This window comes from Cucumis melo, chromosome 2, assembly GCF_025177605.1.
Source record: "Cucumis melo cultivar AY chromosome 2, USDA_Cmelo_AY_1.0, whole genome shotgun sequence".
NCBI lineage: Eukaryota > Viridiplantae > Streptophyta > Magnoliopsida > Cucurbitales > Cucurbitaceae > Cucumis > Cucumis melo.
Window position 1 is genome coordinate 7,808,435 of NC_066858.1, and position 72,089 is coordinate 7,880,523.

A 72,089-nucleotide genomic window follows, 5' to 3' on the forward strand; every position below is an offset into this window, starting at 1 on the left:
GTCTTTCACCAACTCAAGCCACCTCCTCTGCCTCATGTTCAACTCCTTCTGGGTGAAGAAGTACTTCAGGCTCTTATGGTCGGTGTAAATCTGAATCTTCTCACCGTACAGATAGTGCCTCCATATCTTCAGTGCAAAGACTACAGCTGCCAACTCCAAGTCATGGGTAGGGTAGTTCTGCTCATGGATCTTCAACTGGCGGGAGGCATAAGCAACTACCTTACCCTGCTGCATCAGGACACAGCCTAGTCCCTTCTTGGAGGCGTCACTATAGATTACAAAGTTTCCCGAACCATCGGGCACTGTCAGGACCGGTGCAGTCACTAGCTTCTGTTTGAGCTCCTGAAAGCTCCTCTCGCAAGCTGGGCTCCAGACAAAAGGGGTTCCCTTTCTGGTCAACTGGGTCAACGGGCTGGCTATACGTGAGAAGTCTTCCACAAACCTCCTGTAGTAACCTGCCAAGCCCAGAAAACTTCGAATTTCACTAACCGTGGACGGTCGAGTCCAGTTGGTCACTGCTTCAATCTTTGCGGGATCTACTGAAACTCCCTCACTGGAAACCACGTGGCCAAGAAACGTCACCTTCCTTAACCAGAATTCACACTTGGAGAACTTGGCATACAACTTGTTGGCTCGAAGGGTCTCCAAAACCTGGTGTAGGTGCTCCTCGTGCTCCGCCTCAGTTTTTGAGTAAATGAGGATGTCGTCAATGAAGACTATGACGAACGAGTCCAGAAACTCCTTAAACACCCTGTTCATCAGATCCATGAATACTGCAGGAGCGTTAGTCAAGCCGAAAGACATCACAACGAATTCGTAATGTCCGTACCTCGATCGAAAGGCCGTCTTGGGGATGTCACCGTCCCTAATCCTCAACTGGTGATAGCCTGATCGCAGGTCGATCTTGGAGAAGACGGTGGCTCCCTGCAACTGATCGAACAGGTCATCAATCCTGGGCAAGGGGTAGCGGTTTTTGACTGTCACCTTGTTCAGCTCTCGGTAGTCAATACAAAGGCTCATTGACCCATCCTTCTTCTTCACGAACAATACTGGGGCTCCCCAAGGCGACACACTGGGCCGGATGAAGCCTTTGTCCAGCAACTCCTGTAACTGGACCTTCAACTCCTTTAGCTCGGCTGGAGCCATTCTGTAAGGGGCCCTCGAGATTGGGGCAGTGCCCGGCTCTAACTCGATAGCGAAGTCTACTTCTCTGGGAGGCGGAAGTCCTGGAAGTTCGTCTGGGAAAACGTCGGGGTACTCTCTTACCACTGGTTCGGAAGATAGGGAGACTTCTGGCTCTCTCACATCCACTACGCTTGCCAAAATACCCCAAGTACCCTGGCTGAGTAGTTTACTAGCCTTCATGGCTGAGATGACCTTGGGTATACATACCATACCTGCCCCCCTGAATTTGAAACTAGCCTCGGAGGGAGGGTTGAAGACAACTTCCTTGCCATAACAGTCTATATTGGCATGGTTGGCTGACAGCCAATCCATGCCTAGTATCACATCAAAATCCTGCATGTCTAACACTAGTAAGGTCACGTCTAACATACGATTCGCTATCTCTACCCGACATGCCTTTATTTGTTCTTTGGATAACAGGACCTCCCCAGATGGAGTAGAAACCGACAAAACACTACCCAAAGGCTCTACCTCTAAACCCACATGCTGAACGAAAACGGAGGATATAAACGAGTGGGATGACCCAGAGTCAAATAGCACAAAAGCATAGTGCCCCAAAATTGGGAGCGTACCTGTCACCACAGTGCCAGCTCGCTCGGCCTCCTGCCGGGTAGTGGCGAAAACTCTCCCCTGCTGGGCCGCAGAAGGCTGGGGCGGTGTCGTCTCAAAGGGTTTCCGAGGACATATATCAGCAGTGTGCCCCGGCTGTCTGCACCTGAAGCAGACTCCACTTCCAGCCAAGCAACGACCTCCGTGGACTCTCTCGCAGGTAGTACAAGCGGGTAGCTCTCTCAGAGTCCTCCCGGCTGCTGCAAGCTCCCGTCGGTGTCTCTGGAAGACACCTCCTGACCTCAGTGTTCGCTGCGGTGCTACGTCAGGCTGCGTCTCAACCTTTCTCTTCTGTCCCAAGGCTGACCCTCTGCCGGCAGCCTTAGACGCATCGGCTCTCTCAGGCAGGCTCAAATCCAGTGCTATACGTAGTGCATCAGCATGCGTGGCTGGGCGGAGGGCTCTGACAATGCCCTGAAGGTCTAGCCTGAGTCCTCTAACGAATTTCTCCGTCCTGGCAGCCTCATCTCTTACCATATCGGGAGCAAAGCGGGACAGCATATCGAACTCGGCGTCGTACTGCTCCACCGTCATGTCGCCTTGCTCCAAGTTTAGGAACTCTTGCAGCTTGGCGTGCTTCACATTGGCGGAGAAAAACTTAGCATAGAAGTTCTCCTTGAACTGCTCCCATGTTATTTTGCTTACATCGCCCCCTAGCATTCTCTCCGCGGTCTCCCACCAGGCGGTGCCCCTGTCCTCCAAGAAGAAGACTGCACACTGCACCTTCTGGTCTTCTGGGCACTTCATGTACCGGAAAATAGTCTCTATGGACGTCAACCACATTTGGGCCTTTGTGGGGTTGTCCATGGATCCGTCAAAGGTCTTGGGATTATACTTCCTGAAATCCCGTAAGTGTTTCGCCTCGGCCGACAGTTGAACTGGTACTGGTTGAGCTTCCTCAGGGGCTGGAGGAGCGACGGCCTGAGCCTGAACAGGGGCGGCCTGGGCCTGAGCAGGGGCGGCCTGGTTCTGCTGGGCGGCAAGGAAAGGCGCCAAGGCAGCTTGCAGCATGTCCTGATAACGCTGCTCCATCGCGGCGAGATCCGTGGCGCCTCCGGCTGGCCACGACCGGCTCCTCTGCCTCCCCTAGCACCTCCTCGGCGTGTACCTCTACGTGGCGGCATTCTCCCTAAAATTCACCAACAAACTTTTCACCACAAGAACTTAACACCCTATATCTAGGTCTTAGACTATTCAGGCAAAATTGTAATCTTAACATTAGCAAGGCTTTAGACATACCTGGCGAGTGCCGAAGGACCGTATAGCCATAGGGTGAAGTAAAACCAAAACAAAAAATGACTTACATCGTAGGTCAGTCTACAGAACCTAAAACACTGTGCTCTGATACCAACTGTAACGACCCAACTCCTTATACTGAATCGAAGTCATTACTAAATATAGAACAAGTGGTTTAAGTCGAAAAATTTTATTAAAAGCATACGGTTCAAGAAATTCATTTATAAAAACATAAACAAGGTAGTCATGCAAAAATGCAGAAGCGTTCTGAAATCCTACTCGGGCCCTATCTACATAAAAGATAGTGAGAAATGAAAAGTACTCAAACTCAAATGCTAAAATCTGAAATAAGAAATAAGCGGAAGCGGTAGTCCCTATGGCCCTCCTCGGTCTCACTTCGGGTCGCTCGCCAGCTTGCCCTTGCCCTTGCCTCGTCCTCTACCTGAAAACATAAAATGGAGAGAATGAGTATAAAAATACTCAGTAAGGGACCCACTACTAGTCCCACTAGGTGCCTGTTAACTTCCTGTTAGAGTCCTGATAACTGGTACCCAATCTCTGGCACGTTCCCGAACACGTGCCATCATGCGCTCCCGTAGGAACGTAACTCTGGTCTTCGGTGCCCGGGGGACACCTAGGACAGTCGGGATGCGAGGACCCCGTCGAGTCACTCGAGTCATGTCTATATCCATGCTAGACTGGCGTCCCGTCGGACCACACAGTCCTCAATAGGTGGTGATCCCGAAGGACACCCATGCAGGTACGACTCTAACAGAATCAAGCTAACAGGTACCCTAATTGCAGTATACATACACATGGCATCAGCATATAACATGTCACATAAATCATCTCTACACTCTCCGTCCCGACATTCGTCGTAACCATAATAGATCTTGCCACACATAACAGGCTATAGCGCAACTATATCGTCATTTGCATCATACTAACATTTATTTCAGGCATCATACTGTCAAATTCTCAATATGCAACATAGGGGCATACACAGTCTCATACTTCAAAACATGAAACTAGTAGTAGAATCTCTTACCTGGAGATCTACTTGTCGAGTCCTAACCGCGAGGCAGTACGCTTTCCAAGCGACGAAGTCCTAACTGTTTAATGAGTCAAAATTGTAAATAGGTCGCCAACGACTAACGGTTCGAGACTCAATTGAAATAACTTACCCTAGAAGGAGGTTGCCGTGCTCGAGCCCCTACTGAAGAAATCCCGCGCTGCAGTAATTTCTTGGTCCAAGACGTCCCTTGAGAAAATAAATTAATTTAGACCCAAATTAATTTAACTAACGTCCGAGCATGGAGTCTTACCGGAAAAACCACAATAATTAATTAGATTACCACAATTTAGGTGGATGGAGCCAAATTAGTCCTGGCGGCTCGGCTGGAAGAAGACAGAACCGGCTCGGCTCGGGCAGACGCGGCTCGGCTCGGTACAGGAATTACGCGTGCGGCTCGGCTTGCAACAGGGGGAGACGCGGCTCGGCTTGCAACAGGGGAGACGCGGCTCGGCTACACAAAAGCGCGCGGCGCGGCTTCACACGCGGGCGCGGCTCACGCACGGGTGCACGCGGGCGCGGGTCGGGTTTCCGGAAGGTGGCGCGCGTCGGTTCGGGTCGCGGGGCGGGTCTTCGGTCGGACCTTTGCGCGCGAGGCTTCGGCTTCCGGATTTCGGGTGGCGCGGCGGCTGCTGGTGGTCCGGCTACCGCGGCTTCGCTCGGCGACGGCTACCGACTGGCGTTTCGGCTGCGCTTGCGTCGGATCGGAGCGGCGCGCCTCGGCTGGCTGACGGGTTGGCTGCAGACGCGCGAAGGCGGCTTCGACTCGGCTTCGGCGTGCGAGAGACGGCTGCTCCGACGGACGCTCGGCTGCGCAGATCGGCTTGGACGATTCTCCCGGCGCGGCTGGAAGCTCGGCGACGGCTCGGTTGCGACTGCGGCTCGGCTGCGCTGCTGAACAGAGAAGGGTGCTTGGCGGCTCGGGTTCGCGGCGGCGGCGGCGGCGTCGTGCGGCGGCTAGGGTTTCAATAGGAAATTTTTCCCCCTTTTTCTTTCTTTGAAAATTTTCCTCTTCCTCTTTACGCACGAGTCCCAAGGCCTCTTTTTAAAAGAAATAAAAATAATAAAAGAAATCTTTAAAACCCTCTTTCCTCTCTCCTCAATTAACCACCTTTGACCCTTTCCAAGGCCATTTATTTGTTAAGCCATTAATTTATTTCACCCCCTAACTTCAAAATTAATACATAAAAACTTTAGTTTAATACTAATAATAAACACACTTTAGTATTAATATTAATGGTCAAAACAAAAGGAAACCGAAATTGTTGGGCGTTACAGCGACTAGGGTTTTGCGAGGAAGAATGAAAGGTTGAAGATGGAGTGCACACGAAACGAGGAGACCTATTTAAAATAATATTATTATTATTATATTTTTTTCCCTTTTCCTTTTTCCTCATTCTTTTCAAAATAAAACCAATCACACCATCTCTCTTCATTTATTACCTAATCAAATCTTCTTTTTCTTTTTCGAAAATAAAATGAAATAACCCTTATTCTCTCTCCTCATTAATTCATCCCATCACATCATCTCTTTTATTTTCCCAAAAATAACATATAAAAATTAATAATTATATATCCTTAAAATAATTACCTTACCTTCCCTTTAAACTTAATTATATATATATATATATATATAATTAATGAAAATCCTTAAATCTCACCAAAATAACCAATAACCAAAACTTTAATAACATAAATTTCCAAATCTTCAAACTAATTAAATATTCTCCCAATAAATATTTAATTAATCCAAATTTCCATAAAATAAAACCCCAATAATTCCAACATGTTTAAAATTAAAACTTAAGACAATTAAATTTGAAATTATCTTATTTTGGGGCGTTACACAAGGTGTCCATGGAAGAAATGTATGAACTCAAATTGAGGCTTATTAGAGGGTGTGGAGTGACATCTATTAACCATTGGAATATCCCCCTCTTATATAGAATGGGTGTATCGTGGAGTTCATACAAAGATTTGATGAAGGAAGTAGAAGTAATTCCTTTCCTGAAGAAAATAAAATGTTAGGTATGTTTCATGATTTGCAAACTCCAATTGAACACCTAGAAGAAACGGAGGAAGGTTTGAAGAATGACATGTCGTTGAATAGTGGGGTAGATGTAGAACAAGAGACGACAAATATATTTCAGGACTTATTGAATGAAGCACGTAGTGAGCTATATCCCAAATGTTCTGAATTTTCCTCCCTAAATTTTTTAGTTAAGATCATGCATGTAAAGGTTCTCAACGGTTGAAGTAACAAGTACTTCGACATGTTGTTGGAGATATTAAAAGCAACGTTTTCAATGTGCAGTACCAATATCCCTAGTTCATTCTACGAAGTTAAATGAAAATTGCGTGACTTGGGTCTGGGATACGAGACTATTCATGCTTGTAAGTACGATCATGTATTGTTTTGGAAGAAGTTTGGGGATTTGCAACATTGTCCAACTTGTGGTGAGTCTCGGTACAAGGTTAGTCATAACAGAGGAAAAAAATTCCATAGAAAGTATTACGCCACTTCTTGATGGTATCGAGATTACAACACTTGTTTGTATTGTAAGAGATCTTATTTGACATGAGATGACATAAGGATAAATGAGTAGAAATAGAGGATGTGTTGATACATCCAACTGATGCAGAGGAATGAGAACATTTTGATTTTGAATTTCTTGATTTTACTTCAAATTCATGGAACGCTCATTTGGGGTTAGCATCAGATGGATTTAATCCGTTCAGGCATATGAGTACCCCGTATAGTATGTGGCATGTGATGTTATTTTCTTGCAATTTGTCACCTTGGAAATGCATGAAAGTGTCAAACTTGTTCATGTCATTGCTCATTTTCGGTCAAAAATCTCTAAGTAAGAAAATTGATGTGTACCTCCAACCAATAGGGAAATTGATGTGTACCTCCAACCATTGATTGAGGAACTAAAACAATTATGGACTTTTAGTATGCGTCAATTCTTTCTGTTGGTGACCTATCTGGGTGGAGTACGAAGGAGTATCAGGCATGTCCCATATGCATGGGAGATAGTTCGTCATTCGAGATATGAGGGAAAATATCTTTCATGAGACATCGACACTATCTTCTAGAGAACTGTATTTGGCATAGAACTAAGCTACACGATGGAAAGGTAGAACGTAGGGATCCTCTAATGGTAATTAATGGGCATGAAATATTGAAACAACTAGATCAGTTGGAGTTTCCAGTTATAAGTAAACATCCTCCATTAAAAGAAAAGAAAAGAAAGAGAACTCTTAATTGGACGAAGAGAAGTATTTTTTTCAAACTCCTTACTGGTCGAGACTACTGTTTTGTTACAAACTTGATGTAGTGTATATTAAGAAGAATGTTTGTGACAACTTAGTAGATACATTGTTGAATATCGAAGAAAAATTCGAGGATACCATGAATGCTCGGTTGAACCTACTAGATTTGAAAATAAGAAAGGATTTACACCTGATAGAAGTTGGTAACAAATTGATGAAGCCCCATATGTGTTACATGTTCACTAGCAGCAAGCGAGTTGAGTTTTCCAAATTCCTCAAATCAGTTAAGTTTTTTTATGGATTCGTGTCTAATATTTCATGATGTGTGAATGAAAGAGATAGGAAAATATCAGGTTTCAAAATGCACGACTGACATGTTCTGCTACATCGACTTCTACCTATTGGTGTTTGAGCTTACTTACCGAAAAATATATACAACACTGTTACTGAATTGTCTAGTTTTTTCTATGACTTGTGCGTATGAACGATAAGGGTAAGTGTTTTGGACCGATTGCAAGCTGATATCATAATATACTTTGCAAATTAGAAAGAATATTTCCAACTGCCTTCTTTAACGTAATGGTACATCTTGCCATTCACTTACCATACAAAATTAAGGTTGCTAGTCTCGTTTCTTACAGTTGGATGTATCCCATTAAGAGGAGTCTATGCACATTAAAACATTATGTTCATAATAAAGCACATATTGAGGGATTTATTGCAGAAGGATATTTGATGAACGAATTAGAGACTTTTGTTCGAGGTATCTAAATGAGATTGAGACTCATTTCACTAGAGATGAATGAAATAATAATAGCATTCTAGATAACGAGGTGATTGGTGAGTTTGAAGTGTTTGTTTAGAAAGTACGACCATTAGGAGCGTCAAGTTTACGAAGCATATTATAGGAAGAGAAACACGACTTTCATTGGTACATCCTCAACAATGTAGATGCAATAGCGAACTTTCGCAAGTACGCATTTCCAACTTTATACTTCATTTGCTATCTCAAGTCTTTGTTATTTTTCATCACATAAACTCACAATTATGTACTTTAGAAAATCCCTGAGGTTGATACGTCGTCAGGGTCAAAGCAATTTTGACGTATTTAAAAGACATAAACAAGCATTTTTTTTTATTATTTCAGGGCTTAGGTATATAGAGTAAATGAATTCGAGAATTGGTATATGCTTATTTCATAGTTTATATATATTCATTAATGTCCACTTGGATGATATGCTTGACTATTCAAGTGTGGATGATTTGACACAAACGACAATAAAAACCATACGACACATGTGGAACTAGACTACAAATCAATCAACACGTCCCGTTTTTGGTTTGTTGAGGAACCGATCATTCTCGCAACCCAAGCACATCAAGTGTTTTGCCTTGAGAACTCAAAAAATGGTACCAATTGGAAAATGGTTTAAGTCGTCCAAAATAAATGTATATGAGACGTGTCAAAAGTCAAAGATGTTGAGAATGAGCAACTTAATGTATTGAAAATCGTCGTCGAACATGGCTGGACGAACACATTAAGGATGACACTCTATGCAGGGCTGAAGTTGATCCTACACTGGTTCAAAGACCAGATGTGCACCATGTCGCGGACAACTTCATAGTTGATGATGATGAACAACCATGACCTCAAAGTGGATCAAGCGACGATGAATAATAATGTTTTTTTCATGTATACACATCAGTTATTATTCTATACATTTAGTTAGAGATACTCACATTTTTTTAATGTTGTTGATTTTTATGTCTATAAGAATTATGTCATTTTCTAGCTGTTTCACTGAGGCAGATTTATACTTAGAGTTGGACTACGTGTTCAACAACGCAGGAGGATCGTCGTCAGTAGGCGACACTTCAACTTAGTCTCGTTAGATAAACAATTGAATCGGTAATTATGTTTTTGTTTCTTATAGAGTATTCTTTTTTTTTTTTTGTAGATGCCTCTCAACCCACTCCCACTTCAAGGAGACGTCAGCACTCCCAAAACTTGGAATTGGAGTGGTACGTAAAACAACACTGGAAGATCCCTATATCAATTGCCTTAGGGAAAACCCATCTCACCACACGTCGTTAGGTTCAGCACGGTCATCGGTGTGTTAATGCGAAACATATTTTCGATCACTGCCCTCAAGTGGGGCGATGTACCTCCATAGTACATCGAGGATGTCAAAGGCGGCCTGCAGGTAAGTTTGTAAAGTACTCAACATATACGATACTCCTCAAATATGTAAAAAACAAATCCGTGTGTTTTCTTCTTGTGTAGTGCTAATTCGAGCACAATTTCGATGATCAAGCTCTTACTCGTTTTATTGAGCATCAAGCTCTTACTCACTTCCTTTGCAATCATTACTTGACCCACAAATTCCAGATGATTCTTTGATTCTTCCGTCTACTTTACTATATAGTAAAAAAATTATTTTTATTGTTTCGCTATCTTAATTAACATTTTGATTTTTTTAGTGTAGGAGTAATTGAGGGTCAACAAGGCTGCTAGACCATAACAACCTTACAACCATAAAAGTGAATCCAAGTCGTTCCTTCAACGGTAACACAATCTCGCTAAAGAACACGGTCGCCCAGTGGACAGTGTCGAGTTGTTTAGAGAAACACACGCTAGTAAGACTGGCGAGTTCGTTTTGCATGTTGCAGTGGATGCCCATATAAGTTTATGAAATTAAGCTTTTCAATTGTACTTTATACTTTTAATTATTATCATTTCACAACTTACAACTTGTATGGTGTAGATTCGTATGTTGAAACTCCAGTCCCAACCCACCTTGAAAGATTCGTAATCACTTTCTAGGGACGAGATATGCAAGATCGTGTTGGGTAGGCGATTGGGCTACTAAAAAGATCTTGGTTGGGGCCCCGCCCAAGTCCCAGAAGAGTATTACTTCAAGTTCTTCCTCTTCTCATCATGAGATGCACTCCATAGAGGTTAGTGAACTAAATGCTAGCCTTAAAAATGCTAACTGCCTAATTGAAGAACAACGGACAAGGGAGGAGGAACATGACAGATAAATTACCGAGACAAATTGTCAAATGGAGGAGATGAGGAGGATGATTGAGGAGATTAGTCGGACACAGAGAGGACCATGAAGACACTTATGGTACGTATTTTTAACTTTAATTCGTTTAATTTCTAATGTATGAAATATATATAACTATATTTTTATGTTATTTGTTGGTTTGGAGATTTTTCTTTGCATACAATCGAGGTTTTAGGATAGATTGATGTAGTTATATTATTTTAATGTACTCTTTTTAAACAATTCAGATAGTATTAATTGTAAATGTTATTAGACATTCGGATGAATTATTTCGATTTATAAATTGTAGTTTTTTTTTATTTTAATAGTTTGTTATAAATTTTGTTAATTTGTTGCCTTCCGAAGCGGAACAAAAAAAATAGCTCAAGAATAATATAAAAATAATAGTAAAATAATAAAAAATTAACAAAATAATAAAAAATTAATCCGTACGAATGATTTACATAGAGGTAGGCAGTTTTTCCGATGCGGAGGATCATTTTACCAATGTTGCATCAGAATTAGTTGAATCCTAATGCACGGAAACAACGTCGGTTATAGTTTATTGCTGACGCGCATAAAACGTTGACATTAACTGCGTCCGGATGCCTTTATGCTGACATTGTCCCATAGCGCATCGAAAAAAGTTCCCCTGACGCTATATTTCCAATGTTCTGGTCGATGGAGTTTTCGACGTTTGTATAGCTTGTGCTGACTTGCTTTCTTATTTATGCTGATACGCTACGACTTCGGGAATTCCCCGGATCTTCGTATTGTAATCTGCAATTTGAGTCTCACAGCTACTACCTCCTTATTGGAATTCCATCCTTGAAATTCGTTGGCTAAGGAAAAAGTTGAGAGAATACTTCAGTATTATTTGTTCTTCACTTTCCTAAGTCGCCTTTTCCATACCATGTTTAATCCATAATATCTTAACCATGGGAATCACCTTTGTTCTTAATACTTGATGTTTTCTATCTAAGACGTGTAGAGGCTTCTCTTCATAGGTGAAGTTTTCTTATGCTTTTAGAGGTTGGTCTTTGAGAATATATGAGGAATCTGGTATATACTTTCTCAACATGGAAATATGGAAGACGTTATGGATTTTAGACGATTCCATGGGCTACTTTAGCTTATAGGCCATTGGCCCCACAAGTTATAGGATTTCATAAGGTCCTATGTATCACAGGCTTAAGTTTCCCTTTCTTTTGAATCTGATTACTCCTTTCTATGGTGATAGTTTCAAGAAAACTTTGTCTCCCACTTAAAACTGCAATGCTTTGCGTCAGTTGTCCATGTAACTCTTTTGACTATCGTGGGCAATCTTTAAATTCTCATTGATTATTTTTATATTCTTTGTAGTTGTTTAAACTAACTTTGGTCCATATAATTCTGTTTTGCCAACTTCTTCCAAACAAACTGGTGTTCTGCAATACCTCCCGTATAATGCTTTAAAGGGGGTCATTCCAATGCTGGAATGATAATTGTTGCTATAAGCAAATTCAATCAAGGACAAACGTTCGTCCCAGCTTCCTTTAAATTGCAGAACATAGACTCTCAACGTATCTTACAATGTCTTAAATGGTTCTTTCAGATTGACTATTAGTTTGTGGGTGAAACACGGTAAAACACAACTTAGTTCCCAATGTGTTTTGTAATTTAGGCCAAAATTTGGAAGTAAAATGCGGGTCTCGATCTGAAACTATAGATACTGGTGTTCCATATTGGCTTACGATTATGTCTATATACAACTTAACCACTTTGTCTAGAGAGAGTTTGCTTGAAAGGAATGAAATGAGCAGTGATAAGGAAATCCTAATCCTCAATCCAAAGATCCAAGCTATTAGCGTAGCAAGAACTTTTGAAGTAAGAACTCGTTATACTAATTTAGATCAACCAAGAGAAAGTTAGGATTAAATTACCTCTTAGATCAAAGATCTAGAAGCAAGATTTGGAAATCTTGTTCTAAATTGAGTCACTCCACAATCAAACTTGATCAAGGTTAGATTGATTGGCTTGCATGCATTCTATCACAAAAATTGCAAATTAAAGAAAAAGTCTCAAGATGAGATTTAAAATTGCATTCATCAAAAGTCTTGTTCTTACAAATGGAAGGATAAAGGCATTATATAGCCTTGTATAGATTCTATCCTAATTAATGAAAATACCAAAAAATCAAATTAAAACAAAGAAAATACAATAAAAATGTCACGTTCATCAAAGTCTACATTTCTCGTTAAGCTTCTTGCAATTGTCTTTTAGTTTTTGCTTATTGGGTGTTCGACGCGATTACTTCGCAAAGAATCTCGTGTAGGATGTCTAGGCAGTCGCGTCTCCATTTCATCGCATAGAGTGAATTGGAACGGAGCGTGACAAACATAAAAAAATGTCTTACCAATAAACTTTATGACTTTTCGTGTTTTAAACACAACATTTTCTCAACCTAAGAAGTCAAACAATTCTTCTTTGCAAAAACAACTTTACTTCGTTCATAAAACCACTTTTACAATACATCTCTAATTGAACTAAGCATGGTAGCTACAGGTAGTTCTCTAAGATCTTTAAACACTGAGTTTACACTTTATGCACAATTTGATGTAATCATTATGTACTTTCGTCTTCATAAATATGCTCGATACCACTTTTTAAACCCAACATTACTAAGATAATCTCTTATATTTGGACAAATTGAGTCCATACATCTCACGTGGTACTTAAATTCATAAATGATGTAGGTATAAGCACAACTATAAAAACATTTATCAAGCAGTGCAGCCTTAAAATGAAGTTTCAAGTTACTTAAGAGTTTTATGCACACACAATACTCAACATTAGAAAACACTTTTAAAACTCATTTAAGGATGCTAAAATGCTTATCAGAAACAATGACTAAATTATCTCGTTATGAAAAACTACTTTGTATCTTCTAAAAAAACCATGTATATGATGCATCATTTTCAAAATGTACAACAGCAAATGCAAGAGGGAAGATTTGGTTGTTATTATCTTGTGATGAGACTATTAATAGGTTACCACAAAACTTACACTTCAAAAACGTGCCATCAATAGAAATGATAGGTTTACAATATTTCCACCCCTTAATAGATGCACAAAAAGCCATAAACCAAAACTTGAAATGACCACTATCATCTATCTCTAAAGCAGTGCATGTTCCTATAAAAAATACAAAACATTTTTTATCAGCACCAATAAAATAGAGTAAATAGACTGTAGTAGATGTTAATATTTGTCTATTTAAGATAAACTGTGATATTTGTCTATCCCCATCTATTTGGAAATGAATGTAAATTTGATATAGAAAGCTGATCATGCTTGAGTTAGATTCAACCAATTTATTAAAGAAGCATGGAATTAACGTGTATGATTCAACTACATCACCTTTTAATATATTTACTATGTGTTCTTTTGCCCTCCAAGTTTTTTGATAACTTATATTAACTCCAAGATTTGTACGAGCCTTATGGATTATCGCTTTTGGAATGGAATGATCAGTAGGCATGAACTTAAAATCATCTATCAAGCAACTGCTAATTACTGTTGAAGAAGCTTGCATGTGACAACTTTGGGTAGTATTTAGTGAACAATCATGGTCAGAAATGTACTTTTGTAGCATCCACAATTCGCTCTCCTTATAACGAGATGCCCTAACATACCTTTTGCACCCTTCTTGCAAACATCTATATTCAAAAGACCTCAAATTTGATATTATTGTAGTTCTAAATTGAAAGTTGTTCTACACTACTATTATGCAAAACACTTTTTTACTTTCAAATAATTTTTTTTTACTTCAAATCATCATGATAAGAAATCTTTCTTATAACTTCATTATTTAATATAAAAGAAGTAAACGATCGTGTTGATGTAGATAAATGATAATGTTGATATTGCTAAACTATTGTGTAGTTCAATATAAACAATCGTAAAAAACTTCAAACTAACGATTTTCATAATGAAATACAAAATACTTACAACAATATTTAAATCTTATGAATAATTGAAACAAAAACGAAATTTCTAATTCTTACTACAAACAAAAATAAATCTTTATAATGAAAAATATAGAATTTTTAATGAAAATTTATAATCTTTTAAACAATTCAAACAAAAATGATAGTTAGAATTCTTACTGAAAACAAATTTACGATCTTGATAGAAGAATATAAACGATCTTGATATTATCGAAGATGAGAAAAATGAAGAAAAATATGAAAGAGTAAAAAAATTTAAAAGAGCAAATGAATAAATCCCAAAAGAATGAATAAATCTCAAAGAAAAGGGAAATAACCAAAAAAAATCTGTCTTGCAATAATCACAATTTATAAGAGCCAAAAAGTCATGATACTTTTTTTTTTGTTGTTATAGGAACAGTAACTATTCAACATTTTTTATATAAATATAAATTTACTAAACTTTTTTATATCTGTCAAAATTCAAAGTCGAACTTAAAATGTTACTTTGGAGTACAACTTCCCAATTTGCTTTCTAGGGCCGCATCGCTCGTTATCTTTCAAATCGCCGCCGATACTCACGACCGGTCGTTTCTTGCTGAAGCTTCATCAATCGCTCGTGTCTGTGTCCCTGACCGGAGGCCCGGAAGCTTTTTCTGCAGGAGCTTCCAAAATCTAAACCACCGTTGCTCGGTCCTTCAGCCATTTATTCAAGTCAAGCGCTTCTCCTTCCAAGCACAGTACAGCTGCCTCAAGCTTGTCCTCCGTCAACCGATTTACCACCAACTACCGCTAGACACGATGCAACCATCCATGAAGGTTTGAACATTGTTACCGCCAATTTACGTAGTCGCATATCAAACGGAGGAATTTCACGGTTGTTTGGGGGGCACTGGGGGCGCTTATTCCATCACTACTCGAGAGGTTAGTATTATCATCTCCCTTTGTTTCTAGAGTCGATCCGAACAGGACTCTGTCTTGGTTTCGAATAATGCTCTCCTGCCTCAAGGAATCGAAACTCCACCTTACTCTCCATTTCCGATACCTTGATCGCGAATCCAGCCATTTCTCTTCCAGCTCTATGACTCTTGCTTCCATTTTTCCGACCATTTGAGAAACAACCGCTCTGATACCAAAATTGATAGGCCTTAGTCTCAATTTTAGCTACCTAAGAAAAACCAATTACACGATGAATACAGATACCCTCCCCATACCAGCAAAACAGTATTTGAAGAACAAAGCAAGAGACTCATGGCCCCCTAACTAACAATTTGCTTATGGGCCATATTACTCTTTTTACCCTCTTCTTGTGCCTCCGAGTGTACACCTTTACTGTCGGGGTTTATCAGACTTATGTTGCTATTTCTCGCTCTCTGTTTTGTTTATTTATTTATTTTTAATTATTCATCATACAATCATTTAGGCCTTTATCTTCTCTTAACGATTTATTTACCATATCATAATTTTGGTTCTCTGTTTTTTTAGTGGTTATTGTCATCTCGATGATATTCACTGCCGAACATTTTTCATCCAACCCCTGAAAACAAGACCAAATGGTTTCAGAAGCTCTTCAAAAGAGGGTGAATGGAGAGGCTGAAGTAAATCTTCAGAAGCAAGGCGAGCAACACCCATGTCATAGTTTGAATGGAAGATGTGGAAAATCAGGCTCTGAAAGAAAGAGTGTTAGATCTTGTCCAGATGATAGTTGTCGAGAAGATAATACAGGTGTAGCTTCTTATAAAGATGTACCAAGCAGTGTAGATATAGATGTGCAACCTGATTCTTTGCGTGTAAGTAAAAACATTGTTTAGTTAGTAAGTGCCTTTAAAGTTGTCATGCAATGTTATTGTGTCCTTTGACTGCACTGTGAGTAAATACAATACTGTTTTACTTCAGAAGAAGACAAGAAAACAGAGAGAAATAAGCTTCCAAGATATGTGTAACAACGTGGACATATTTGATGATGGTGATGAGGATGATGAGGATGATAGTGACTGGGAACCGTTACAGAAACTCAGGGAAATAGTGAAGTGGTTCTGTACCAATTGTACCATGGCCAACCTTGATGTTGCCGTACACTGTGACGTCTGTTTGTGCTCCTTTTCAACATAATTTTTCTTTCTCTTCTGTTATGTTATGTTTTGTTTTTTTTTGTCTTTAACCTTTGGTTTCGGGATGTGGTTTGCATTTTTGAATGTATATTTTCCCTTGCAGTCATGTGGTGAACACAAAGAATCCGCAATTCTCAAGCATGGGTTTTTTGCTCCTTCATTTGTACAAGATTCAAATTTATTAAAGACTGAGCTTGAAATGAAAAGAACTGATAAAGGTGAGTCACTTGTTGCAAATACACATGTTGTGTATTTTAATTTTAATTCATTAAGCTTCTTCTTGTCTTTGAATTCTTCATTCTACTTTTAATCTTATTTGCTTGGTAAATGGGTGGCCATATTTCATGTCATATTGTATTATTTATTATTAATTTTTAATTTAAGACAGCTGACCATTGGTGTCCTTGAAATATACCTAGATACGTTATTGTTAAGTATGTATAGTGAAGTTATAATATTTTGAATTTAATTGGACGTTAATATTTGGCCATGCATGCTGTTTCTTTTCTCCTCTTCTTGTTTGATACATGTCCATTTTTTTGATTAGCTTTTCTATAAGTTCTTGTATGTAGGTACTAGTTCGGTTTTGTATAATTCTCTCCCCTCTTGCTAAAAACTAAATCTAACCTCCAGCCTCTGCTGCAGCCATCACCATCTGCTGCCATAGTCTTTGTTGCCAACTGTCATTACCATCACTGTGAACCATTGTTGTGGGTTCTTCGTTCTGTCTTTTGTCTCTCTAGCATTGGCTTTTCAATGTCTTTGAATTTTACTATCTCCTGTCTTTCCGTTGCCATCTGTCATTGTTTCTATTATCATATTTGCTGTCACCATTGTCATTGTCATTGTCCTTGTTGTTTCACTGTCGTTGTGGGTTTTCAACGTTTTTTGGGTTTTCTTTTCTCCTAGCCATCTATTCCTATTATTGGCAGTTCTCCTTTGCTGTCTTCCTTCGTGCCTGATTCTTTTCTTCCTTTAGTTTAACTTGTTTGGTTGAGAAGGGAAACATTGTCATGCCAAGCTCGGTGGTAGGAGAATTAGAGAGAATCATGTGCAATTTTTTTTTGGGAAGGGCAAAAAGGAAGCAAAATATCACTTAGTAAATTGGAAAGTTTGCTCACAAACTATGGAGAATGGGTGTCTTGGTGTGGGAAACCTGAAAAACAGAAACTTGGCTCTTCTATTTAAGTGGAATTGGAGATTTTTAAAGGATCCAAATGCATTTTGGTGCAAAATAGTGAGAAACATCCATGGATCTGACTCCTCCCAATGGCACAGTTCTGGAAAATCTGGTCTAAGTCTTGAACCTGGATTAGTATACTGAAAATTTGGAGTTCATTGAACCATCTTGTATCTTTCAAGCTAGGTGATGGCCAAAAATCACATTCTGGAAGGATCCTTGGTTCTTAACCCAATCCTTCATTCATGCTTTCCCCAATCTCTTTCGAATTGCAGCCAATCCCGTGGCCAAGGTTAGTGCAAATTGGGAATCTTCGACATCTTATGGAGCCCCTCTTTTTCTGAGCACTAAAAGATGAGGAAATTGAAGAATCTCAGCTTCTAATTGGTGGTCTACAAGGTAAAGCCATTTCCTTAGGCTTAGATTCAAGATCGTGGTCTTTGGATTCTTCAGAAACTTTCTTGGTAAAATCTCTTACAGAGTTCTTAACTGCCTCTTCACCAATTGATAAATGCATTCAGCAAACTCTATGGAAATCTAAGAGCCCAAAGAGACTAAACATTCTGGTCTGGTTTATGTTGTTTGGAATCTTAAACTGTGCGGCAACTCTTCAACAAAAACTCCAAGCTCATGCCCTCTTCCCTTCAGTTTGTCCACTTTGTCTTGCTGCAGGGGAGGATCTTCAACATCTTTTCTTCGTTTGCTCTTACTCGCGCGAATGTTGGTGAAAGCTATTCTCACTTTTTTAGATTTCGTGGGTGATTGGCTCTTGCTTTAAAGACAATATACTTTCAGTGTTCAGTGGCCCTTCCCTTCCCAAAAAATCAAATATCATATGGTCTAATGCAGTCAAAGCGCTGCTATTGGAACTTTGTTTTGAAAATCACAGAGTTTTCCATGATACATCCCTTGCATGGTCTGACCGGTTCGCCTCAGCACGGCTCCTAGCTTCCTCTTGGTTATCTCTCTCTGGGCTTTTCACAGATTACTCAATTCAAGAAATTTGCCTAAACTTGAATGCTTCCTTTTTACATTATAATGTATTTCCATTATCCTTCGTTGAGCTTTCTGCTTCAATGTATTTTCTCCGCACTGTTTCTTGTGTTCCTTGGGTGTTTCTTCTGTTGTAATGAGGCTGTACGTAAGTTATCCTATTTGTATCCATTTTACTAACAGGAAATCTTTGTTTGCTTTTCACAAAAAAAAAAAAAAAAAAAAAAAAGAAAAAGAAGAAGAAGAAAAAGAAAGAAAAAAGAAGAGAAAGGGAAACAATTTAATTGATAAATGAAATAAAGGAGGAAGAGCTCCCAATCACCCAAAGGTGAGATTACATAAAATTTTGTCAATGGAAAAATAAACAAGAAGGACTAGAATAAAAACGGGCCTATAAAGTTTACACCAATACAAAACATATAACATTTTAAATCACTGATTGACCCAAAAGTTTAAGCTTATGGGTGAAGTTAAATTTCATATTATATCATTTAACACTTTTCCTCAGCTTGAAATCTAATGTCAATTGGAGAGGAACGGACATTGCAGGGGTTTGAGGGTAGGACATCTTGAACCACCTGGTAACATCTAAATCGTCAATTAATCCAAAAGCTTAATCTTATGGGTGAAGGTAAATTTAATTTCATATCATTTAATTTAACAAGAGAAATGAAAATCCACACCACTATTGTAGAAGGAAAATGAATCTTGGAAGTGTTTCCCTTTGGAATACAACAGGCCTAACATCGGCAGAAAACAAGCCTACAAAAACATTTTTGCTGAGGGAAAAGAGGTCCTCCTTAAGATCTGTAAAATGATGGAGGAACTTATCTTGGACCTTCTGTTTTAGGTTTGTTTGCCACTTGAATTAGAGAGCTCTCTTTGGTATAACAGGTCTTGGAAGGATTTGGAGTTTTACTCATTTTAGCATCCCTATTTGGTTGATACTTTATAACTATTTTGTAATTATCCCCTTTTTCTGGACTCCGATAGTTGAATCTCCTGCTTAATTATAATGCGTGTGTGTGTGTGTTTTGATATACATAAATTTGGGTGGTCTCTGTTGGTTCAGAGTGATTCCTGTTCTTACATCTTCTTTATAATTTCATTTGTCATTATTTATAGATTTAAGAGTCTAACTGTAATTATTCTTATGTTGTATTTGTAGCCATGGTTTCGCAAGTATCAACATCTAATAGTTCCACAGCAATAGGCTTTGATGAGAGAATGTTGCTGCATTCTGAAGTATGGAATTCGTTCAAAACTTTTTATCTTGTAGATTCTCAAGAATTCAATTTTTTTTTGTCATTTCTTTTGTGTCTTTGACTCTGATTGTTGGATGCAAATGCACGTGTTTTCCTGTGGAAATTTTCATGCTTTCAAAGTTGCAACTATTCTACTCTTTTTTGATGTAATTTCTTTTTTGTGATGTGTAGTTTAATTTACATGTTTGTGCTGTGTTTATGTCACATCTACTATAATACTCTATTGTTCGTGCCTGATTCTGAAAGATTAAACCCGAAATGTGATTATGAATTTCAGATTAAAATTTCTGATGCAAGTCTTTTTTCAGTTATTTATTTAATTGATTCAAGTTTAATTTAAAAATTTGATCACAGTTCAAACGTGTAATTATTTACAGTATGCCGACTGTCTTGTAAGCAGAAGCTCCAATATCAGGAGTCTCTAATTGCAAAATATGTTCTCCTCCCTCTATGTCGCTCCTATCTGGCGTTTCCTTGACAATATTGTTACAGGGACCAAAACCTTCCTCTCTTTCATTGTGTCTATGCTAGTTGCAACTAAAGGCTGAAGCTTCCTATTCGACTTTTTGGCTTATCCTCCTTCCGATAGTACAAGATGGTTCTGATTCAGCTGCTATGTGCCAATTTTTTCTAGCAAAGCACAATTTCTTTGGACAAATGTGGACATGGACCATCTTTCGGATGTGCTTTTGGGATTTAGTTAAATGTTTTGCTTTCTCCTGCCTAATATTTTTGTTTATATGACAAGTCTTATGCCAACTGAGAGCTGTTTCTAAATTCTGTTGGCCCTGAGGGTGATTCGTTTGTGACATATCTATCAATAGTTCCTGAAAATAACACAAAAAACTACACACATGCAACATAGATAGAATATCAACCGAAACAGGAGAAAGGAAAAATGAAAATGATACTCTAGTTTGGAGAATTGGTTCTCTCCAGAGCCAAACAACCAAAATTCACACCCTCCCCTGCATATGAAAACCTATTTAAATCTTCAGTCATCAATTTCTGTACTAAAGCACTACCTTCTGACAAACAACAAACTTATTCTTGCTCAATTACTTTGTTACCCCTCATGGAGTATGTACTCACAATTGGAGGTGATACGTCCTTTATCATTCCTTTTCCCAATCCTCTCTTCTTCAATGAAAATGTAGTTTCTTTGAAAGAACCAAAAAGAAAAAGAAAAAGAAAAATATAACATGCCTACATTAACATGTTTTTCCTTTTTCTTTTTCTTTTTTAAATCTAAATTTAATTTATTTATATTATTCATTTTTATGAATTTATTAAATGGCATGACACTGATCTTATTTTGTAATATTATTGTCATATGTTTAGGTCTGTGGTTTAGTTTCAAAAGGATTTTTGCTTTTGTTGTAAATTTTTTAGTCTCTAGTTTTCTAGTGCTTTACTTCCTGTCTTGTGGTATTCTCGCTAGAGAAGGTTGAAATGAAGTCACACCCACACCCAGAAAGACCGGATCGTCTGAGGGCTATTGCTGCTAGCTTGGCTACAGCTGGTAATCGTTACTTTATATTTTCTTTTCTTTTTAAGGGAGGAAGTAGTTGGGCTGATGTTTACAATTTAATATGTTGTAATGTAGTTTATTGCTTTCAACTTTTTATCATTGGACTATAAGCTAATTTATTGCTGTAGGAATCTTTCCTGGAAGATGCTATCCAATCCCAGCTAGAGAAATTACCAAAGAAGAACTAGAGATGGTAAGCAACTGCATTTATTTTTCAGGGATTCTTTTAAGAATTTGGTGCGAACAATTTGCATTGGTGGATGAGGTATACAATAGGAAGCTAAAGCCCTGTAAATGCCATGGAGTCCTAAAAAGTTACCAAAAAGATTATGAATGATGATCATTGAAAAAGAGTAGTTGCAAAAATGACTAGAAAGTGAAATTTAAGTTTATATATAATACCAAACAAAAAAACTGATTGATAACCATACTCTTAAGATTGTGATGGTAATTTTTGTATACAGGCATTGTCCTAATGTTGGATTGTACAGATTTGCCAACTAATCTTGACTGATATATCAATTGGATATGTCTGATATTGATGATGTGGGAATGAGTGAGGATATTTGTAGATGTATCAATGAAATATCACCGATATGCATTATTTAAAATTGTGGATTGATATAAATCCATGATTATAACATATACATTCCTTCAGTTATTTTGTGAGACATTTTGTGATTTTTTTTGACCATGTGGGTAAAAGGTTCATTCCCCGGAGAACATTCAAGCTGTTGAGGTTACAAGCAATGTTATTTCTTGGTATGTCATTTTTTCTCTCTATCATTTCCCATATAGAATGATAGAATGTATTTCGCTTTTATGTAACTAGAATGTATTTGACATTTTTATGAAGTAATCTTTTTGCAACTCATGGCAACTAAAGGAAAAGAGCTACCCCTCTTAAAAGGCAATTTTTGATTAAATGGATAAAAAAATACTAGAGACGTAAAAGTGAAAAAGGCCCCACAGGAGAGGAGGCAAGCTAAACCAATTAGGGTCTCCATCCTACAAAATGAGACCGATGGTATACTTGCAAGTTAGAAGGTGATCAATGTCCTTGATGGATTGCTTCTTTTTAGCCTTATAATTTTGTGTTATATGTTTTTTGGCCTTCCCAGTTTTGTTAAACTTGCTTCTGGTCCTTTATTGTCTTCTGCCCTCTTGTATTAAGCTGGACATTATTTAACTTTTGCAAGTTTTGGTTTTGAATGTTCGGAATATGATGTTTGGCGCTGAGGGGCGTCAACCTAGTTGAGATGTCCGGGTGTGCCTCCTGACCCCCTAGGTTTCCTATGTTTTAGACTTCTTTATTGCTCTCTTTGTATAATTCTCTTGTACACTAAGTTCTTATCATTATAAAAGTTTTTGTCTCCATTTCAAAAAACAAAAGAAGGAAAACCTCAAATATTTTTTTAAGAATAACAAAAAAGCCTCAAGGCTTAGGAGTTCCAGCCTTGGGGTATCACGAAAGGTGTGTACCTAATGCATAGCTTATTTTGTAAGACGCCTCTTTACGAAGTTAAAGGACATATCTGTGCATAATGCCTTGGTGGGTGCTTGGGAGGGCTTTATAAAACACTGATCGTGGTGAAAATTTTCTCCAATTTTTTGTGACTACGGTCTTGCATTACTTCCTAATAGATTTGCTTTCTGTAATCTGCATAACATCCTTTGCCCTTGTAATTTCAACCAATCAATGAAATTTAGTTCCTTTGTTTGTCACTAAAGAAAAATCACACCACAAGTCAAACACTGTGACACTTATAGAAGAAAATAGAAGAAAATCCCCAGATTTTGGTTGGTTGAACCACCTCGGTTTTCTGTATGGCAAGACATTTTCTACTTTGGAATTTTTTTGTGAAAGAAACAATTCATTGATTCAGGGGAGAACCCCAAACATTACAATGTATTATGATAGAGAACTTCAATTACTGACTAAAAAAGATAAAAACAAAAATGAGTGAAAGAGTGCTTAGTTTTACACAAAAAAAAAAAAAAAAAAAAGCCTTAGATAAACAAGTTCCTCAAAACGGAGGAAAAGAAGAGGAATCATTAAAGAGCTGTCAGTTCCTTTCACCCCATAAGCTCCCAAGGAAAACACGAATAAGAGCCAACCAAATCAGCTTCTTAATATGACCAAAAGCAGTGTTTTGAAAGGCGCCATTGGGCATGCGCCTGGGCGCAAGTTGCACGGTTGGGGCTTCTCCTTGAAGAGGCAAGGTGTTTTGCATGAGTGGGCTTTATTTCTATGGGCTTTCTTAATTAAGAAAAAGCACATTTAAATGTATTATATCTTTTTTTGAACCTTATTGCATGGTTCAATGCTAAGTAAAAAAAAATCCATCGTTTTCCCTTCTTCTCTCCCATTTAACCCGAGCGTCTACCCTTATTCGTTTCAATGAAGCTGTGAGTCTGTGATCGGCGTCGGCCACCCTTCTTCTTCTTCACACAAATCACGATCACAACTTCACATTCACAGCAAGCTTTTCAATTTGGTCTCCATCCCATCTTCTTCAAAACCAATATTTGGTGCCATTACTTTGTTTGTTTGAAGAAGAAGCAGAGAAGACAAAGAAGCTTTCCAAGTCTATTTTTTCTATCATTAATCCTCACAAAATCATTAGTGGTTAGCCAAGCTTCATAGTTGCAATCTTCATAACGTACTATGCTACTACCATACAATTGACTATCTTTTTCTAACAAGTTTTTGTTTTGTTACTTCATACTAATTTTCATAACATAGGTTATAGATAGTTGATGATAGCTTGAGAAAAGATCCGACATGGAAATATGGTCGATTGCAAAATGACCAAGATATAAATACATCTGTGTGTGAGTTTTGTTCGAAAATAAGAACAAAAGGGGTATATAGAATGAAAGCGACACCTCGTTGGTGGTTATAGAAATGTCACAGCTTGTAGAAGATGTCTTTATAACGTGAACGAAGAAATTAAAAAGTTCATGTCCAAGAAAAAGGAGATTAAAGAAAAAAGAAATTTGATTGTGGATATTGATGTAGAAGATTATGGTACCGAGGATGAGGATGAAGATGAAGGGAGTGTTAGTGTAAACAATTTGAATAAAAGAGCAACACCGAGTGGCTCGAGCTTAAAGAAACCCAGACAAAAGGGTCTAATGGATGCATTTTTTACACCCAACCCAAAATTGTGGTTCAAAATAGAAATAATGACAAAGGAAAGGGAAAACAAACTTTGATGAATGTGGCATACAAAAAGGAAATGAGGGAGCAGACCATCCAAAGAAGTGCTCGATGGTTTTATGATGCCTGAGTGTCTCTAAATGCTTGCACATGATAGTTTTTCCCTATGATTGAGGCAACAGGGAAATTTAGTCATGGATTGAAACCACCATCATATCATGAGTTGAGAGTCTCATGTTTGAAGAAGGAATTAAAAGCAACAAATGAGTTGATGAGGAGCCATAAGGCAAACTAGGCCAAGGTTGGATGCACCATCATGGCTGATGGATGAACTATTATGGCCGATGGATGGATCGATAGAAGAATAGGACATCAATTAACTTTTTAGTTAATAGTCCTAAAGACACCATGTTTCTTGAGTCTATCAAGGTTTCATCTTATGTGAAGGATGGAAAGAAGATGTTTGAGTTACTTGACAATTTTGTAAAGTACATCGGAGAAGCAATTATGTTGTGCAAGTAGTTACTCATAGTGCCTCAGCAAATGTTATGACAGTACCTTACATCTTCAATTTGTTAGACTTAGTTCTATGCTAACACTTATATTTACACGTTTCAAAAGCCTAAATGTGCACTTATTTTCTTTGTTAATAGGGAAGTTGTTAGAAGCAAAGCGACCACAATTAATTTGGTCTCCATGTGTCGCTCATTGCTTAGATTTGATGTTGGAGGATATATACATGATCTCGAATATTTGGAAATCATTGAAAAGAGGCATGGAGATTAGCAATTTCATATATGTTCGTCTTGAATTGTTAAACATGATTGAGACATTTTACTAATGAAAAGAAATTAGTTAGACAAACTAAGACTCCCTTTGCTATTGCTTGCATCACCTTATCGAGTATACATCGTCAAAAGAAAAAGCTGAGGAAGTTGTTTACTTCATATGAATGGTAGGATAGCGAATGGAGCTAGCAACAAGGCAGGCAACTAGACGATGTATACTCGTCTGGTCAGAGCTAAGGAAGCTATTGCTAAATCCTTCAATAATAGGGAAGAAAAATACAAGGATATTTTCACCATCGTTGATAGAAGATGGGAGCTTCAGTTTCATCATCCTCTACATGCAGCGGAGTATTATTTAAATCTGATATTCTATTATTCGAATTCTAACATCCAAGAGGATGATGAAATAGTTAATCGTCTGTAATCATGTATAACGAAAATGGTTGCTTCATTGGACATACAAGACAAAATACTTGCAGAAGTAAGTTTGGAGCTGAAACATTGTTTGGACAGACTTTAGCATTCAAAGAAAGGGATAACATATCTCCAAGTAAGTTTTAACTAAATGATTACTCAATGATACTCAATGATGAGCTATTCTATTAATGTATATTTTTGGTTCGAGTCTATAGTGGAATGGTGGGATAATTTTGGTAAATCAACTCCAAACTTGCAAAAGTTTGCCGTGAGAATTTTTGGTCTTTTTTGTAGTGCTTTTGGATGCAAACTTAATTGGTGTGTGTTGTGTTCATCAAATATAATAGAACATTAAAATGTCGATACAACCTTCGAGATATCATCGACCCCATCTCTTTAAAAGATATTGATGATAGTAATGAATGGTTGATTGGAAGATTGGATGATGAGCTGGTATTTGAAGATGATTCTTTAACGTGGGGTGATGTTTCAAGAGTTGTTAGAGCAAAAGAACCAGCCTACTATTCTAGAGCTAGTATCTCAAGAGCTAAGACTAATGTTTCATGTTCATCCTCGTCTACCACACAACCCACACTGATCAACAACATTAATAGCACCGCACCCAACTATCCCAAAGAAAGTTTTTAATCTTTTTGGGATATCATCTTTCGAGTAAATATCTGATTGAACTGAATCCATAGCAACCACTGACCCTGCCATATGAGATCTTTTAACAGTAAAATCTGCTGAAGGATCAAGCAGCCAGAACCAAGTATCAGGAGAGGAACACAAACTGACAGGGTCAAATGAATAGATAAAGAGGGCCATTCAGAAATCTCCAACCCTGTAGGATTACGACATATATTAAATTCCAAAAATGTGTAGAAGAAATCCAAACATTTGCCACAGATGGCTCAGGATGTTATTGAATTCTAAAAAGCTGCTGATATGTTGAACACCACAACTAAGCCAAGTTATGTCAAAAAGACGTAGATGCTCCATCACCGAGACGACTTCCAATACTATCTCCAACCAAATCAATATATTTGCAAATGAATCTCCTTCTACGTTAGAATATAAAGACCAAACCAGTAAAGAATAATTAAGCTATTCGCCCACTCCCTTGGAACAAAAGAGGGAATCTCTCCTTTGTTGGCCCCCCTCTTTCAATGGGGTGGTTTTGTGGGGCTGCTTTTTCTGCATGCCCTTGTATTCTTTCATTTTTTCTCAATGAAAGTTGTTTTCATCAAAAAATCTCTTTCTGGGTGTAAATTCACTTCTTATTTCTGATTATAGTATCACATCTCTTATATTGTCATGGAATAGTGTGATGTAATCTCTCAAGCATGTTGCCCTTTTGTAATTTCTTTCGTCAATAAAATTCTGATTGAATTTTCTCATAGAAAAAAAAATTTGGTATAGAAAAGTCACTACCTGATGGTTGAATTCTCTCTGAAATCGTAGAAGTGGGGTAATCAGATTTTAATTGTGTTTCTTTTTATATTCTATTGTATTCTTTCTTTTCCTTTCTATGAAAGCTCAGTTATCATCAAAAGGAAAGTTGGAACAAAGATTTATCAAATCAAATAACTTTGCTTATGAGATGTGGTTGTGAGTGTGATCTTCATGATGGTTAATAAGATTGCTTTTGGGTTTACTTTTTATGACAGTTATTTTACACCTGACACATATGCAAATAAGCATTCGGCACAGGCTGCTAGGCTTGCTGCAGGTTTATGTGCCGATCTTGCTTCAGAAATCGTTTCTGGTCGTGCCAAAAATGGTTTTGCTTTGGTATGGAAAATAATATTTTTGAATACTAAAATTTATTTTGCCGTAATTATAAAATGAACTTTTTTGTGAATTCTTCTTTAGAATGTTGTCTGACTATTTTAAATTTCAGGTTCGTCCTCCTGGCCACCATGCAGGTGTTAAACAAGCCATGGGGTTTTGCCTCCATAACAATGCGGCAGTTTCTGCATTGGCTGCTCAGGCTGCTGGTGCTAAGAAGGTGTTAATAGTTGATTGGGTAAGGTCTCTATTTTTCTCCCAGGTAGCAGGGCCAAATAATTGTATTACATTTACTCTCACGATGCCTTTTCTTTTCATTCTATCTACCTTAGGATGTTCATCATGGAAATGGAACACAGGAAATATTTGAGCAAAATAAATCGGTATGTGCTTTACGAAATGAATTTCTCTACCTTGTGGTCTACCTTCCTTTTCTGATCTCTGATTTTCAAATGATGGAAAATTTTGCCGGACAAGATGATTTAATTGTTGCAAGTTGTAATCACAAGCGTTTACTGGTGTTCATGAATATACTGTTAATTGATGTCTGGAACATTCGACATTCTTTATTATAATTTGGGGCCATTTTAGAACTGCTTAATTTGTTAATGCATGTTTTCAAACATGCATGTATTCCACCTTCTGCTCTTTCACTTATTTTTACAGACGTAGATTGATTTTCCTTTTTACTTTTTAGACACATTTCCAGACTTCATACAGTTTTGATGACAATTTGATTCACTTTTGTAGGTCTTGTATATATCTTTACATAGGCATGAGTTTGGTAGATTCTATCCTGGAACAGGAGCTGCTGATGAGGTAACACCTCATCATCTCTTAAAATCTCCCACCTCACTCTGTCACGTGGCATAAGTTAACCATGTAATCTTATACTAAATAGCTAATCTGCATTACCTGTTTAGTTTAATCGATGATCAATACACATTCAACATTTTTTTGTCCCGAGAGGGAAAAAAGACGCTTCAGTTCAAGTGGCAAAAAATTCACAAACATCAACTTATTTTTGCAAGTCTGTAATACCAAATTACCTATTTATTGTATTTAACATGTATATGACATGTATACCACCGTCTGACAAACAAATCACAGATGTTCAACTTATGTTTGCAAGTTTGTAATAACAATTACCTATTTATTGTATTTAGCATATATTTGACATGTATATTGCCGTCTGACATGTATTTAACAAGTATCCTAAATTTGTCCAACAAATCAAGTATTTGTCTGTCTAAATTTGTTGTACTTGTACATGGCTCCGAAGCCGAAGCTAGTGTCTGATTTTTACATGAGATCTACTAAAATTTAACTAGTGAAACTGAAATGTAGTAGTGTTATTTAACTCATGAAACTCTGATCGAATGTTTCTAGAAAAAGAACTGTGCTTTTCTTACATCACTTTTTTGATAATACTTTTATCCAGGCTCCAGCAATCGGGCAGTGGTGGAAATCATCATATTTATTTCCATTTGAAATTGATTTTTCCTTTTGTTTTCTTAACGCATAGTGCAGATATTATTATAAAAGTTATCTTCTGTGCCTTTCTTCAAGCATACAGTTTCCTTTTCTGCACTTTGGACTCCAAGCAACCAAAAAGCTTCTTGCCTTAGAGTGGACCTCCATCTGTGGGAGCGTTATTATTCATTACTTATATAAGGGTTATTTACTTCTTCAGGTTGGCACTATGGGAGCAGAAGGATATTGTGTAAATGTTCCTTGGAGTCAGTCAGGAGTTGGTGATAACGATTACATTTTTGCATTTAAGCAAGTTGTGCTTCCCATAGGTTATTTCCCTCACTGCTATTTGCTTTTAGCTTGTGTCAAAATATTTTCTGAAGAGAAATAATTTTGTACCTTTTCTATTGCACCTACTAGTAATCATGCTTTTCAACCACCACACTTATTTTACCGACACAGGGAAGATAACTTGTGTTGAAATGTGGCATGAGATATGATTTCGAGTGATATGGATAGTGCTAACTGTTAGGCATCAAATATCCTGTACTCAGTAAAACCCAACAAATTTGCAAGACGGGGTAATAAAAATCCCCTGTTCCTATATTGATTAAGATAAAGATAAAGAATGTTCTCATGATTGTCATATCATAGAAGACCGAAACAGAAGAACAAATAAATATAGACTAAGTCACTGGTGCATTCTGGAGGGCCAGACGAATCCTTTCCTAAACCTCAGATTCTTTCACAATATTCTTCACACCCAATTCGCTTTGCCAAAGCCCTTCAATAAACTCCCTGAATTGCATAACCGTCCAGTGGTGCTTAATACATTCTCTCAAAGTATCATTCCCTTTTTGTCCTTCTCTTTCGTATCTGTGCGTGCAGATTAGTAGTGGGGTCTCAGAAATAGTAATCATATTTAGGATGGTTATGAGTCTGTCTGTCTACTTCTCAATTTTGATCTTTTTTTGTTATCACCATCTTTTTTAAGGATGATGATGTAACTCCAACCCCTCACCTCTTCATTTTCTAGTTTTCTAATTTTGTTTTTCTTTCAAGAGAAGCCACATGTATCATGGTGATTTATCACTCTGGGTTCCTCTCCCCTAAATAATTAATTATATAAATAAAGTCCCGTTTGTTGTTACACCTTCACCTAATGGGATTATATTTATAATTTATTCATGAATGTTATTGTTAGACCTCCCATTAAGTTTGTCTATAGTAGAAAAAATAAGAAACACGTGTAAAATGTGTGGGAGGGAAGTCGGTTAGTAGCTAGTATAAAAGTTAGTTGGTAGGCGGGAAAAAGGAGGAGAACTTTTATGTGAAGAAGAGAGTGTTGCTCTCGAGAGGAGATCAACAGTGAGGTGAGATCGAATTGATAATTCATCAATTCGATTGTAATTCTTTGTTGAAATAAATAAAGTTTCTTCAGAAGAAAAGTTCCATCATGTTGGTATTAGAGCCGCGACTCTGGAGAAAAAATGGTGCAGGCACGGATCGAAGAAAGATTAGAACAGATCGATCAAGAGATCGCCGAATAAAGAAAGAGATAAGTAAAATGGCGGTTACTGAATCGAGTTTATGCGATATCGTTAAGAACTTGGAGTTGATGCGAACACAATTAGAGAAGCAGCAGCAGATGCTTCTGCTAATGGAGTCGATGGCGAAAGAACGATCAGCAGTCAGTTAGCATGCCATGACTGAATCGGCTGCGCGCAAGCCTGTGATGATGAAAGGAAAAGAGAGCGAAGTGACGTCGAGTAAATCGGCCGAGTTGAATCGAAATATCGGGGAATGTCGAACTGAGAGGAAATCCGATATCGAAGGAGTTGCTGCTGACCGGAGCAAATTTTAAAAAGTTGAAATGTCGGTGTTCAGCGGAGAAGATCCTGATTCGTGGCTATTCCGCGCTGACAGGTATTTTTAAATTCATAAGCTTACAGAGTCCGAATAAATGTTAGTTGCAACAATAAGCTTCGACGGTCCATTGGTACCACTCTCAAGAAGAAAGAGATAAATTCCTAAGCTGATCAAATCTGAAAGAAAGATTGTTAGTACGATTTAGATCGAGTATGGATGGTATAATCTTAGGAAAATTTCTTCGAATCAAACAAGAGACTACCATATAAGAGTATCGTAATCTTTTTGACAAACTTATTGCTCCTTTAACGGATATACAAGAAAGTGTAGTTGAAGATACGTTTATGAATGGGTTATTACCATGGATAAGGGCTGAGGTTTCTTTTTGTTGACCGAAAGGGTTGGTTGAAATGATGCAAATTGCTCAATTAGTTGAAAACAAAGAGTTAATCAGGGATGAGTCCAATTTGAGAGGCTTTGCGGGCGGGAAATATCCTAACCAGTCTACGAACATTAATAAATCGGTAGTTGGAGGTATTGTGATTGAAAATAAAGGCAATACTACTTTTCCTGTCCGGACAATAACATTGAGAAGCTCCAATGCCAATGAAGTACGCAAGGAAGTGAATTCTAGGCAACTAACGTCGAATTTCAGGCCAGGAAAGAGAAAGGACTTTGTTTTAGATGCAATGAGAAATACTCTGCTGACCATAAATGTAAAATGAAGGAATTATGGAAGCTAAGGATGTTTGTGGTAATGAATGAAGAAGAGGAATATGAAATAATTGAAGAAAAAGAATCAAGAGTAAAAGGGCTTAGCAGTATTAGAAGTGAAAGAAGATAACAAAGCTTATGTTGAACTGTCCATTAATTCTGTTGTGGGATTAAATGACTCGGGCACAATTAAAGTAGAGGGATGTTAGCAAGGCATGGAAGTGATAATTATGATAGATTGTGGGGCAACTCACAATTTTATTTCTGAAAAGATAGTTAAATCATTACAAATACCAACCAAAGAAATGACTCATTATGGAGTCATCTTAGGTTCTGGTACAGCCATTCAAGGTAAAAGTGTGTGAAAATGTGGAGATTCAGCTGAAGAACTGGAGTTTGAAAGAAGATTTCCTACCACTTGAACTTGGAGGTGTAGATATAATTTTGGGTATGCAATGGCTTCATTCATTGGGCGTAATATTGGTGGATTGGAAGAATTTAACACTCACTTTCACTGGTAATGGTCAACAAATATGTATCAAAGGTGATCCCAGTCTAACTAAGCTCAGATTAGTCTATAAAGTATGTTTAAAACCTGGGAGGATCAAGATGAAGGATTCCCCATTGAATGTAGAACTGTGGAAGTAAAGAACAGTGACAAGGCAGAGATAACTAATGTTGATGCAATTGTTAATGATGTGAATCCTATTCATGTTGTGTTAAAACAGTATGAAGACGTTTTTGAGTGGCCAAAGAAGCTTCCTCCGAGGAGGGAAATTGAACACCATATTCATCTAAAGGAAGGAACTGTTCCAATTAATGTGAGACCATATAGATATGGTTATCATCAAAAGGAAGAAATGGAGAAGTTGGTTGAAGAAATGTTTGCTTCAGGTGCTATAGGACCGAGTAAAAGTCCTTTCTCCAGCCCGGTGCTTTTGGTGAAGAAGAAGGATGGAAGTTGGCGTTTTTGTGTGGACTACCACGCAGTGAACAATGCTACTGTACCTGATAAGTTTTCGATACCAGTGGTAGAGGAATTATTTGATGAGCTGAATGGTGTGACGTTGTTTTCGAAAATTGATCTGAAATCTAGGTATCATCAAATTAGAATGGTGGATGAAGATATTCAGAAGATAGCTTTTAGAATGCATGAAGGACATTATGAATTTCTGGTCATGCCATTCGGTTTAACTAATGCGCCGTCCACCTTTCAAGCTTCGATGAATACGATTTTCAAGCCTTACTTAAGAGAATTTGTCTTGGTATTTTTTGATGATATATTGATTTACAGTAAAGATGTGAAGGAACATGTAAGTCACATGGAGAAAGTGTTTTTTGCCTTAAGGAATAATGCTTGTATGCTAACAAGAAGAAGTGTAGTTTTGCTCAGTTGAGGATCGAATACTTGGGACATGTAATTTCTGGAGAGGGAGTTGTAGTTGACCCAGAGAAAATTCAGTCTATAGCTGAATGGTCGAGTCCCACAAATGTGAGAGAAGTACGAGGATTTCTTGGCTTGACCGGTTATTACAGGCAATTTGTTCAGCATTACAGTTCCATAGCAGCTCCACTAACCCAGTTGCTTAAGAAAGGTGGATTCAAGTGGAATGCAGAGGCCGCTGAAGCGTTTGAGAAGTTAAAAAAAGTGATGATGTCCTTATCAGTACTAGCCCTTCCCTGTTTTGATCATCCCTTTGAAATTGAAACAGATGCATCCGGCTATGGAATTGGTGTTGTATTGACTCAATCCAAAAGACCTATTGCTTTCTATGGCCACACATTGGCAATGCGGGATAGAGAAAGACTGGTCTATGAAAGGGAATTGATGGCTATAGTTTTGGCTGTACAACGTTGTTGTCCTTACTTGTTGGGGGTGAAGTTTGTTGTTAAAATGGATAAAAAATCCTTAAAGTTCCTGCTAGAACAAAGAGTGGTTCAGTCGCAGTACCAGAAATGGGTGGCCAAATTACTTGGGTATTCGTTTGAAGTTGTCTATAAACCTGGCCTTGAAAACAAAGTAGCCGATGCCTTATCAAGAAAACCCCCAGTGGTACAATTGTGTGGAATTTCTGCGCCAATTCTGCTGGATTTGAAAATTATCTAAGAAGAGGTAGGAAAGATGAGAAACTACGGAAGATAGTAAATGAATGGAAGAATGAAGACGGAGAGAAGAACAGTAGATTTTCAGTGAAGAATGGGATGCTGCATTATAAGAACCGATTGGTTCTATCAAAAACTTCGTCCTTGATTCCAGCAATGTTACATACTTTCCATGATTCAGTAGTTGGGGGCCATTCTGGGTTCCTAAGGACGTATAAAAGGTTGACCGTTGAACTCTATTAGGAAGGCATGAAGTTCGATGTGAAGAAGCACTGCGAGGAGTGCTTGACATGCCAACGTAATAAGACTTTGGCACTATCGCCAGCTGGCCTATTGGTACCCTTGGAGGTTCCGCAACAAGTCTGGAGTGACATTTCCATGGATTTTGTTGACGGATTACCAAAGGCTAAAGAATTTGAAGCAGTACTAGTAGTGGTTGATCGTTTGAGTAAGTTTGATCACTTTCTACCATTAGAACATCCACACACAGCGAAGACGGTGGCAGAATTGTTTGTGAAGCAGGTTGTTCGGTTACAGGGATTTCCTTCATCCATTGTTTCTGATCGAGACAAAATTTTTCTTAGCCACCTTTGGAAGGAAATGTTTAGATTAGCAGGCACGAAGTTAAATAAGAGTACGGCTTATCATCTGCAATCTGATGGCCAAACTGAAGTCGTAAACAGGGGATTGGAGACTTATCTGTAGTGTTTCTGTAGTGACAGGCTGAAGGAATGGGTAATGTGGCTGCCGTGGGCGGAATTTTGGTACAATACTACATTCTAGAGAGCATTAGGGGTATCTCCGTTTCAAGTATTGTATGGTTGTAAACCTCCTCCGTTATTATCCTATGGAGAAGTGATACTTCTAATTCCACGCTGGATGAGCAATCGTGGGAAAGAGATGTAATCTTGGCGGCATTGCGGGAACATCTTATCTTGGCCCAACAGTAGCAGATGAAACAGTATGCTGATTGCAAAAGGTGAATGTGGAATATCAAGTTGGTGACTGGGTCTTTCTTAAACTTCGGCCTTACAGACAACTCGCGTTAAGAAGAAAAAGAAATGAAAAACTCTCTCCTAAATACTTTGGGCCTTATACAAATTTGGAGAGAATTGGTGCAGTGGCGTACAAGTTGGATTTGCCAGTTGAAGAAACTTGTGGGTAATCACGTTGGAGTACACCCGACAATCCAATTTATCAATGAATGGTTGGAATGGCAGGCGCAACCAGAAGACATTCTTGAGTATCAGAAGAATAAGGCAGGTAGCTGGGAAGTGTTGATTTCGTGGGAAGGACTTCCTAGAAATGAAGCTTCGTGGGAGGATTATGATAGAAATTCTTTAGCTGTATCCTGATCTTCACCTTGAGGACAAGGTGACTTTAGAAGGGGGAAGTAATGTTAGACCTCCCATTAAGTTTGTCTATAGTAAAAATGATAAGAAACACGTGTGGGAGGGAAGTCGGTTAGTCACTAGTATAAAAGTTAGTTGGTAGGCGGGAAAAATTGAGAACTTTTATGTGAAGAAGAGTGTTGCATCTCGAGAGGAGATCAACAGTGAGGTGAGATCGAGTTGATAATTCATCAATTCGATTGTAATTCTTTGTTGAAATAAATAAAGAAGTTTCTTCAAAAGAAGAGTTCCATCAATTATCTTTAAGACTTTCTTTATTTGATGTATAACCAATTGAGAGACTTTTATTAATGTTTTAAAAGTTGTGAATATAAGTACTCCATTTATAATTGAAAAAGAAGCTAATCCTAGGCCTAGTTAATAAAAGAAACTAATCATAGTCCTAATAGACCAAAGAAACTAATCCTGATCTTAATCAAACGAGGATTTGACCATGATACTTTATTTCTACATCATTCTATCCCTAAAAAAAAAATTTGTCCACGAGTTTTAAAACGAAAATGTAAGTAAAAATAAAAAGGTACTTGAACAAAAAAAAACACCGAAAAGCTAATTATCAACATCCAAATTGCACCAGTCGAGCCAAGATTTGTCTTTTGAAACAGAATAAAATTTTCAGCAAAATCACCATGAATTAACCCAAGAATTATGTTGTTAAAACAATCCTTTGTTGATAAAATATAAGCAGACTCTTCAAGGAATGGTGGAAAACAATTTTCAAATTTCTTTGGAATTATGTTACCCACAAGTTTCTTTTTCTTCCACAGAATCCACACTTATAGAATTCACATCCTCCCTGTATTCCTCTGATATAACCTTGATCTTGGTTCTTGAATAATCCTTGGTAAATCTTGTACATTTTTTGCAACCATAGGTGTTGATTTTCTTGTTGTCTTTTCTTGGTGGTCAAGGCTAATTTTTGTTCTATTCTCTTGTGGTGGAGATATGGTTGGTTGTGTGGCTCAGTAAATTGATCTGACTTAGTGGACACATTCTTTGCAGTGGCTTCATCTTCTCAACACCTTCATTGTTGATTTCATCAATTAATAGTTCCTCATCATCTGGTTTGAATTGAACAACCTTCGTGTTAGTGCCATCGATTTTTTCTTCTTCCTGCGCAAGCTCCTCCTTGATCTTTCTATGTTTTCGATTGGTTTTTTCTTTTCTTCTACTCCGTTCATTTTCTGTGCAACTTCATAGCCCACTTGAATGACATCCTTATCTTCTTGTGTGACTAAATGTGATTCTTGACAGTTCCTTGAAAAATCTTGAAGATTATAGTTATGCCTTTCTTGATTCCCAAAGAATCCGAATTTCATTCACTCTCTTTCGGAAGTTCTCTTGATAGATGTTTTTATTTAAATATTTCTATTTCCTTTAAAATGTTTCACCTCTGAAGTTGTATTGGAATGATTCATGGTGTTCTTTGGTGTTGGGATCATAATTTCTTTCGGCCATTTTTTGAATCATCTAACTCCCAATTCTTACATTGATTTCTTGAGAAATCGGTTTGATTGGATTGTCAAGCTCTTTGTTGATAATGTTGCCTCGTTATTCCATCCAAACTGCATTAGAATCTTTATTGGAATTGGTAGAATCATTATAACCAAATTTCAAATGTGGATAATGATAGGTTCTTTGAGGAAATCCAACACAAGCGAAATTATTATGTTGGAAATCTTCTTTTGAATAACTTGAATCAGAATTCCAACACTATGTTTGGGAGGAAATCAACTTTCTTGCCTATACCAACTGCTATATTTTTTCTTCGCTGTCTTCCTTGATTTTTAATAGACGATTCTTGCAAAATCTTTGATTATTGTGTTGGAAATCTTCTTTTGAATCACTTGAAGCAGAATTCCAACACTATGTTTGGGAGGAAATCGACTTTCTTGCCTTTGCCAACTGCTATATTTTTTCTTCGCTGTCTTCCTTGATTTTTAATAGACGATTCTTGCAAAATTTTTGGTTCTTTTTTCTTTTTTTTTTTTTGGAATTTTAATCCCTCTTGTTAGATGTGTGTTGTTCGACAATGAGCACAACTCACAAAGCTCTCTCTCCCGATCTTCTACCGGTGGCAATCAACGTTGGACCAGGCGGTTGCTCTGATACCAAATTGATGCCACCAAAGGAGAGAACTTTATTAATGTTTTAAAAGTTGTAAATAAATGTACTAATCTTAATCTTTTAATAAGCCAACAAAACTAATCCTAATCCTAATAAATTAAGGATTTGATTGTAACATTCTATTATGGTATAAAACATAACTAGGATTAGGTGCACCCAGACTTCTCAACTTGGTTGACACCCCCTTAATGTTCTCATCATATCCTTAAAACATAACATCATCGGTTGAGGCTTATAAATGGGTTAGGCTTATAATTCCCATCACATAGTCATTTGTTTGCTTCCCTTATCCTTGTCCTTCTATGATAATTGGGTTCAAAAGATTTGGTTTTTCTTTATGGATTTTATAGCAGGCCAAAATTATGTTAAATTGCATTTTGCATAATTCACTTTGATGTCTTTGTTTAGTTTGGTGATATTTTCTCAGATGACATAGCAATGTATCTAAAATCTCAAGAAATGATATTTGAAGGATAATAATAAATAATATTGTATCTAAAATCTCAACAATCGATCAACTCAGTATACTTTTTTGGTGACAAGGAGAAGAAAATTTGACGGATCAACTCAGTATACTTATTCTGGAATAGGCTTATAATTTTTTCTCCGGTTGGTTTATTTGTTAGCATATATTCTTGTCATCACCAATCTGGACTTTAATCATGACATATTGGACAGGCTTATTTTTATCTGGTGTGATCTCCGGAAGATATGCAATTCTCTCATTTTTGCGTTTGCTCCATCGTTATTATACTCCATATGTAGGATTCTAGAGCATTAGCTTTTTGAATATCTAGACCACTAACTTTTAAATGTTGAAGATGGCATATAGTACTAATTTTAAATATGCATTTCTGATATATGTATATTTTTATCCGTCTCATTGCAGCTTCTGCTTTTGCTCCTGATCTCACTATCATATCAGCAGGGTTTGATGCTGCTAGGGGTGATCCATTGGGAATGTGTGACGTAAAGATTTTTTATTTTTTGAGTTATTTTTATTATTAAGAATGATCTTTATTTAGATTCAATAGTTAAAATTTCTTGGTTTGTGTGTTATCTGACTTGTGGATTCTATTAAACTTCGTTATTCTTCTCATATTCCAGGTAACTCCTACCGGGTATGCACAGATGACTCAGTTGTTGAATACCGTCTCTGGTGGGAAGCTGCTTGTTATACTGGAAGGCGGGTCTGTTGCTCATTTCTTGATCCTTGTGGCTTGTGCTTTGAGTAGGTTAAATAGATTTTCTCCTGCGAAGTGCTAAGTTGATTGAGATCTCTGTTTGCAGCTATAATCTCCGTTCCATTTCATCTTCAGCTACCGCAGTTATCAAGGTGCTTTCTTATGAACAATGGAAAATTCAAATTTGAAATTGAACAGGATATCATCTTTTGTCATATAAGTTGCAATTGTTTATTGTTCCCAATTCATATATCTAATTATATATATTAAGCTGAATCCTTATGATGTCTATCTAGGGTGTCCATGGTGTCACTGATTCTTTGATTTTTTTTTCCGTTTCTGTTGTGACATTAAAAAAGGTATTGCTGGGTGAAAGTCCTGAATGTGACTTGGATGATCACTTACCCTCCAGGGCTGGGATGAAAACTGTATTAGATGTGCTTGCGATTCAAAAAAATTTCTGGCCGGTGCTGGAATCTAGCTTTTCAAAACTGCAGTCACTATTGGAGATATTTGCCACCGAGAGAAGTAAGGACTCTCTCCCTCTGCTGTGCGTGTGTATGTGGAGCAGTTAGTTTAATGGGGTTTAATTAGGCTGGAGCTGGAGGTGGACAACTTGAGTGATTGGATATAAAATAGAGTTAAAGTACCATTCCAACCAAGTTTATCCTTTTTGTTGTTATATTCGTTAATTGGATAAAGCAAATTTAGCTATGATGTCAAATTCGCCCTTTGAAGCAGAAAGCAGTGATAGGAAGGAAGGATTAGGATTAGAAAGAATTCATATTTCTATGTGCATGAACCATTATAGGTTGGACTAGTGGTAAGAAATGAGACATAGTTTCATTAATTAAGAGGTCATGTGTTTAATCCATGGTGGCTACCTACTTAGAAATTAATTTTCTATGAGTTTCCTTGACACCAAAATGTTGTAGGGTTAGACGGGTTGTTCCGCGAGATTATTCAAGGTGCGCTTAAGCTGGCTTGGACACTCGGGATATAAAAAGGAAAACCTTCTATGCACATGGGTTTATCAATTTTTTCCTTTTTTATTTTTATGCTTTTTAGAGAATGGATTTATCAACCACAATATAATTCTTTGGTAGTAGAAACATTTCAGGGTTAAATGAGACAAAGGAATGAATACAACACCGTTAGATGGTTACAGTAAAAAAAGGCCAGTTAGAACATAAGTATGATAAATTGAAATGAGAAAAAAGGTTGCTTAATTTTGCATCAAAGAATAGCAGCAGAGCACACTAATCCTTGAAGCGAACCAGTATGATTCTACGGAGTTTCATGTTGCTAAGGATTGGTATGTTAGAATATTTGACATCTGTTGCCTGTCTCAAGTTATAATATTGTGTTTGAGACCTCGGCATCTATAATTGGGCAGTGCAAATATGCACCAACCTAAAAAAAGATAAAAAAAAAGATCGGATTTATAAAAAAGTCGCGTGGGTTTTGGTGTTACAATGATTTGTATGTCTATGGGGATGCAGTATAGCCCGAAAATCAATTTGAGTTATAAGTTCCTAGTCTTATTCTTATTAGTGATTGCACATCTTGAATCAATTTGAGTTATAAGTTCCCAGTCTAGACCAACGATGCTATGCTGAGACTTCTCATATGCAGGAGGGAAAGTAAAACCATGTAAGCAGAGAAGACGTGCTGTCGTGGCTCCGATATGTTGGCAATGGGGTCGAAAGAGGCTGTTGTATCATCTACTAAAAGGGCAAATCCGTGTAAGATCAAAGGGATGCTAACTTATTATTTTGTGTTTTTAATTTTATTCCATCCTCATTCCTCGTAATTTTGTATCTTTGTATGCCCATTTAGTGTCAGGTTCCTTAGATATTATTACCTCTTGTTTTGCTTCGTGGTACGTTTCTGATAGTAATTGCTAGTTGGAGGCTTAGAATTTTTATACTATTCAGAAAATGTAACTTCACTCCTATTTTTGTCCACATTGCCCAGTTTTAGGTTGGGATTAACGTGTTTTGTTTAGCAAGGTTGGGAATAACTAATACAAGGAAGAAAATAATGAAAAAGACAAAAAAAAAAAAAAAAAAAAACTTCCAATTTGGAATTTGGCCCAATAATCTAGAGATCGATAGAAAGAATTTAGCAGTCATGAACTAATGGTGTGTTTAGATTATATGTTTGAGTGTAATTTAAAAAATAAGTTATTTTGAAAAAAAATTAGAGTATTTGAAGCTATTTAAAACTATTTTTTAAAGTATATTTCAAACAATTTTTACAAAAATAAATTTAAACAAAAATGAGTTTCTTAAAAACGTGATTTTCTTAAGTCAGTCCAAACTTCCTATGGTTTGAGACAATTATTCGCATTTAAGATGATTTTTTTTTGGATACAATTGGGATGGAAATTTATGCTTTTGATGTCATCATGTTGTATATATGAAGTTGAGTCTTGTGTCAATTAACGAATTTAACGAGTGTCAAGATTATGTTTGATAATGTTCTTAATAGACTGGTAGAATTTCACAATAAATCAACACGAAGCTATTGGGTACGAGAACTTGAAGTTTCGACTTTAAGGGAGTGCACTAATTATTTTTTAGTTATATTTTTTTTGGTACATTGAGATTAGTTAAATCAAGACATTTTGAACCCAGGTCGTCAATTCAAGTAAAAGAATTAAAAGCATAGTTTTAGAATATGTCATGTGAATTCGTAATGTGCCTCGTAGATATTCTTGTTTGAAAAGCTTTGGATGCAGATATTCAAGACAGGGTGTGATGTGTGGAAGCGTACCGTTTAATCTGAAAATTCTCCCAAATTATAATGACTTAATTTTTCAAACTAAGCTGGACCAATACTTCAAAATAAATGATAAATTTAAAATTTCTTTAAAAGGAGCAAAACTAATTCTTCAACAATCATTCAGATATTATAGTTTGGCAAAACAATGAAAATATTATGAAAATTTAATGTAAATTTTAAAGAGAATAAACATCAAACAAGCATCAACAAGTTTAAAATAAAATGTCTAACAATGAAATCATGGAAATCATAAATAGAAAAGCGGAAGCAAAACATTCATGTTCCCATATGGCAAGTTCCAGGCTTTTCTTATTGTTCGGGATACCTTTGCTTAAAATATTAAACATGGAAAAGAGTGAATATACCCACTACTAATTTCGCTAGGTGAACTATTATTTTCCTATTATGAGGTACCCTCATATTAGTCTTATGATCCCAAAAGAACATACATGGTCTAGTGATCTCGTAGGAATATCTATTAGTCTGGTGATTCTGTAGAAGCATACATCAGATAGGACAATCAGGTGATCCATTGGATCACACACAAATCATAACAGTCTGGTGGTCTCGTCGAACGTACACTATTATATCAGTCGAAAGGTGGTGATCCTGAGGAACATCATATATGTAGGGTACACAACCTAATAGTTAAAGCTAACTGATATATGTCCACATATATGGAAAAAAGAAACAGATAAAATATTTACAACGTATAGAATAATTCTAAAATCGAAAAAAGTTCTCATGCTTGCCCCAATGAGAAGTACAAAAAATACCCCAGTCAACGCGCAATTAATCGGTTACACACACGAGTATAATCGTCTTCTAAATGATTATGATACACGATCGTGTGGATAATGATATACGGTCATTTATGTATTATCGACATGATCGTTTAGTTCTTTGTAGAAAGAGCTTCAAATCTAAACGATCGTGTTAACCATGTTAAACGATCATTTTTTTTAAACAGAGAAGAATAGCTTCAACTCTAAAACGATCGTGTTGACCATGGTAAACTATTGTGTTGAGAATGACAAACGATCGTTTAGATCATGTCAAAGTGATATTTAAACGATTTTGATATTCTTGAATTTGAGGAAGATGAAGTTAATATTTAGATGAAGTTCAATATTCTTTTTAAACAATTTTGAATATTCTTAAGATTTTAACAGAAGAATAAAACGTTTAAAAATAGAAGAAATAAAATTTAGAAGAGGTGCTGAAGAAGTCTAGAAAAGAAGATGAATAAATCATAAAGAATAAGGAGAAAGAGAAGTAGAGCAAATTTGGAATTATGCAAAAATTTTACTGATTTCATGGACTTTTTGATTTTGTTACGCAATCTGTAAACATTACGATGTTTTGTCATATTTATGATAATTAAGCTAAAAATATTGTTAGAAATAAAAATATGTGCTAAATGTTTCTTTAACACAAAAAAGTTTTCAAAATAAAGTTTTTGCATAAATATCTTTTAACAAAAATATTCCTAATTAAAATAAAGTTTTTCAATAATGGGTTCTAAAAAACAAAATATTTTGGAATCAAACTTTACATAACTTTTTTTCTAAAAAAATCCTTTTAAAAAATTTTCCTACACGAAAGTTAGGAAATTACGATGTTTAAATTCCTAATATTCTTGAGGAAAAAAATTTATATTGCAATGGCAAATTAAATTCAAAAATATTTTCTAATGGTCTTGGACCACTTATAATTATTGTTAATTATTCGTAACAAGAGTGATCAATAAAATATGGAATATTTAAAAATCAATACTTTTTCACGAGAATAAATAAAATTTCGTTTCTTGAACAAGTGGATTATTAATATACCTTCCTTGTACTTGAACCTTTAATCTTTTATTTGCATATCAGTTTAGCATATTTTGGTGTCCAATCACACTCTCTAAATCATAGTTGGTGGCGACTCCATTTTCCTCTCTTCTATGAGAACAACATCGGCTGCTTTGCATCGTAAAGACTTATAGTTTTAAAAATAGCCCATGTTTTTAGAGAAGAAAATTAATGAAGTCAATAGAAAGATTTCAATATATTCAACGTCATTTATAGTTTTTTTTCCCTAAAAATATGAATCATCGTTCACATTTTAAGTATTTTCATTAATACTTTCCTAAAATTCAGACTTTGAATTTGAAAACTAATACCTCATTTCCAACATTAGATTAGAATAACTATAATTTTGACAATCTACTAAAAAAAAGTAGTCATACTTGGGTTTAAGGAAGTGTGCTAACTCTAGTTGTTATTATTATTATTTATTTATTTATCTTTTATTTTGTATTGATTCTTTAGTCTAAGTGTGAATAAATAGTGTGTGAGTGATAGAAAAGTTCTGAGATTGAGGATAATTAGTCTCTGTAGTTAAAATGTTTTACACTTTTTTTTTTCTCTTTTCACTTTTGTCAATGTTTAAAAACTATAGCTTTTCCTATACTTTTAGAAGGTGATAATCAAGAGCCCTACACTCAATAATAGATCATCTCTTGAAACTACCATGCCATAACTTTATATTAAAGCTTTTTTTTTCTTTCAATTTTTGAATTCAACATCTTGAACCTCAAACTTCTTTGGTTTATACATAATTTCCACTGTCAGTTATGTTCATTTTAAGATGTTTAATATTTTAATTTATGTAAGTAACGACCAAACATAGTCATGAGATCAAAATAAACAAATTATAAAGAATAAAAAGAAATTAAACCTTATTTTATTTCGAATAATCATGATCACCATTTCCAATATCTATGTACAAAAATCTCAATAACATTACAACAAAACATAAAATTAATGTAAAAATCATATCCACCATGGGAGAGAACTCATCATGATCTAAACCTCACTCTCTTCAGGAAGCACTCTCTTCTTCCCTCTAATAGGAACCCCAAAAAGCTTCACCATCCCACTTCCCTCTTCTAATCGGATCTCCGGCGACATTGGCATAGGTGATGACGGAGAGTCCAGCTCGACCAATTTGGGAACCGATCTGTTGCAATATTTGTTATCCAGTGGTTTGACGTTGTTTTGGATGAAGTAGATAATGTCCGAGTAGAGATTCTTCATCTGGGCCAGCTCTGACAACAGCATGAAGTTTCTCCGCCGTAGACGGCGGTTGTCTTGTGTTAGTGCCGTCAGGATGTCGGGATCGGCGGAGGAAGTGGTGGTGTAACAAAGGCTTAGTTGCTGTTGTTGATGTAGATGGAAGAATTGGAATGGAATTTGTTGATTATTGTTGTTGTGATTATGAGATTTTCTTCTTTGAATCTCTAATAATAATTGTTTCTCTCCTTTCTTGAAGTTCTCATTCCCAAATTCCCATCTCTCTGCTACTATTTTCTTGAATCCCTGCCAGAGCGAACAAAAATCCAAGCATATAGCTCAATTAGTAGTCAGCTAAACAATTTGTTATTATACATTATAATACGTAAAACTAATTAAGACCACATATTACAAAATTAATTAAGTATATTTTTTCCAAACAGTTCGTATTCCAACACTCATAATATAATATATATTTCTACTCGTGAGTTGTTAGTGTTTGAATTATTCTTCAAACGAGAGAGAACTAACCAAGTTAAACATAACTCAAAAGCCATTAGACTTATAAGCTTTAATGTCCCTTTTTCATATAGGTGTGGTAGGGGTTGAATTTTATATGATCCGCATAATGCTTAGGATAATGCTCAGGTGGTACTTGAGCATACTAGCTAATGTCTGGTTTCATAGGTAACTAGGTTTAATTTTAAAATGCCATCAAGATATTATTCAAGAGATCGTAGCTAACCCTAATTAAACATTGACCCTTCATAAAAAAATTAAAGTAAAAAGTATATAGCTCAAATACTTAAACCCTAGTGTCCTTTTCCCTTTATTTACAAGTAATAGGTTTAATCCCCATCACAGAATTAATCTAAATCTTCCCCTCATAGCTCATAGGTTAAAAGTTCATTCTATATATGACGATCAGAAGATCAGAGTCAATATCATCATAGCTAGCTCAGGTAGTTTAATTTCTCCTACGCCCAACAACCCACCTCTTCAAGTTCTTCCCTTGCATTCTAGTAATGAAAAATATCACCTATTTTCGAGAAAAACAAAAAAACAAGAACAAAACGAGAAGGAGAACAAGAAAGAGAGAGAGAGAGAGAGAGTCATACATAAGTGTTGAGTTGTCTAACAAAGCTTGAGAAATTGTTGTGTTTGAAGTAGTTGGGAAGAATATGAGTAGCAAATTCAGAGGGTCTCCAAACGATAAAAGTTGTAAGAGATTGGCCCCAAGAAACAATGTGATCAGTGGTAGGATCCTCCACCAAATCATAAGTTTTGCTTAAAAACGGCGCCGGATTATTTGCCTTCTGAGACTCAACTGATGAACTACACAATCCTACATTATAATTCTCTTCCATTTTCTCTTCCATTTTAATTTCTTCTCTCACACCTTCCTTCTTCTATATACACACACCCACTCACACTTACACAAACCCACTTTGTTTTTCCTTTTAAATTTTCTCTCTCATTATTATTATATATATTTGCTTTTACTTTTTAAGAAACAACAACATATGACTATGTCACTAATGTGTAAAGCTATTATTATTCTTCTTCCTCTTTTTTATCTCTTTCTCTCCCTCACTCAACCTTTGAGAAGCCACATGACCTTCACATGTAAAATATTTGTTTCTATACAATATAATAATATATTATATTTATCATAGATTTATGATGATTAAATTGTAATTTTAGTTCAGTTTATAATTAGGATTTAGTCTTGGTTTTGTCAAAAATCTTCATAAGCAGTCTATATAATATAGAAACTATATTATTAACAAGGATTTCTTACACCTCTAACCTTTAAAATCGTAGGAACTGATTTCTGATTTTCTTCTAGCAATAAAAGAATGAGTTTGAAATTTAAGCTTTTATGATTATTGTCTTAAATTTATCTCTATATTTCACTGTATTATGACAATAACTATTTTAATAGGAGAGAAAAGAACTGCATGCTGCTACAAAATGAACAATCAATTATGACAGTTTTTTTCACAAGTTATCTATTTTTACCAAACCTTATGGCGGATTACAAGACTAAAAAAAGGAGTAACCATAGGTGAAAGTGAGGTCTTTTTTAAGTCATGTAAACCTGTTTTTGTAGTAGTACAATGGCTTAAACACAAGACCTCTATGAACTACTTGCTTTGTGATCATCTTAAATTAGTGATTGATCCAAAAGTCTAAGCTAATAGGTGAAGACAAATTTAATGTTATACCATTCATTTTTTTTTTCATTTTTCACAAAACTAACCTACGATTAATTTTGAGCCTTTAACATTATGGCCGATTATAATGTTTTAACTGGTTAAGCTTAGATTTAGAATAAAAATATGCTATAAATTTAGGATATTCTGGTTAATCCTACCGTAGGTGAAATGTATGTGTATACATATGAAAGCAAAACACACAAGTACAGAACAATATACAAGCTATCTAAACAATTTTCATATGCCTATTTTGTGTTGGTTGTTGGTTTTTTAAATAATGTTCATTATTGTTAGTAATTGTTGTCGATCATTACAAATAAATTCAAACGTGTAATTTTTTAAAATTTGTTTGACGATAGTTAGATAGCTATGAAATAGAAATAATCTTATAACTGCATTGGGATACATAAAAGAAGCTAAGTTACCTAACTCTTTTTAGATATCATGCCATCCATAAGACTATTTTGTTGTTTAATAAAGTTAAGTGGGTACTTATATAACACTTTGATGCTTAAGTAAGTAAAAGAAAAAAAAAAAAAAAACAGAGTAAAAGGATACACTAGAGTTAGGGTTTTAAAAACAAGGTTTGGCTCGGTAAGACATGTCTCCATGTTAGGGTTACAATGATTTGAAGTTGATTTTAAGAGTTTTTCGAACTTTTTCTTCCAAACCAAGCTAGAAGAGGTTGAAGCCACAGCTCCAAAAGCTTACTCGAGCCACACCTCGACCATTACTCCTTAGAATGTGTGTTTGAATTAAGAACTAAACAAAAATGAAATCGTAAAAAGCGAAAACGATAAGAAATAGAGAATTAATTGAAAATTGCAGGAACAGAATGAGTTTAATATTACAACTGAGGCTCAAAGCGTTCAATTCAACATGATTTTTTTTATTATATTACGATGTGTTTCAATCTCATTATGGATATTCAAAGAGGTTCAACGGTCTTTCTTAAAATACATCAAATTTGGAGTAGTGAGTAATGTGTGAGATTTGAAATAAAGATAAATATAATGCAATGTGATGATAAAAAGGGAGGAAAGCAAAAAGATAGAGAGAAGGGGTCCCAAAGTTTGAAAAGCTTTAATTTTGTGTATATAAGGCAAAGGGAGAGGTAGGAACATTCCTAGGCTTTAATCATTTATATTATTTGTTCTTTGTATATCCCAATGCAAGCCCGTGACACATATTAAGATTAAAATTAGAATATATATATATATAATGTATTAGGGGACTATTATTTTGGTGTCTGGAAAGGAGGGAATAATATGTAACTTTAATTTTATTATTATTATTAATATTATTATTATTATTATTTGGTGGTACACAAAAAAGAAAATCTGAGAACTGAAAAATGATATATTCTATATGCTTCTTTTTTCCTACTTCTTCTGCCAAAACTGGGTAAAGGGGACACTGAATCACTGTCTTTAAAAAGAATATTTGTTTTTCTCTCTCTCTTTTTCTTCTTATTATTATTTTGCACTTTTGAGTTTTTGAGAGCCTTTCTCTTGTTTCAAGGACAAATCCAGCCATCTCCTTCCCACCCCCTACCCTATCCCCCAACCCTTCAATTCCCTTTTCTTTTTCTTTTTTTTTCATTTTTGAAAAGAATTCGGCCTTTTTCTTATTTTCTCTTTTTACTTTTTTTTTTAACACGTACATTTTTCAAAAAATATGAGCTCTCTCTCCATTTTTAACATGTAATTCTTATTAACAAAAAAACAATGTTTCTCTAAGACGGAATGTTAGATTTAAATGTTTTTGAGTCTAGTAACATATTAGATAACATGAGATTTTATCTAAAAAAACAATGAATATGTTTTTTTTTTTTGAAGATTATGAGATCTCTATATCTTTGTAACGTGAGACGATAGTTAACATTTAAGCAAATACTAAATTATGTTCGATCTTGTTTGATTTTTATGCTTATATATAATAGAAAAATAAATAACACAATATATTTTTTGTGTAAAAAATAATAAATGCTATACGTATCTTTGTACGAGAGAGTTTAAAATACATTGAATATGTTATTTGGCATTTTAAATTACAAGTCTTACAGAGGTTGGGAGGAAATAGTTTCAAAACTTAAATTGTATATATATATATATATTTATATTATTTACAAGTTTGGGCGTAGATTTTGAAATGTGTTTTTATGGTCAGTTATGTAATAGGATGAATTTGTTAAATACTGTCTTCCTATCTTCCAAAAGCATATTTTGAAATCTCAACCATAAAATCTAGACAAACCAAAGAAAAGACATTTCTCAAACTAATTTAATTTCTTTTACCTTTTAATTTAATGTTTATTTTACTACTAAGAGATTCCTAAAAGCTATTTTAGAGAAGAGAGAAAGTAAATCAATAAAGCTAATTTAGTTCCGGTCCCCAACTATGTCAAATCCTATTTTAATAATATCAAGTATTTTATGCCAAAAATATATAGTAAATGATTAATCCTTTAAATCTAAAATTTTACTATATTTATCAAATTTTGATTCATTTTCCCATATTTGAATATATGTTGTAGGCTTGGTTTTGTGTAAATCATTTGAAGAATACAAAATGAAATAAAAAGAGAGTAAGGGGTTTGATGTTTGTTAGGGGAATGGAATTGAATAATGAGGAAGATTCTATTCCAAAATAATAAGTGTTGAATTTGGTCAGAGGTTCTGAACGAATGCTGTGGACATATTGAACATTACATCACATGCCTCTTTCTCCATCTCCATGTGATTTGTGACCCACAAAACCCTTCTCTTCTTTAATAATCATCCATAGATCTAAACTTTTGTCTTACTAACTCTTTCAATTTGGATCCTAACATCATTTCAACAATTTCGTTTCATCATTTAATATATTAAATTAATTCTCATCATGGTTACATAGACAACCCATCAAATCAAGTATATATGTTTGGAATGATTTTTCAAGTATTTAAAATTATGTTTTTAAGAAATATCATTATTTTAAATGGACTGGCCCTATGTTATAAGTATGGAAAGTGGTATAATTATTCCCAAATAACTTGGGTTTCATTTGATAACCATTTGATTTTTTTTAGTATTGAAAAATTAAATTTATTAGAACAGTTAAGATCTTAAGATTAGATGTTTTTCAAGTGTTTAAATATTTTTTAAGCACCCAAAAAATTCATTCTAAATTGATAGAATCGTGTGTTTTAATAGTATTAGTCTTTGTAATTAGTTGAAAATATTCTTTAAATTTCAATAGTCACCTATTTAAAAATCAACAATTTCAATTCCTTGATCTTTACCACCAAATGCTCAATTATTTCATTACTTCGGGATTCATTTGTTATCTTTATGAATTATCATTTGTTATTATTGGGAGGATAATTTTGAGTTTGCTTAAACTTTTGTACATCTAACTTATATATGATGAGAGTTTGATGTTTGAGTGTAGTTGTTTAATTCTAAACTCAAAAATAAATTTGTAATACTTTGATTTTCAACCTATTGAAAAAGGATCAGCTGTGATTTAACTTATGAATCTATAAAATGAGTGGTAAATGGATTCGGTTCTCACATGTAAAAATATGTTTGCAATAAAATGTTGTGGTTAGAAGTCTTCGACCATCTATAAATGGAAATAGCACTTCTACTGTCGAAAGTTGAATCTGCAAAACAAAAACTCGTTAATGGCTAAGTCTCAGAACTTGCTCTCTATAAGACGTTTCACAACTCTACCCTTGGTTGTGCAAGCAGTTCTGAAAGTATCACGGCATCCCTAGGATAAAACAACCACAAAGATGTACAACCAACTTTGCACAAAAACTGATTGACGAAACTAGACACCTTTTTCTAAATTATAAAATTGCTCGAAAAAATAGAGTAATGAAAATATAATTAGATGGAGAGAAGAAAGTAGTATGTAGAGAAGGGGAAGAGATGTGTTGTTTTGTGAGAAAATGAGAAGGAGAGATGTGCTTTTATCGGCCATGGAAGCCAACAGAGAAAAATAAGTAATGTGCGTTCGTCGATGTGTGGAGGAGGAATTGTAATGCTAGCTTGAGTTTAGGAGGGGGATAGGAATGAACCGATATCACATCCAAATTAGAGAGATGGTAAAGGACATAAAAGTAAGGTTAAAAAAGATTCAAAAGAATTAAAAGTTAATATTTATACCAACAAAGTGTACCATCCGAAAGTTAGGTATGCTTAGCTTGGAATAATTCTATCTTTGTGACCTCCTAGAAATTTTCCTAGGATGCATGTAAGTGAGAACAAAGCATGCAAAAAGGACTCGTGATGGTTTGTGAGGACAAATTTCACTCTAATAAGCATTTAACACAAGTAAGGATGATGTTGTTAGGTTGCAGGAAAATGTCGGAGATTCGATTTTCAAATCATAATCCAAATCCTGGGCTTGGGACATTACAGGAATGTTTCGTACGTGACATGTTGCGCTTGTTAATGCATGATGGGTTCCATGAAGACCAATTTGTGAAAGAATTAGATAAAGCAAATAAAATTAAAAATATATTTTTATTTTACTCAAAATAATTATAAATAATTTGACCTGATCTGACCTCGCCACACCCTATCAGTAGAACGATGATGCGTGGAAAGATGACCATACTCAAGAAGAAGTTTTATGGTAGTGAAGGACGGGATTTTGAACCATTGTAATAATTATCGATGACATCTCTTTCTTTATACTATTTTAATTTAGGGGTTTTTTAGAAATAGGAAAAATTGACAAATTATTACACTTTGATTTTTCTATGAAGTGTAAATATTTTGTCAAATGTTCCATTTTTAACAATTTCTCTTTAATAATTTATCGTGCAATTTATTTAATTTTCGGTATTTATTTCACTACTTTTTTTTAAAATAGCAATTATTTCATTACTTAAAATTACTTTAATTTAGCTTTTCAATTTATTCACAAAGTTCTAATTCTAAACCCCAATTTATTCGCTTCCTTCTAGTGTTGTCATATGATCCTTCATTAAACTCTAAACCCCAATTTGATGACAATGTTTTCAAAAAAGAAATAGAAAAAAAAGAAATAAAAAACATGTTTATTGTCTTTTTTTTTTTCTAATTAATAGTTGAATTCTTAATCAAATTTTAAATACTAACACATTTTAGAAACTATTTTTTTTTGTTTTTTTTTCTTAAATCACTATTAAAAAATTGATAATACGTTGGAATTAATCTTTTGAATTTGATACCTCTTGTGACGGTCTATGTTGAATTCATATTTGACATATTTATATATATGATTTTTACTATAGGACTCAGAAAAATGCTTACATGAACTCTTTAACCTTAAAGGTGCAGCTGTTAAGTATGAATTATTTTCTCTAATGACAAGTAATTCTTCTCCCTTTATCCTATATATAGAATTACTACGTAGATCTATGTGTCGATTCTATATTATTTTATGATTTATAGATTCTTTATATCAATTTCTAAAAGTAACAAAACAAAGAAATTCATGGGATTGGAACTATGTATTCATAAGCTGAATTTAAAAAAAAAACAAAAAAGTCCAAAAAGTTAACAAATGGAACCTAAATTCGTTAATTAGTTTAGACAATACTAACTTTGTCTATTCATGAAATGATTAAATCAATGATGATTTTAAAAAATAATGAATAATTTAAGAAATTAGTATTCCTCAGTTTTTAACTTTAAGCTGTGTCTATGTAATAAAGATATGAAAATTGGAGTGGGTGGCAATTTGAGTTTAGAAATTTGCAAGCTCGTTACATAGTTTTTCCATTTTCAAGATATGACAAAAGCAAAAAAAAAAAAAAAAAAAAAAAAAATCCAAGTTATTATACCTGATACACTCGATATACATTTGATACACCTTATACAATTGATAGTACATTTGATACATCTGATACAAATGATACATATTTATATACATAAAGGTTGAAAATGACAAAATGTTAGAGTTTTTAATTTAATGGCAATGAAGTAAATATGCCTTTGGTAAATCAAACAATGTAATATTTTGTAAATAAGTTGATCTTTATCAACTTTAGGGCTAAGAAACATGAAATAACTTTTTTATGGGACGTTTGGAGCATAATCCTAGACTATTAATAGTTGGATTATAATAGTTCGTGTTTGAGGTGTAAATTATTTTATTTTTTGTTATAATGGTATGCGTATTTTTACAATAAATATATATTTTTCTCCCAATCCTTTAACAAAAATTCAAAGTATTTCATCATAAATTCAAATATTTGGTATATCAAGTGTGTATTAAGTGGATATCAAGTTGTTGAAATTTATTTTCTAAAACTTGTAATTTGTAACTTTAAAATTATATTTTATTCAATAAAATTGTTATTGAGAAATTACTAGTGAAATCGAATTCTATAATCTTGAATTCAATGAAGTAAGGTCCTGAGGTTATCTGGAGTAAACTTGAACTTTATGTAGAGAATTAAACATGAATCAAGTTCGAGTATATAGCCTAAATGGTCTACAGTATATAAATAAGGTTGTGCACCTTATTCTTTTATTCTTAGGACACTATGGATGCAACCCGTTTTGTAGTTAATTAGACGAAGTGATCTTGAATCATTCATGTAGAGCCATGAAAGTGGGGGCATCCTATGTAAAAAGTTTATATAAGACTGAACCATAAAATAATACTTTTACGTTATAACACTGTTTATTGTACAAACTGATTATTTCGATTATTGATGACCTAGGTGATTTAATCTCAATTATGTGCTAACTATTGTAACACCTTGAGATTTAAGGTAAGTTCTAATTTAATTATCTTAACTTGTTTAAGTTCGAGTTGGTATTCGGTGTTATTTTATTTGAATTGGAAGTTAATTTGGATTCTTGGTGGGATTTGAATTAATTAAATATATGTAAACGGGTATGTATGTTTAATTAAAGAATTTAATTTTTAGTGTACATTGTTTCTAATTATATAGAGTGAAAAACTGATAATTATATATTGGAATATAAATATTGGGAAAAGAAGATGGAATTAATCAGGGAAGAGAAAGGGATTTAAATAAATACATATTTATTTAAAGAAAAGGAAGTAAATAATAATAAAGTCTTATTAATTTTATTATTATTTTGTTATAAATTAGGGTTTGTACATTAGTTACGTATGAAAGGACAAAACCTATTCATCTTCTTCCTCTAGGGTACTTCAGTCGTCAACTCTCTCTCCCTCACTTATTCTTTGTCTACATCTTGGCTAGTATGTCTGACATACTGAGCAAGAAACATGAGATCATGGTCACTGCACGTCTGATCATGGACTCCCTCAAAGAGATGTTTGGACAGTAGTCCATTCAGATCAAACAAAAGGCTATTAAATACGTTTATAATGCACGTATGAAAGAGTGTCAATCTGTTAGAGATCATGTTCTCGACATGATCAGAGTCCACTTCAGTGTAACAGAAATGAACAAAGCGATCTTTGATGAGAAAAGCAAGTGTCCTTTATCTTGAAATCTCTTTCAAAGAGCTTTCTTCAATTTTGCAGCAATGTGGAAATGAATAGGATAGAGTACAAGAGTTGCAAACTTTTCAATCTCTTAAGGGACAGAAAGAAGGAGAGGTAAATGTTACCCATTCCAAGAGGTTTGCACCTTCATCTTCTGGATCTAAGAAAATTCAGAAGAAGAAATGAGGAAAGAGGAAAAGTCCTACTGCTGCTGTGGAGGGCAAATGGAAGGCTAAGGTAGCCATCAAGGGGAAATGTTTTCACTACAATGTGGATGGACGTTGGAAAAGAAATTGCCCTAAGTACCTTGTTAAGAAGAAGAAAAATAAAGGTAAATATGATTTACTTGTCTTAGAAACATGTTTAGTGGAAAATGACCAAAATGCCTGGATACTTGATTTATGAGCTACTGACCATGTTTGTTATTCTTTACAGAAAACTAGTTCCTTGAAGCAGCTTGAGGAGGATGAGATGACGCTCAAGGTTAGAACGGGAGATGTTAATTCAGCTCGTGCAGTGGAAGATGTCAAGTAGTTTTTTAGAAATAGACTCATGTTTTTAGAAAACTCGTACATAGTTCTTAAAATTAAGAGGAACTTAATTTTTGTTTCTTCATTTATTGAACAATTGTACTCAGTTACTTTTTCTTTGCATGAAGCATTCATTTCTAAGAATGGTGTACATATTTATTCGGCTAAGCTTGAAAACAACTTGTACATATTAAAACCTAATTAATGAAGCAAAAACAGTTTTAAATCATGAGATGTTTAAAACTGCTAATACGCAAAATAAAAGGCTAAGAATTTCTCCGAATAACAATACTTATCATTGGCATTTAAGATTAAGTCACATTAATCTCGATCAGATGAGAAGATTGGTAAAGAATGGACTTCTAAACGAGTTAGAAGATGATTTATTACCTTCATATGAATCTTGTCTTGAAGGAACACTACTAGAAAAATAGACTTTCTTGACGGTTGTGGTTTTAATTTCTTGATAGTTTTTTTTAGAAAAAATGTCAAGAAAAAGTGATTTGAAAGATAAACCATCAAGAATTTTTATAAAAAGGTGAAGATAGGTCAATATTTAGATTTCTTGACGTTTTTAAAACGTCAAAAATATTTATAAATTTGACATTCTTGATATTTTTTAAATGTCAAGTGGTATAAATTTGTCATTCTTGATATTTTTTAAACGTCAAGTGATATAAATTTGACATTCTTGTCATTTTTTAAACGTCGAGTGATATGTACTTTTTCTTGACGTTTTAAAAACATCAAGTAATATCAAATCAATTATTGACGTTTTAAAACGTCTAGAATTTTTATAAAAAGACAGAGGGGAGTCATTTTTTCGAATTTCTTGACGTTTTTTAAACGTCAAATAAGATATATTTTCTAGACGTTTTAAAAACGTCAAGATTTACTGAATAATTAAAAAAAATAAAAAAATATTTTATTTATTGTTAATTAAAAAAGCCCTAGGTACTCAAGAGACTCACGTTTTTCCCTTCACTTTTGTGCATCTCCCCCTCTCACAAAAGGTAACCCATCGTCGATCTCTTCCATCTTTATCTTCTCCGACTGTCTCGACTTCCATCCCTTTCGTCTTCTATCTTCCACAGTCGTCTGAAGTTCCCCGTGAAATGGCTAGTCATTGCTAAGACAATTCAACAATGGAGCCACATGGTGAATTTCAGTCAAGTAAGTGTTTATCTTTTTTCTCTAAAAAAAAGAGTGATCACTTATTATCCAGTCTCTTTCTCTTCCTCGTCCTTGTAGAAACCTTTAGATCTATTTTCTTTGTCCTCACCTGTTCCATTATGGTACTCTCACTTTGATGTCGTCGCCTTTGGTAGAACATTAGTACCCCTTGATTGAAATTCTGTATGTAATGTGCATCTTTCTCCTTTTCCTTCCATCTCCCTGTATGATTGCGTTTGAGATTGTAGGTTTGGGGTTTTTTTTGTAGAATAGTACCAAATCCGTGTACATTAATGATTTCAATGTAAATAATATTTTGATAAATGAGATGTTTAATTTAAATAGTTACGAACAAACTTTGTTCTTATCCTGAACGACATTGCTGCTAGAATATGTAGAATAGTTTATGGAAATGAAAATTGTACTTCATTCAAGTTACCAACTAATTATGGAGTGGAGTATTTAGAACGGTTAAAGGTGGAATACAATTATATGGTTGTAAGGTAATTCTTACATTTTAGATTATAAAAACTGGACGAGGCTGGTAGAATCGTCTCGTTTGTTTGGTTAGAATACATTAAAAATGGTCAAATGTGCCAACTTTTTACTTGGCATCCTTCAGAATTGATTCTTAGTATTTTGGAAATTTGTCATTTTCATTTCAGAAGCAGTCTCTGCATTGCTATCTTTTTGGGCTGTAAATACAATTTTTTCCCTAGTTTTGTAGTTAGAGATATTTGAAGCAGCCATTTCTTTGATCCTTTTGTTGATAGGCTAATGGTCTTTTTTGAATTTGCTTCTTTTCCATATCATGCAGTCCTCTGGAATATTTGACCCCTATTATGAATCTTCTAGGAATAAATTGCTTGTAGGTTTGCATTTATTGTTCTGAAATGCTGATGGGAAGCTTTGTATTTAACTTAGCTTATAGCTTGGTACATAATGTTTCATAAATTTTCTAACTATTAGGACTCTGGAGGATATCCAATAGTCCTACTGCCACTTTCCATCTTTTTCCCATCCCGTCAGTTTGTAGTATCCCAAAAAGAAAACTAGTTGCCTAACTTGCCTTTAACTTATTGGAGAAGCAATCCCAACAACAATGTGAATTATCATCATTCATTTTTTCATCCAAGTATTTTGTTATGTTATGTTTCATCAAGTATATTGTTGTTATTCATATAAAAAAATGAATATGTTATTAATATTATCAAATTTGAACCATGGATTGGCCTAATGATGAAAAAGAAGACATAGTCTCAATAACTATTTAAGAGGTTTTGAGTTCAACCAATGGTGGCCACTTACCTAAGAATTAATTTTTACGAGTTTCCTTAACACCTAAATGTTGTAGGGTTAGACGGATTGTATTGTGAGATTAGTCAAGGTGCACATAAGCTGGCTTGAACACTCACGAATATAAGAAAAATTAAAAATTATCAAATTCAATCAGAAGAAAACTACAATTTGAGGAGAATGAAATAATAAAAAAGGGCTCACTAATAAGGCCAAACAAAAAATGGGGGAAAAGAAAAGCATATTGAAAACTGTTAGATTTTGAAAAACCCACATTGGAAAAATCAAGGGGACTCACACTTCTTAGAAGAAGATGGATGTGTTACCTCTTAGCCAATTGGTTTTGAGATGGAACCTCATACTGCTAAATATGATATCAAAGTAACTCTTTTTTATATTGCATGCCTGCAAGTGAGGGAGAGTGTTAGATATATAATTAAATTTACCCTTACTCACTACCTAGACTTTTGGGTCAATAGGTGATTTAAGTAAAAGATCCCTCATTTTTATTTTCAAAAAATCGTATTCCTCCCAAGCCAAATAAAATTTAGAATGACAATGAAGATAGTCCACCATATAGCATGACTTACTTGCAAAGAAGAACTCTGAACAACTTCCGCAGATCTTTGAACTTTAAGATTCGGGCATGAATGAGTGGCCATGAACTTTAGAGGAGAAAGAGTACAACCATGGAACATGATTAAGATCCTTTGTGTCATTCCCCAGCCATAGAAAATCTAGCAGTTTGGGATTAGAGCTCAAGTGGTAAACTTCTAGTGTCAATCCTTCCATAGACACCCAAGCAAAGAATCAAATCTTCTTTTCGATTTTTGGACTTCCACATAAAAGAGAGAGAAAAAGTGGTACAAGGAGGAGACAAGAGACAAATGGTGAATGGCACATATGGGGTGGCTCACTTTGTCTAGTTCATGAGGTTTCAATATAAGGTTGAATTTGAAAGAGTTGCTCCCTCTTTATTTAGGAAGTGTTTAGTTTGAGAGGTTCCAAAATAGGTCGAATTTGAAAACTTGCAAGGCTGTTCGAGATCTCATACACAAGTGATATGAAGTGCATGAAAAAAAATGTCTTATAAATCTTGTCTCTAATTGTAGTACACAACATTCATTTGTTTCTGCAAAGATAATGAAAGAACAGTCTAGATTGTCAAAATTGAATGCTTTCTACATTGTGATGTTTGTGATTTCATGGGGCTTCATGTGGTGGGTTGGTTAAGAAATGGTTTGGTAGGAGTGATTTCATTATTGAATAAAGGCTCCTTAGGAGGAAAAGGTCATCTAGTCTTCTGTCCAACCTTTTGCTGTGGTCATGAACACAAGGGGAAAAAGTTACCCATTTATATATTAGCTTGCCAAGATGGAATGGAGGGCTGGATAAGGTGCATTGCATTTAAGTTGAAATTGGAAGAGTTTCTTTTAAAAAGGCATGTTTATCTAATGTGACAGTTAACATTTTTTTTTTTTGATAAGAAACAAGTATATTCATATAACAAAAGAGAACAACCTAAGGGCAAGGGACAAGAAGGCCCTCTCTAGGAGAAACTAAAAAATGATGGCCTTCCAATTGTTGAATATCATAGAAAGGCTATAATTATAAAAGTGTTTGGTGTAATTCGTACTCCACCAAGAAGTTGTGTGTTGCAACACAAACAAAAAAGAATCAAAAGAAGTATAGTTATCTTAGTTATCTTAAAAAATTCTACTATTCCTTTCTTTCCAAATGCACTACAAAAGAGACCGGATAAACTACTAGCAATTAGGATTACTTCATTATTCTAATTTGTTGTTTTTGTAGTGTCCTCTACAAGTCAGGAGCACCGAGTGTGGATACTACATCATGATTATGAGAGAAATTGTGACTAGGGAAAGCATTGTCATTTCGAATTCGATATGTTATATATCAAATTATTTCTTTTGTGGGTATAATAATTTTCATGAACATTAATTCATTTATTTTGCATGTGTACAGATTGATACACAAAAATCATACTCACATGTCGAGTTAAGTGATGTGCGGGTTGAGTTAGCTAATTTTTTGGGTTCATACATATGATTGTGACTTATTTGTGATTCTGAAGCATGATTTTTTTTGTTGTGGTTGCCATTCTAAAACTTTATGCATATAGATAATATATGTGAATATTTTGAATTGTTCATATGGAGGGAGGAGGGGTTGATTGGTATACTTTTGAGATTAGATTTATTATAGATAGATATACTTTTTGGCTAAGTTAGTTAATTAGAGGATGTTGAGTTGAATTCCTGACAATTTGATGGAATTATTTATATTGGTTTTGTAAATGATATGCAATATTCATATATGTAAAGTTTTGGAAATGATATGGTACAAGGTTTTATTTAAATATGTTTGAGTTTTGAAACTATATTTGATGAATATTGTCATTTATATGTATTTATGGAACAATTGCTGAACCATTATACAGGACAATGGGAGCATAATACATGAACAAAAATATAATTGAATTACAATTTAAAAAAAAAATTGAAAAATACTTGACGATTTTAAAATGTCATAAACAAGTGCATTCTTGACGATTTTTCAATGTCATAAACAATTACTTTCTTGACGGTTATTAAATGTCATGAAAACTCATACTCTTGACGGTTATTAAATGTCATAAACATACATATCTTTTACAATTTTTGTCATGGATACTCATATTCTTGACGGTTTTAAATTATCATGAACATTTATACTTTTGACGGTTTTAAACTGTCATGAAAATTTGTATACTTGACGTTTGTAAAATGTCAACGTTCGTTATTCCTGGAGTTTTTTTAATCGTCAAGAACTTCGACTTTCTTGACACTAGCTTCAATGACAGTTTTAAAACTGTCAAGAATAATAATTCTTGACGGTTTAAAAACATTAAGAGAGTCTATTTTTGTAGTAGTGGAAAGATGACTATAAAACCTTTTACTGGAAAGTGTTATAGAGCCAAAGAACCCCTTGAACTTATACATTCAGACCTCTGTGGTCCAATGAATGTAAAAGCTAGAGGAGGTTTTGAATACTTCATCTCTTTTATAGATGATTATTCAAGGTATGGTTATTTATATTTAGTGGAGCATAAGTTTGAAGCTCTTGAAAAGTTCAAGGAGTATATAAGGCTGAAGTTGAAAATCTATTAAGTAAAAAGATTAAATACTTTGATCTGATCAAGGTGGAGAGTACATGAATTTGAGATTCTAGGACTATATGATAGAAAATGAAATCCAATCCCAACTCTTAGCAGCTGGTACACCTCAATAAAATGGTGTATCAGAAAGGAGAAATAGAACCCTATTAGACATGGTTTGTTCAATGATGAGCTATGCTTAATTGCGTAGCTCGTTTTAGGGGTTGCGATTGAGACTATAGTTCATATCTTGAACAATGTTTCCTTGAAGAGTGTTTCTAAAACACCTTTCGAGTTTTGGAGAGGACGTAATCCTAGTTTCAGTTACTATAGAATCTAGAGTTGTTCAGCACACATATTAGTGACAACTCCTAAGTAGTTGGAACCTTGTTCAAGGTTATGCCAATTTGTTGGTTACCCAAAAGAAATGAGAGGTGGTCTATTCTTCGATCCACAAGAAACTAAAGTGTTTGTATCGATAAATGCTATTTTATTGCAAGAGAACCACATGAGAGATCAAAAACCACGAAGCAAATTAATATTAAATGAAGCTATTGATGAATCAACATGGATTGTTGATGAAGTTGGTTCGTCGTCAAAAGTTGATGAAACCAACACATCAGGTCAGTCTCATCCTTCTCAATCGTTGAGAATGCCTCAATGCAGTAGGAGAACTGTATTACAACCTAACCGTTACTTGGGTTTAATTGAAACTCAGGGGGTCATACAAGATGATGGCGTTGAGGATTCATTCTCATATAAACAGGCAATGAATGATGTAGACAAGGACTAATGGGTCAAAGCCATGGACCTTGATATGGAGTCTATTTACTTCAATACAGTATGAGAGCTTATAGATCTATCTGAAGGGGTGAAATCTATTGGGTGCAAATAGATCTATAAGAGAAAGAGAAATTTAGTTGGAAAGGTGCAGACCTTCAAAGCTAAGCTTGTAGCAAAAGGGTATACCCAAAAGGAAGGGGTTGACTATGAGAAAACTTTTTCCCCTATTGTTATGCTAAAGTCTATAAAGATTATCTTGTCCATAGCCACATTTTATGATTATGAAATACGAAAATGGATATCAAGACTGTCTTTTTGAATGAAAATCTTGAAGAGAGTATCTATATGTCTCACCCCGAGGGGTTTATAACCCATGGTCAGGAGCAAAAAGTTTACAAGCTATATCGATCTATTTATGGATTGAAACAAGCATCAAGATCTTGGAACATTAGGTTTGATACTGCGATCAAATCCTACGGTTTTGACCAAAACATCGATGAACCTTGTGTATACAAGAAAATTAACAAAAGTAAAGTAGCTTTCTTAGTACTTTATTTGAACAATATCCTTCTCATTGGGAATGATGTAGGATACCTAACTGATATTAAAACTTCGATAGTGGATCAATTCCAAATGAAAGATTTGGGATTGTCACGATATGTTCTTGGGATCTAAATCATAAGGAATCCTAAGAACAAAATGCTAGCACTGTTTTAGGTAACCTATATCGATAAAATGTTGGTTCGATATTCAACGCAAAACTCTAAGAAGGATTTATTTTATTTTCAGGCATGGGGTTCACTTGCCTAAGGAACAGTGTCGTAAGACACTTCAAGAAGTTAAGGATATAAGACGTATTCCCTATGCCTCAACTGTTGGTAGCTTAATGTATGTTATGTTCTGCACTAGGCCAGACATTTGTTATGTAGTAGGAATAGTCAGTAGGTATTAGTCCAACCTAGGATAGACCACTGGATGACGGTTAAAATTATTCTCAAGTATCTTAGGAGAATGGGAGACTACATACTTGTGTATGGAGCTAAAGATTTGATCCTTACAAGATATAATGACTCTAATTTCTAAACAGATAAGGATTCTAGGAAATCCACATCGAGATCAATGTTCACCCTGAATTGGGAAGCAGTGGTATGACATAGCATCAAGCAAGGATGCATTGCAAACTCTACTATACAGGCTGAGTATGTCGCTGCTTGTGAAGCAGCAAAAGAAGCAGCTTGGCTCAGGAAGTTCCTAAATAATTTGGAAGTTTTTCCAAACATGAACTTGCACATCACTCTATATTGTGATAATAGTGGGTCAATAGCCAATTCTAAAGAACCTCGCAGCCACAAGCGAGGAAAACACATAGAGAGGAAGTATCACCTGATATGGGAGATTGTGCAAGGAGGGGATATGATCGTCACCAAGATCGCTTCAGAACACAACATTGCTTATCCATTTACGAAGACTCTCACGACTAAGATGTTCGAGGGTCATCAAGAAAGTCTAGGTCTACGAGATATGTACATTAAGTAATCTAGGGTAAGTGGGAGATGTGTAATGGGTATGAGGATGCCCTAGTTTATTGTAGTTGTATATATACATTTTATGTAATATACTTGTACATTTTACCATTTCCAATGTTTGAGGATTACTTTATTATGTACATCCCATAATGACTAGAGTTTTAGTCCAAGTGGGAGTTTGTTGGGTTTTATGTTCTAAATTCATAGATAGTAAATATAACCCATTGGCAGTTATTAATAAAGTGTTATTTATTATATTATTAGTTTTGTCTTAATAACTTAAATCCAATAAACTAACATTCTGAGCTGTTTGATGAATCTTGAGTAGTATGTAGAGACATACAGGGATCAATGTTCAAGATCAACTTAAAGAGTTTATAGTATAGGGTTAAGGTTGGCTACCTTATCCTGGTAACTATATGGATACGACTCACTTTATATTTGGTACAAACACATTGATCCAATGCGTTCATGTAGGTGACATACAAGTAAGGGTATCCTATGCAATGAATTTGCATAAGATCGAACCATAAAATAGTAACCACAAGATGTAACTCTGTTAACTAGTTGACTTTCTACTTCATTAGGATGACCTAGTAACTTAGTCTTCATCCTGAGTGTATTATGAACTCATGTTCTTAAGAGATTGTCCTTTAATATGTACGGGTGAGAATGACCAGATTGCGGACTCAATATGCTTATCATTTTTGGAACAAGACCGAGTGGGAAGCTGGGAACATAATCACACAAGATGGAATTCGCTCCTTCCTGACTTTAGGGTAAGTAGATAAATGTTTCCTTAAATGGTGTCTCCTTGACTTGAACAAAGGACCCTACTCTCTCTATAGTACGAGAGGGTTTCTGTTTATTGGTTGGAACATAAATAGGTTGTTCATTAGAGGAGCATTGGTATTTAAGATCTAGAAGTAACCTAGGGGTAAAGCGGTAATTTGACTCATCTGGTGTTACAAACACTTTTGAATGACTAACTTACTGGTATTGGTCTATATCCATGACACAAAATATATCTACAGTGAGAAGAGTTCAGCTGTGAGTCTTTAGTGAAGTGTACACACAATTAACGAATATTGATTAATGTGTTTAATGAGTTTAGCCAATTAATCTCATATTTTTATAGTTTCTGGTCTACAGGTTCATTAGGTTCTCTTCCTAGCCTGTCAAGGATAATGAGGTTTAATTGTATTGGTTGTAGTTTGAAATGTTCAAATTTACTTTGGGAATTAATATAATATATGGTGATACATTATAATATAAAGTTTACATTTTAATTAAGCTTTATTATATAAATTTAATTTTAAATATGATTCAAAATTAATTTATGAGAGAATTAAATATTTGAATGAGTTCAAATATTAATTTAATGTGAATTAGATTCATATTAAAACTATAGGTTAAAATTTAATGTATATATGATACATATTAAAACTATAAGTTATGAGACAAAATTTATATTTGAATATGATTCAAATTTAGATTAAATTAAATATAAAATATTTAACTTAACAATTAATTAATTGGAGAATTAATAATAGTTTAGTTTAATTTTATTAAATTAAATTAAATTAAATTAAATTAAATTAAATTAAAACTATAGATTATTGGAGATATATTCATTTAAATATGATTTATGATTTAAATGAAATATTAATCAAATATGATTCAATTAATTATTAATTTAATTAATTAACTAGTTAATTATTTTAATTTTAATATTAATTTAATTGGTTAAATTAATAGGGAGAGTAGGTGGTTTTCCCACGTTTCCTGTTTTACTCTCCAACTTCCCTCTTTTACAATCTAAAAAAGAGGAAGCTACTGGTACGTGAAATCAGAGAAGAGTTCTAGGAAAAATTCGTATTGTATTTTCTCTTAAAAACACTCTCAAACAAAAATTTCTTCTCCAATTTAGGTTCCCATAAACCAAATCTCAACCTAGAGTATAGGAAGGTTTCCAAGTAGTGGTGCCCAATTTGAAGTTTTGTAGATCCAGAGACATCAACGTGCATAAGTTTTGCTATTCTTTATTCTCTGTAATTTATTTCTTGAAAGCATGCTTAGCCATAAATAAATTAGATTTTGCCAATGTATTGGTATTTTTAGGTTCCTAAATTAATTTAAGTTATGGTCTATGTTATTTATTTCGATGTGCAAGAGCTCTCATCCCTTCACTTTCTTCTTCAACCAGCCTCGTTCGGATTGGTTGTGTGTTGTCTGTCGTTGCTGCCCTCTACCATTGTCACTCATCGGTTTTGTTAAGATTGATGAGTTAGTGAGTGTTATGGGTCTTTGTTATGGAATTTTAATACCGATTAAATGTTAATTGAGACTCTAAATTAAATTTATTATTAAAATTGATTTTGGTTACATGTCTCTGGAAGGTCCTTTTGGCAAATCCCATTAAGGTTGGGAGGATTTTTGCAACCTCCATTTGAGTAAGTTTGTAAGGCCCTGATCGCATACTGCCAACGCGATAAAGACCCTGCAACAAGGATACTGAGTGAAGGGATTCTTGATCGTAGAATATATTTCGTGAAAGAAGTGTTACCTTGTAGAAGTACAAGTTATTATATCCTTTTAGGTAAAATAATGAGTTTATCGCCTAAGAATAGAAGAAAACATAGGAAAAAGTAGGCAATTTAATTAATCTTCAAATAGCATGATACAAAAGAACCTCATCCTTGTTTTATTATGTTTTAGTGCTCGAATCACAGGATTTTAGGCAAAAGAAGTGACACTCGATGATATAATGACTACGCAAGGAGACACGCTCAACCTATGCAGCAATAAACAATGTAAGCTATGCGACATGATGCACTAGCAGACAAATTTGGTTGGTGTGAATGTAAGAAAAAAAGGATAAATGGACGTATGCACAACGCTGATGAAGCTTTTCAGAGGCATTAATGACGCATGGAATGTCCTGTCAACATCAAGCCTTGCCTATATAAAAGAGCCTTTCACTTTAGAACGGGGTGTGCACATTTGGCTAGAGAGCAAGTGCTTATATCGGTTGTCTTCTCCCTTCCCTTGAGTTTTAATTGAAAGCTTAGAACAAGAGAAAGAGAGAGAGTTATCCTTTCATCTTTCCCCTCATTAATAGGCAAAAATTAGAGCCAAAAAGTACGAGAAATCAGACTCTTTGACGTGATACCTTCTCTTGTATTCCAGTTTACATTTTTCTTATATTGTTTTGCAAGATGGATACTATGGCCGAGAGACCTAAGGTTATTTTTATTAAAGTAATGCATTTCTTCTTTCATTCTTCCATATTTCTTGTACTTTATATGTTCAATCTGTTTGATTAGCTAACGAGCAAGGAAATGCGCTTTTAATATTTAGAGATTCAGAATGTATGTACTATGAGTTTTGCTGAGTTAAACGTGGATATCTAAGCATTGTACATTTGAGAGAAAAACAATGATCTAGATTGTAATCGCCTGACAAGTGAGAACCAACATTTAGTTAAGCTAGTGGTGAGAAGATTGTAGCGATACAATCTGATCGCTAAACCCCTTTGCATGCATACATTACCGAGAAGCCAATGTGTGTGGCGATAACACTGAAAGATTGCTCGCCTTAATTAAGGAAAAGTTACTACTAGCACATTCAAGATGATCAGATATAAATCATAGCACCAAGAGGTTGCTCACCCAAATTCAAAGTTAATAGTATCGCCTTGAAGTATTAAAGCACAATTTAATGCATTTAGATAATTAGACTATTCCTTCATCACCACCCCTAGAGATAAGTTAAATTTCCATTCCCATCATGTTACCATAACCACTTTGTACCCCCAAGCACCTTAGTGTAGGTAGTAGATTAAGAATATAGTGTGCATAACGTTTACTATATAGTTACAACGCATGATTTAGTGGTACGATAAGATAAGTAGGCATTTAAATTCTTTGTGTTCGTCCCTGGACTTACCAAGAAACCTTTCTTTGCTTGCACTTGGGCGATAGAGAGGAAAGCTTGCACGACATGAATAGTTTTAGAAAGCTAGCAACTTATGGATATGAATGCACCTTTTAACGCAGAACCTCATTCATTCACCTTTAAGTCGCTCACTTAGAGCCTAATATGAAATATAGAGCCTAATATGAAATATCCACGAAAAGAAACTTATGCATTGATTAAATAACAAGCAAGTTTTTGATGTTATTACTGGAGAATTTGATGTTTTCCTTTTAACTTAATTGTGCACTAATATTATGCAGAAGTTCTGATTCAGCTTAAAACTTGGCTAGCAGCCTAATTCCAAATGAAAGATTTGGGAGAGGCACAATATGTTCTTGTGATCTAAATCATAAGGGATCCTAAGAACAAAATGCTAGTACTGTCTTAGGTAACGTATATCGATAAAATATTAGTTCGATATTCAATGCAAAACTCTAAGAAGGATTTTTTTTAGGCACGGGGTTCACTTGTCTAAGAAACAGTGCCCTAAGACACCTTAAGAAGTTGAGGATATGAGACATATTCCCTATGCCTCAACTGTAGGTAGCTTAATTATGTTATGCTCTGCACTAGGCTAGATATTTGTTATGTAGTAGGAATAGTCAGTAGGTATTAGTCCAATCTAAGGTTAGACTACTGTATGGTAGTTAAAATTATTCTCAAGTATATTTGGAGAACGGGAGACTACATGCTTGTGTATGGAGCTAAGGATTTGATCCTTACAGGATATACTGACTCTAATTTCCAAACAGATAAGGATTCTAGGAAATCCACATCGAGATCAATGTTCACTCTGAATGGGGGAGCAGTGGTATGACGTAGCATCAAGCAAGGATGCATTGCAGACTCTACTATGAAGCCTGAGTACGTCGCTGCTTGTGAAGCAGCAAAAGAAGCAGTTTGCCTTACGAAGTTCCTACATGATTTGGAAGTTGTTCCAAACAAGAACTTGCCAATCACTCTATATTGTGATAATAGTGAGGCAGTAGCCAATTCTAAAGAACCTTGCAGCCACAAACGAGGGAAACACATAGAGAGGAAGTTTCACCTGATACGAGAGATTGCGCAATGAGGGGATGTGATCGTCACCAAGATCGCTTCAGAGCACAACATTGCTGATCCATTTACGAAGACTCTTACGGGTAAAGTATTCGAGGGTCATCTATAAAGCCTAGGTCTACGATATATGTACATTAGGTAATCTAAAGCAAGTGAGAGATGTGTAATGGGTATGAGAATGCCATAGTTTATTGTATTTGTATATATATGTTTTATGTAATATATTTGTACATTTTACCATTTTCAATGTTCGAGGATTACTTTATTATGTACATCCCATAGTGACTAGAGTTTTAGTCCCAGTGGGAGTTTGTTGGGTTTTATGTCCTAAAACTCGTAGACAATATTATAATCAACTGATCATTATTAATTAAGTGTTATTTATTTTATTATTAGTTTTGTTTAATAACCCAAATCTAATAAACCAAAGTCCTAAGCTATTTGATGAGTCTCGAACAATATGTAGAGAGATACGGGGATCTATGTTGAAGATCAACTTAAAGGGTCTATAGTATAGGGATAAGGCTGGGTACGACTCACTTTGTATTTAATACAAAGACAATGATCCGACACGGTCGTATGTGTGACATACGAGTGAGGGTATCGTATGCAATGAGTTTCCATAAGACCGAACCACGAAATAGTAATCACTAGATGTAACTCAGTTAACTAGTCGAGTTTCTATATCATTAGGATGACCTAGGTAACTTAGTCTTAATCCTGAGTGTATTATGAACTCCTGTTCTTAAGGGATTGTCCATTGATTTGTACAGGAAAGAGTGGCCAGATTGTCGACTCAATATGCTTATCATTTTGGGGACAAGATCGAGAGGAAAGTTGGGAACATAATCACATAGGATGGAATTCACTATTTCCTCACTTTGTGGCAAGTAGATAAGTGTTCCCATAAATGGTGCCTCCAGGACTTAAACAAAGAGCCGTACCCTCTCTATGGCACGCGAGGGATTTCTGTTTAGTGGTTACACCATAAACAGGTTGTTCATTAGAGGAGCACTGGTATTTAAGAAATAGAAGTAACTCAGGGCTAAAATGATAATTTGACCCAACTGGTGTTACAAACATTTGTGAAGGACTAACTTACTAGTATTGGTTTATATCCATGGACACAGAAATATACCTATAGTGAGAAGAGTTCAGTTGTGAGTCTTTAATGAAGTGTGCACACAGTTAACGAATGTTGATTAATGTGGTTAATGAGTTTAGCCAATTAATCTCATATCGTTGTAGTTTATAATCTTTAGGTCCATTAGGTCCCCTTCTTAGCTCGTAAAGGGTAATGAGATTTCTTTATATTGGTTGTAGTTTTAAATGTTCAAATCTACTTTGGGAATTAATATAATGTATGATGATACATTATAATATAAAGTTTATATTTTAATTAGTCTTAATATATAAATTTAATTTTGGATATGATTCAAAATTAATTTATGTGAGAATAAAATATTTGAATAAGTTCAAATATTATTTTAATGTGAATTAAATTTATATTAAAACTATAGGTTAAAATTTAATGTCTATATGACACATATTAAAACTATAGGTTATGAGAGAAATTTATATTTGAATATGATTCAAATTTGGATTAAATTAAATATAAGATATTTAATTTAGAAATTAATTAATTAGAGAATTAATTAAAAGTTTTGTTTAATTTGATTTAATTAAATTAAAACTATAGGTTATGGGAGAGATATTCATTTAAATATGATTTAAATGAAAATTTTAATTAAATATGATTTAATTAATTAATTAATTAACTTAATTAATGATTTTAAGATTAATATTAATTTAATATTAGTTTATTAAATTAATAGGGAACGTGTGTGGTTTTTCTACGTTCCTATTTATTCTCTCAACTTTTTCATTTCTTCCATCTAAAGAAGAGGGAAATATTTGCATAACAAAATAGAAAGGTTGTTCTATGAGTTGCAAAGAACATTTCTATGATTTTGGAGGCTCTGCTTCTGTGTAATCTCTAAAAAAAAGAATTCTCTCCGAAACAATCCCTTCCAATTTGGTTCCCACATACCAAATCTCAACCCAGAGAATAGGAAGTTTTCCAAGTGATGGTGCCATAATTTGAAGTTTTGTAGATCCAGAGACGTCAACGTGGGTATGTATTCCTCTTCTTTGTAATTCTATGTAATTATTCTTATCACGCTTAGCCATTAATAAATTAGATTTTGTCAATGTACTGGTATCTTTAGGTTCCAATTAAAACTGAGTTATGGTTCTGTGATATTTTCGCTGTGCAAAGACTTTCATCCCTTCAAAAACAACGTTGGACGCTATGACCATCAATAGTCAATAGTGGAGAGATGATGGATTTGGATCACGACAAGACAATAGTAGGACTAAAGGAAATAAAGAAATGATAGAAGATGGAGTAGATAGAAATTAAATGGTGGCATTACAAGGACAAGCACCAAAATGAACAAGCTCTTGCAATCAATGGCGTTATCACAAGTGAATGCCACAGGAAGCTCTATTTAGAAGGTGCACAAAGTGGCTGATCTAGGTTACGTGGGATGCAGAGGTCCTCATAATACTAACGCATGCTCATTAAACACTAAATCCGTTGCCTATGTCAAGAGAGACCTCTATTCAAACATGTATAATGAGGGATGAAGAGATCACCCAAATTTCAGCTGAGCGAGTCAAGATCAAAATGCTAAAAGGCGACAAGGTGGCCAAGACAATAATTATTACAATGAAGCACCTGGCTATCGCCAAAGACAATATAACGATAGGCCACACCATTAAGCCAAACACCATCATCACAAGAACAACCTTACCCCATCTTCATCCTAATCAATGGAAGCCTTATTTCACGAGTATATGTAGAGGAATGATGCCCTTCTGCAAAGTCAACCTCATCTATCAAGAATTTGGAGCTACAGTTGAGGTAATTGGCCAGTGATATCTCTAGATGACCAAAAGGATCTCTCTCGAGCAACAAAGAAACATGTATTCAAGCAAAAGGATCTGACAAAGAAAAGTGCCAAGGTGTGACACTTAGAAGTTGAAGAAATTTGACCATCAGCGAACTTGACTCAGACGTAGAAATTTCATTTCTACCTTTACTGTAGAGATCAATAGCTCAAGTAATAATTTCAATCCTTTAATTTTCTCTTTAACTAATGATGCTTCTTCCTTGCAGAATAATAACGTACCAAATAAGGAAGTAGAGAGCACGAGGCGAGAAGAACAACATGGTGAAGCGTCTAATCAGGCGACAAGCTCTAACCCTTTACGCCTCCTCCATTTCTTGGTCGACTGAAGAAAAAGGGCAATGATCAAAAAGTTTTTGTTTCCCGTAAACTTCGTTATTCTGGACTATGAAGTTGATAAAAAAGTTTCAATTATTATGGGGGGCCATTCCTGTCAACTGGTCGCCCTCTCATAAACGTCCACCAAGAGGAGTTGATAATGCATTTTAATGATGAAGAAATTAAGTTCAACATTGTCAGCACGATGAAGTTCCCCGTCGATGTTGAAAATTGCAACGTGATGGAGTCCCTTATATGAGATTATTAAAAGGAAAAAGCCTACTATGAGTTATTTAGCATTGAAGAATTCCTTAAAGAAGAAGATCCAAATTATATACTGGAAGAAGTAAATGTCGTGTCTGGCAAAAAGAAGTCGAATCTTTGGATCTATAAACCAAAGGCGAAAAGAAGATAAAGCCATCAATCCAAGAACCACCACCACTTGAAGTATGCATATTTGAGGGAGAATGACACTCTGCTCGTGATCATCTCTGTCCACTTGGATGCCGCAGAAGAGAAAGCGTTATTAAATATGTTAAAATGCCACAAAAAGGTGATAGGATGGACCTGACGAACATCCAAGGCATAAGCCCATCCTATTGCGTGCATAAGATTAGGTTGGAAGAGGGTCAAGAGGGTACAATTCAGTTCCAAATGTGATTAAACCTCGCGATGAAAGGGATCGTTAAGAAGGAAATTATTAAGTGACTTGACGCGGGAGTGAACTATCCAATCACAGATAGTGAATAGGTTAGCACAGTCCAATGCATTCCTAAGAAAGGCGAGATGACTGTTGTGAAGAATGAGAAGAATGAATTGATTCCAACGTAAACAATCATGAGGTGGAAGATTTGTATGAATTACCGCAAGCTAAATGCAACGACAAAGAACGACCACTTCCCTTATTTTTCATTGCCCAAATGTCAGACAAGTTTGTTGGAAATGAATTTTATTGATTTCTGGATGGTTACTCTGGGTATAACTAGATCACAATTGCATCGGAAGATTAGCACAAGCTGACGTCTACATATCCTTATGGTACATTTGCATTTTATTGAATGCCTTTTGGCTTGTACAATGCGCTAAGGACATTTTAGAGGTGCATGTTGGTTATCTTCTTGGACTTATTGGAGAGATTAGTAGAGATATTCATGGATGGCTTTTTCAGTATTTGGGCATTCTTCTAAGGAACATCTAAGTAGCTTAGAAGAAGTTTTAGAGAAGTGTGAAGAGACACGACTCGTTTTAGAC

General features: G+C 35.1%; 2 protein-coding genes and 2 long non-coding RNA genes across 8 annotated transcripts; 3 read left to right on the plus strand and 1 right to left on the minus strand.

Moving 5' to 3' along the window:
• The first annotated feature begins 9,332 nt into the window (after window positions 1-9,332).
• Window positions 9,333-10,715, plus strand: LOC127148083 (uncharacterized). Its single transcript, XR_007818708.1, has 3 exons — window positions 9,333-9,582; window positions 9,860-10,015; window positions 10,144-10,715. It is a non-coding gene; the product is annotated as an uncharacterized LOC127148083 (long non-coding RNA).
• Window positions 10,716-14,884: 4,169 nt separating this feature from the next.
• Window positions 14,885-40,484, plus strand: LOC103491969 (histone deacetylase 15). Of its 5 annotated transcripts, none has more exons than XM_008452105.3 (18): window positions 14,885-15,320; window positions 15,882-16,186; window positions 16,293-16,481; window positions 16,611-16,725; window positions 19,849-19,925; window positions 21,392-21,467; window positions 21,605-21,669; window positions 22,183-22,238; window positions 27,515-27,638; window positions 27,748-27,873; window positions 27,968-28,018; window positions 28,386-28,454; window positions 29,329-29,437; window positions 38,223-38,302; window positions 38,441-38,523; window positions 38,624-38,669; window positions 38,877-39,045; window positions 40,153-40,484. In XM_008452105.3, the coding sequence occupies exons 2-18, from the start codon at window positions 15,950-15,952 to the stop codon at window positions 40,281-40,283; spliced, it is 1,803 nt and encodes a 600-aa protein (XP_008450327.2). In that variant the 5' UTR covers window positions 14,885-15,320; window positions 15,882-15,949; the 3' UTR covers window positions 40,284-40,484. The 5 variants fall into 5 exon arrangements, with proteins under 5 accessions (XP_008450327.2, XP_008450328.2, XP_008450330.2 ...); XM_008452106.3 differs by having other exon boundaries at window positions 16,296-16,481; XM_008452108.3 differs by lacking the exon at window positions 38,877-39,045.
• A 3,525-nt stretch (window positions 40,485-44,009) lies between these two features.
• Window positions 44,010-45,939, minus strand: LOC103491968 (heat stress transcription factor B-4b-like). The gene is made up of 2 exons (XM_008452104.3): window positions 45,479-45,939; window positions 44,010-44,666 (listed from the first exon to the last, which is right to left on the minus strand). Exons 1-2 carry the CDS (start codon window positions 45,737-45,739, stop codon window positions 44,154-44,156), a joined length of 774 nt encoding a protein of 257 aa, XP_008450326.2. The 5' UTR covers window positions 45,740-45,939; the 3' UTR covers window positions 44,010-44,153.
• A 9,609-nt stretch (window positions 45,940-55,548) lies between these two features.
• Window positions 55,549-59,425, plus strand: LOC103491967 (uncharacterized). Its single transcript, XR_538189.3, has 2 exons — window positions 55,549-55,749; window positions 58,858-59,425. It is a non-coding gene; the product is annotated as an uncharacterized LOC103491967 (long non-coding RNA).
• The last annotated feature ends 12,664 nt before the right edge of the window (window positions 59,426-72,089 follow it).

Excerpts from the sequence above, each read along its gene's own strand:
- LOC103491968 (XM_008452104.3), bottom strand. The coding sequence starts at position 45,739 with ATGGAAGAGAAAATGGAAGAGAATTATAATGTAGGATTGTGTAGTTCA. Across the intron at positions 44,667-45,478 it reads TTAGACAACTCAACACTTAT|GGATTCAAGAAAATAGTAGC; the intron begins GTATGACTCTCT and ends TCGCTCTGGCAG.
- LOC103491969 (XM_008452105.3), top strand. The coding sequence starts at position 15,950 with ATGGTTTCAGAAGCTCTTCAAAAGAGGGTGAATGGAGAGGCTGAAGTA. Across the intron at positions 16,726-19,848 it reads AATGAAAAGAACTGATAAAG|CCATGGTTTCGCAAGTATCA; the intron begins GTGAGTCACTTG and ends TTGTATTTGTAG. Across the intron at positions 22,239-27,514 it reads ACAAGCAATGTTATTTCTTG|TTATTTTACACCTGACACAT; the intron begins GTATGTCATTTT and ends TTTTTATGACAG.